At 41.9% G+C, this 72089-nt stretch overlaps 1 long non-coding RNA gene across 1 annotated transcript; it reads left to right on the top strand.

Annotated features, from left to right (window-relative positions):
* Positions 1 to 25216: 25216 nt before the first annotated feature.
* LOC135983968 (uncharacterized) lies at positions 25217 to 50386 on the top strand. Its single transcript, XR_010601853.1, has 2 exons — positions 25217 to 25406; positions 48567 to 50386. It is a non-coding gene; the product is annotated as an uncharacterized LOC135983968 (long non-coding RNA).
* The last annotated feature ends 21703 nt before the right edge of the window (positions 50387 to 72089 follow it).

Here is a 72089-nt window from a genome sequence, read left to right as displayed (position 1 = left end):
TGGCTCCTCCAGAGAAGTAAACAGTACAATTACAAGAATTCTATTTCAAGCTAGACAGCAAAAGCAATCACCTAGAACAATAAAACTCATACTCCAGATGACAGGAAACAAGAGACTCCATATTGAGAGTATTCACTCGTGTCTTTTATAGAGCCACTTGAGTTAAGGACATCAAGCTGAAGGTTGATATGAAAGTTGTCACAACAGATGCCAAGTTTGGCAGAGGAGTTTTGTTTTGATATGTTTTTCAAAGCAAAGTTAGTTTAAATTATTTAAACCACTGTTAAATACTACTAAGGCCCCAGTTCATGCTGAGCAAGGCACAAGGACTAAGGAGACAGTGACAATGCACCTCCCTTAGCTACAGGTTGTCATGGAGTTCAGTGTCACACTCCCATGCTATGGATGTTGACTACCCAAGATTAGACAGGGAGGAGGAGTGCCCTGGCCAGGCTTCCTTCTCTGGAATCTTTTTGTGCTTAGTCATCGTGGGAGGTGAAGGGGGGCAGACAGAGGTAGGTATGCTAACTCTGCACCTCTTGGGGAGACCTGATACCCTGGAAATATTCCCCAGAGGGAACCTTTTGTGCAACAAAGGGATGGGATAAATATTGCCCTTCTGTCTCACCACTGCAAAGGCCTAAGAGTTAAATCCTGCAGCCTTTACTCACTTAAAACTCCCAGTGAAACCAACAGAAGTTTTACTCTGAATGAGAACTGCCAGATTTAGGAGACTAGGATTAAGAAGGTGATTGAGTTGTATCTAAGACTGAAAAACTCAGCAATTTCCATCCTCAGGGTTTCATAAGGGTTACTTTGGTTTCAATTTTTGTGGGGTTCCACCTCATGACACTCACTTTGGGTTTCAGGTTCAACAAATCAAATTAACACAAAGCAAGTTACAGTTAAAAACAGCAGAATTTCAGCTGGTTACATGTCAGACACGTGCAACAATAAATCAGTCTGAGTTCACTCAAAATTAGTGATAGATTTGCTTGAAAATTCAAAGACTTGAGTTACCTTTCCATAAACCTGGCTGAGCTTTGAAATTGTGTGGGTGTTTTTAGTTTTCACAGTTGCAGTTGTCATGTGCACACTGCACCCTATACATCAATGTTACAAGACAGGGCCTGATTCTCTGCTCTTACACTAGTATCGGTCAGGAGTAGCTCCCTTGGAATCAGTGCAGATACATCAGTGTGAGAAAGACCCAAGTCAGGCTCCCAGTGCTTAAATAACGCTTACTGATAGGAAAATTTTTGTTTGAATTCACTGTTTACTCGATGGACTGTAATTTTCAAAAATAGAGTGCAAATTTGGCCTGGCCTATGTATATAAAAATGCCAAATCTGGGGAAAGGAAACAAAGTTTTAAAAAGTGAAACCAGTGACACAGATTTAATTTGACTGTAAATGCAGCACCATTAAAAAATAAAGTATGCTTTATAAAAGCATGACGACTTCAGTTAAGTCCTTACTTCAACTTTCGTATTCATTTTTCTAAAGAAAATGATTAAGTGTTCAGATTGAACTTGCTTTTTCAACTGCTTTTATGCCTGTGGCATTATATGATCTGGAGTTGCACTTATTGAAGATGGGTGCTCTCAGGAGAATATTCACTCTCAGCTCTATGCAACTCCCACTTGACATTTGTTGAAGAGAAGAAATAAGGCAAGGGACACAATGTGGTTAAGACTCAAAAGGAATAATATTCAACCTTTGAAAAATTCAGAGTTGAAATACAATTACACACAAGGTGCAAGTAAAAGTGTTGCTTTGTTTTTCATATTGTTTCTAGTTTGTGCTCCCTAAGTTACTGTAAGGCTCACAGTTCAGTTTGCAGTTCATATTGTTCTCTGTTCACAAATATACAACGCTGAGCAGTGGACTCAGGTGAATGCCTATCCTTTTTAAAAAACTCTTGGAAAGCTTAAAATACTTTCAAACATGATTCCAAAAATAATAGTGTGAAACTTTTTATCTGAAGTTTAGAATTTTATTGCACAGTAAGATCCTAAATGCAAGACTTAACAGAAATATTATGATCCTATTAGGGTTAATTTTGGGGGTAGGGTCCAGAAAATAAATACTATTAAGACAGACCACACAAAGTAACAATAATGTATTAATTTATATTATTAATGTGTTGCAGCAGCACCCATAATATCCAAACACAGAAACAATATGGATTAAGCATATAGCCACCAATTTCTGTTTACTAATTCCAGAACTACCACCAATTCACTGTGGGAAAATCTCTTATGGTCAAATTTTTAAAGGTATTTCGGCAGCTAAAAGATGCAGAGAGGTGTCTAATGGGATTTTTGAAAAGCAACTATAGCTCTGATCCTCAAACCTAACTCCCTTAGGTGCCTATCTGCATCTTTAGGCACCTAAATAGCTTAACAAATCTGGCCCTTAGTCTCTCTGTTCCCCATCTGTAAAACAGGGAAAATATTCCTTAGCTAGTTTATGTTGTGAGAAGTAATTCATGAATGCTTGTACAAGGCTCTGAAAAATGTAAAGCATTGTGTTGTTAGTATTAGGTGATATAAACCAAATTGTATAGCTAATGTTGGATTCATGCCAAAGCTGCACCCTAGTATTGTATGAAGGAGCCCTGTTAGTTCTTGTAATGATAAATCAGACTAAATGAAAGGAAGCATTCCTGTTTCTGGCAGCTATATTCCAAACCTAAGTGTAATAAAACAAAAACCAGCTATCTCTGTGCAACCTTGCCTGTGATAATATCTGCTAAAATACCTTTTCTATCAGCTATTGTACACATCTTTCTGTGTAACCGTCTCTCAAAGATTCCTGGAATGCCTGGTCATTAAATGACAGCCCAGACTACCCCATCTTTTTCCTATTTTAGATCATATGTGCAATTAAAAAAAAAAAACTATGCTAGACGTCCAATCGCTACTAACCTTTTTGGTGAAAACTGAAACAAAAAAAGTCATTTAGCACTTCTGTTATTTCCACATTTTCTACTATTTCTGTAATCTCCACTCCCTCACCCCCATTGAGTAACAGGCCCACCCTGATCTTGGTCTCTCTCTTGCTTCTAATGCATTTGTTCACTGTTTTCTTTCTACCCTTTATGTCTCTAGCTAGTTTAATCTTGTTTTGTGCCTTGGCCTTTCTAATTTTGTTCCTACATACTTGTGTTATTTGTTTATAGTCAACCTTTGTAATTTGACCTAGTTTCCACTTTTTGTAGGACTCTTTTTTGAGTTTCAGATAATTGAAGATCTCCTGGTTAAGCCAGAGTGGTCTCTTGCCATACTTCTTATCTTTCCTTTGCAGTGGGATAGTTTGCTTTTGTGCCCTTAATAATGTCTCTTTGAAACACTGCCAACTCTCTGGAACAGTTTTTCCCCTTAGACTTGCTTCTCATGGGATATTACCTACCAGCTCCCTGAGTTTACTAAAGTCTGCCTTCTTGAAAGCCATTGTCTTCATTGTGTTATTTTCCCTCCTACCATTCTTTAGAATCATGAACTCTACCATTTCATGATCACTTTCACCTAAGTCGCCTTCCACTATCAAATTCTCAACCAGTTCCTCCCTATTTGTCAAAAACAAATCTAGAACATCCTCTCCCCTAGTAGCTTTCTCCACCTTCTGAAATAAAAAATTGTCTCCAATACATTTCAAGAACTTGTGGGATAATCTGTGCCCTGCTGTGTTATTTTTCTAACAGATGTCTGGGTATCTGAAGTCCCCCATCATCACAAGTCCTGTGCTTTGGATGATTTTGTTAGTTGTTTAAAAAAAAAAAGCCACATCTTCCTGGTTAGGTGGTTTGTAGTAGACCCCTACCATAACATCACCCTTATTTTTTACTTCTTTTATCCTTACCAAGAGATTTTCAACAAGTCTGTCTCCTATTTCCATCTCAAGCTCAGTACATTTTTAATATATAAGACACCTCCTCCCTTTTTTCCCTGCCTGTCCTTCCTGAGCAAGCAGTATCCTTGTATACCAATATTACAGTCATGCATATTATCCCACCAAGTCTCTGTGATGCCAGCTGTGTCATAACTGTGTTTATTAACTAGCATTTCAAGTTCTTCCTCATTATTCCCCATACTTCTCACATTTGTATACAGACATCTAAGATACTTATTTGATTTCCCCCCTATATTTGCTCTTGTCTCTCATCCCTGCTATAATGGCCCATGCTCCTCCCAGATTCCAACCCTTCTACCAGGTCTCCCTGTTTTTGATTTACCTGTGGGCTTTTCTCACCTGCCCCGTCAAACCTAGTTTAAAGCCTTCCGCACTAGGTTAGCCAGTTTGTATCCAAATATGCTCTTCCCCTTCCTTGCTAGGTGGACCCCATCTCTACTTAGCAGTCCTTCTTCCTGGAACAGCATCCCATGATCAAGGATGCCGAAACCTTCTGGTGACACCATCCTCACCGCCAGGCATTCACCTGCAGGATGCATCTGTCTCTGCCTGGGCCCCTACCCTTGACTGGAAGGATCGAAGAGATCACCACCTGTGCTCCCAACTCCTTCATCCGTACTCCCAGAGCCCTGTAGTCACTTCTGATCTGCTCAGGGTCATACCTCACAGTATCATTAGTGCCCACATGGGGCAGTAGTCAGAGGGCAGGATGATCCTTGACAATCCCTCTAAATCTCAGATACGGGCCATGGCAAGCAGCATATCTCCTGGGATGCCATGTCATGGTGACAGATGGGTGCCTCCATCCCCCTCAGAAAAGAGCCCCCAAGCACCACTACCTTGTGTTTCCTCCTGGGAGTGGTGGCTGTGATCCTCCCAGCCTTGGGAGTACATGGCTTCTCCTCCTCCACCTTTGGGGGCGATTCCACATCGCTCATTGCCAGGGCACTATAATGGTTCTTCGTCACCATGGTGGGTGTGTTGGGAGTAGGGGTGGAGCACTGCCTGCTACCAGTGTCCTCCCTGTGACAGAGCCATATCCTCCTCTCTCCATGGTATGACAGCAGTCCTCTGTAGCTGGATAGCTTTCTCAGCCTTGGACATCTCTATATGAATATTCAATAAATTCCTTGAGGGCACAGATGCTCCTTAGCCTAGCCACCAACAGGCACCTTTCACACTGGATTGTCCCCCCCAGCCGGCTTTCTGTGAGTGGGAAATGCAGGCCACAGTCTCTGCAAATCCACACCAGGATCTGGGCAGAGGCATCCATGGTTAGGTTGTCTAGCTGGATACAGGCACAGGCAGAGGAGACAGGAGCAGTGTTAGCCCTGATGATGCAGCCCTTTCTAACCATAGTGATTATATTATGACTCCCTGTTACAAATTCCCCTGTTTGAAGTCCCCTGTTTGCTAGCTCCCTTTGGTCACTTAGCCTCTGGTTTTTAAGGTCTTCTCTCCTAGGTCAGCCTTATCCCCTTGTTAATCACACAGGGGGATTATACCGGGGCCAGCAGCCACCTCTCAAGTGCCCCCTCTCTGGTCAATATATGCCTGCTATCACTCAATTTTGAATGGGGCAGCACCCACCCCTCACAGGCACCCCCTTTCTGATTGGGTGTGCGCCTGCTTTTCTTTCAATTTTTACAATGGGGTGGCACTCGCCTCTCACAAGCGCCCTGTGACCCGTTGTGCCTGGGGCAACCCTCACTGGAAATGCCAAGCTCAGGGCAGGCTCCAAAAGGGAGATCAGATACACACCAGTCTTGGGAGTAACACTGAAGTTAAACCTCCCAAGTAGTCAAACTGTGCTTCTGATACCTCACACTGGTTATCAAGAAGCAAAAAGAAATCACACAGCCCCCTTTATTGCATTCCAGTTCTCTGACTCCCAATCACTTAGGTCCAGTACAGTGAGACGTTATTTAAAAAACTCTACTCACATATACAACATGTTCTTCTGACCCCAAAGGGTCAGCCACATTACCAGGTCAGTATAGGTTTGGATCTTATCCAAAATACCATGCTGCCAGCCTATCCTTTAGTGTCTAAAACTAAAGGTTTATTATAAAGAAAGAACAAGAAGAGAGTTGCTAAATGGTAAAGCAGTCACATACATACAAAGATTCAAAGTTCATGAGGTTCCTAGCAGTATTGGTGAGTTTGCTGGCTTGAAAGTCCCTTTGGAACACGCCCACAGCTTGAATGGGTCATTCAGTCCTTTGTTCAGAGCTTCATTTGTAGAAAGTTTACCCCAGAGGTAAGAAGCAGGATTAAAGACAAAATGGAGAAGATGCAGCTGCCTTTTATAGTCTTTTGCCATGCGGCCTGTGCTTCCTTTGTTTCTAGCACAAGCTGCCCAGCACATGGCTTGGAAACCTTTTCTGTCCATAGGCATGCCCATGCATGCCTGGTTGAGTCATAAGCTGTATCCTCTGCCTTCTCTCAATGGGTCAGTTGTGTAGCTGATGGTCCTTAATGGGCTTGGCAGTGCTGATGCCAAACTGTCTGGGGGTGTCACCCAGAAGCATAGCACAAGTTTTGTAATACAGACATATATATGTATAATCCAAAATACAAAGGTGATACAAACACAAATGAGATTATCATATTTGGCAAATTATAACATTTTTTGCAGATATCTTACATGGCATATCTGGCACAACTCATTGCAATTTTACAATATTGATATTCATAATACCCTCAAGTGTCCCCCAGATTCCATACAGCATCACATGCCCCCCCCCCCCCCAGCTGATAGTGTATCCTGAAGACCTGCCAAAAGAACTATCCTCCCTTCCAGGGTATACAGTCTCTAGTTCTTACTCACAGCCCTGGTATGGGGCTGTGGCACCAAGGCTTCCTCCCCGGAAGCACTACCTTCTTTAACCATCCAACAGGGACCCAGCTCAGTTGGTGTCCTTTCAGCAGCCCTCCCTGGGCTCAATCTTCAACCAGACCAGCAAGGGCCCATCACAATACCCTCACCTGGTCTGGCTAGGTTCTGGGCTCAGCCTGACCACAGTGACCTGTCCATAGTCCTGTCCAGTCCTCCCTCTTCAAGCTCCAGGCAACAACTAGCCACTCCATCGCTGCTGCTTCCTTTTATATGGCCCTTCTGGCCCCTGACTGGTCATTCCAGCAGCCCCTCTAATTGGCTTCTCCCCTGCAGCCACTCTAGGCTACCTGGAGGACTTCTCCTCTGCTCTTTTCTGGGGTGGGGTGAGGCAGGGTCACAAGGCATCCAGCAGGGGGCCTCCAGACCTAGTCCACCCCATCACAGGGGATAACATCTTATTTTTCAGTCACACAGTGGGCTTTGTGCTAAAAAAAATCTATGTGTATATCTATATAGTCCACCTGGCATGTCTGGTAGTAATATTGCACGTGTAAAAGAATAATTTGACTACAGTGGAGTGAATAACTGATTTTTTGGGTTCACTGGCAGTTTCAAAAAATTGCCAAAAACAATTTATTCAGGTGAAATAGAATCCAACAATTCTGAATTTTTTTGGCAAATTTAAATCAATAAAACATTTTTTGGGATCAACTAAAGCTGCATTTTTCTGTGAATAAACCATTTGTCCAAAAAATGTCATACAGCTCTAATTTTGGCACAAATGCACTGCTGTTGTAAAAAAAAAGTTCAGAAAAAATCCTACACAGCCTTAGGCATATGTACTAGCAGTAGATTCGGGTAGACTAAGGTGAGGGTGAATATTCAGGGCTTGAACCTGTAAGATGCTGAGCATTCTGGCTCCAATCTTGCAAAGCCCTTAAGCATGCACTTAACTAGAACCACGAGAGTGCTAGGATGACCAGATGTCCCCATTTTATAGGACAGTCCTGATTTTGGGGTCTTTTTCTTATATAGGCTCCTATTACCCCCTCACACCCATCCCCATTTTTCACACTTGCTGTCTGGTCACCCTAGAGAATGCATCTGCTGAAGTCAGCAGCAGACTTCATTTGCTTACAGTTAATTAAGTACATGCATAAGTATTTTACAGAATCAGAGCCAGAATGCTTAGCACTTTACAGGATTCAGCCTTTAGTACTAAAAAGGGATCAGGCTAACACTCCACGCAAGCACTCCAGGAGGGCATGGTTTTGTAACCTTTGGGGGAGGGCAGAGGCAGGGTTCAGAAAGGTGGGTTTCCGTTCCCTGCATGGCTGCTAGATGGCCATACTGTACCTTTTGGCAGAGACGAGCCATGCCTGCCAGAACCGGGGGGCACAGTGAGGGCAGCCAGCTTCTGCAGAGTTACTGAGCATGCTCAATCTGTGTGAGCGTGCTCAGTATAAGCCAAGCAGCAAATCTGGGGTGGGGGGCACGTGACCCAACATCATCTCTGCTTTTTGAAGTAGTATTAAGGTACACTACACAGCATACCATTCCATCCTGAGCCATCTTGACCTACTTGGACTTCTCAGCACCACTTTCCTCCCTTATATAGCATGGGTAGGATTTTCCTTTTGTATTCCAGTTATTGAAAATATAGATATCAAAGTATTTTGGATATAAATGTCCAATCATGTTGTGCATATAATAAGCTAAGTTTTTTTGTTTGTTTGTGTTTTGTTTTAATTTGGAAAGCAAATACTGATGAATATACCCCTTGAATTACATACCACTAGAAGGCTAAATTAGTGGCTATTCTCTTGAATGATACACTATTGCAGCAATAAAATAGCATCATTGATTGTTAATCAGAAGAATTCTCAGATTATAGCCTTATTTCTAAAATCTCCTGCTATTGCTAACATTGGTTCAGCTCCACCAGCTGTTGCAATGTTGAGTGTCCTAGTGCAGATGGACCGCCAGTGTTCTAAACACCATGTCATACAGCTGTGCTGTGAGCAATTCTAATCAGCCGGGTTTAAAAATACTAGCAGCACTTCTGCATTGGGACTTCCAGTGCTACTGATGCTGGTGGAGCTGAATTGTTAGCAAAAGTGGGACATTTTCTAAAAATGCCCCTACTAGAGAAAGGGTAAGTGACAAGCATCTTTGCTAGAAAGTTACCGGTACCATTGCAGAGCCAGTAGTAGGAATATAACACAAGGTTTTTGTGAACCCCCCAAAAGTGGCTATATGCTTTTATAAATGTATCTGTGAGGAAGCAATTTTTTTAAGACTAGAAATAACATTTCCCATATAATAATTTTAAAGTACTCCATTGTAGGCCCAATTGTGAACCTACAACTTTTAACGGTAACCCTTTTAATCCACTTGTATGTGTTTGTTTGTTTTTCATTTCAAAAAGCTTTTATAGATTTGGGCAGACTTGTGAAAGCAGCAAAGGTTTTGATAATTGTAATCTTTTTCAATCAAAATTGTGGCATTTATAAATATGGGTGCATGGATTAAAATTCTTAGACAATGGAATATTGTTATTGGCCAACATCCTAGGCTACATACCTGGTATGCTGAGTTATAATCAAGCATGGGCTAGGGTTTTATGTGTGAAAGCAATGCTTGACTGCATTTAAATGGTTTTGATTGGAGCACATATGATGCATAGTTGGACATAATGTTCATAATTGCCTATTTTTCTTGGCAAACATAAGTCGCTTGATGACTGCATTCTGAAATGTTCACAGCTATGTTTTTGTGAAGTGCACCATAATTTAAAGGTAATTCTAAACAAACTTGTATCAGAGTACACTGGCTATGTGAGACTGCATTCCTTATTGTCCAGAACTACTTCATTATGGCAAGACAGCCGACTCTCCTCTGTTAAAGTGGCGTGCTCTCTGTTTTAAGCGTGATTTACACACACACACAAGTCACCAAACCTGAGTCAATCTCCCTGAAAATGTTTCATGCATGCTCCTCTGGCAGAAGAGAATTTTCAGCAGTGTTTGATGCAAAGCAGAGAAGGCATTTTGGAGATACGCCTTACACAGCCCTAACGCCTCTAGGCACCTTACTTAGCCAAACACATCTTCTTCCTCTGCATACACAGTTCTGCCACTGAGAAGCATGATTTTGCTCACTGCTATGAAAAATGCATTTTGGTATAATTCTGGTTTTGGTCCCGGGAACTTTTGAAGGCAGGAATGGGGAGGAGGGAGAGGGGAATTCCTTTCACATACTTTCCTTGAAGTGGGCACTGCTCCTCCGAGATTTCAGGGGCTTTGAGAAATCACAAGTAGTACTTGTGACGGGTTGGATCACAGAAACCCCCTTGGGAGCTGCCACCCGATGTGCAAAGACTACCCCTGCTCCTGTTTTCCCTGCCAGCTCAGGACTCCAGCACCCTGTCTTGCTGAGCCAGACACTCCCGTCTGGCTCCAGACACAGACCCAGGGTCTGAATCACTTGTCCCAAAGCTGCAAGTTTACCTGAAAACAGCTCGCAGTAGCGTGCTTGTCTTTAGCACTCAGATGCCCAACTCCCAATGGGGTCTAAACCCAGATAAATCCGTTTTGCCCTGTATAAAGCTTATGCAGGGCAAACTCATAAATTGTTCGCCCTCTATGACACTGATAGAGAGATATGCACAGTTGTTTGCTCCCCCCAGGTATTAATACATACTCTGAGTAAATTACTAAATAAAAAGTGATTTTATTAAATACAGACAGTAGGATTTAAGTGGTTCAAAGTAGTAACAGACAGAACAAAGTAAGTCACCAAGCAAAATAAAATAAAATGCGCAGATCTATGCCTAATCAAACTAAATACAGATAATCTCACCCTCAGAGATGTTTCAGTAAGTTTTTCTCAGACTGGACACCTTCCAGGCCTGGGCACAATTCTTTCCCCTGGTACAGCTCTTGTTGCAGCTCAGGTGGTAGCTAGGGGATTCTTCATGATGGCTTCCCCCTCTCTCTGTTCTCTTCCCCCCTTATATATCTTTTGCATAAGGCGGGAACTCTTTGTCTCTCTGGGTTTCCACCCCCCCTCACTGGAAAAGCACCAGGTTAAAGATGGATTCCAGTTCAGGTGACATGATCACATGTCCCTGCAAGACTTCATTACTCACTTGCCAGCACACACATATACAGGGAGACTCACAGGTAACTACAGCCATCTGCAGACAATGGGAGTCATCAAGATTCCAAACCATCATTAATGGTCCACACTTTACACAATTACAATAGGCCCTCAGAGTTACATTTTATATTTCTAGTTTTAGATACAAGAGTGGTACATTTATACAAATCAGATGATCATACTCAGTAGATTATAAGCTTTGTAATGATACCTTACAAGAGACCTTTTGCATGAGGCATATCCCAGTTACTTACATTCACTTATTACCATATTTTCTCTAAAACTATCCCAGTTACATTATATTGACTTATTATCAAGTTTTTATAAAACCATATAGACTGCACGACGTCACAGTACTAACATGAGATGAGCCAGTTACTGGCATATACATAAACTCTCTTCAGCTGACATTTCTGATTGCATCAATGTCAGGTAACAGACTGAGAACTAATACAAATAATCAGTTTGTAGATTGTGAGTTGGGCTGCACATGTGCAAAGGGAGTAAGGGGAACCTCTATGCATGTCTGTGTGGCTTCCCTGAGACATTGAGTCTGGACATGAAGGATTAAGGACATACTCTGCACTCCTTAATTTCTCTGAGCAGGAGGGTGGGATGTGGGAGGAGTCTCACCTCCACTCCTCATCCTCCCATTCTGCTAGCTAGCCCATTTAAGCCATTGTGGTGGGGATAGAGTAGCAATTTGCTACTGATATGTCCCTGTCTATGGGGTAGGAAAAAGGAGAATATGGAGAGCTACTTCTTGTCTTGTGGCAGAGAATCTCCAGACAAACAAAATGATTTCCACATAGCTGCACAGAATGACATGCTTAGGGAGCCAGTAGAGTCCTAAGATGACCTCTTCCAGGGCTTAAATTCAGCTGAATCTGTCTGGAGTGGAGCTCCGGTAAATTTTTTCAAACCCATGGGACCTCGGCGCCTCCCGTAGGTCTAAAGTCCTGAGCCCCGGCACACACACACCCTGCAGGGCTAAAGCCCCAAGCCCTGGTGCCCCACCGCATGCAGCTTATCCTCAGGGCAAGTTAAGATTTAGAATATTATCTAATTTACCCCGCTCCACAGCTGAAGCTTGGAGCCCTGCCACTCTGCAGGGCAGAAGCCCTTAACCCCACCACCCTGCCACAGGGCAGAAGCCCCCCAACCAGCCCAACGGCTGAAGCCCGGAGTCCTGAGCCCTCCCTCCCGCGCTGGGCCTTGGAGTTTTTATTGGGTGGGGGAATTGCCGGGCTTCAGGAAATACTCAATGAAAATTTAAGCCCTGACTTCACCCCCAATATGCCCCTCCTTTTTCTGCTCTGTAAGCAGAGCATGCATAGGTCATTGATGGACAAGCCTTCAGGGCTAGACCTAGGTGAATAGTGTATTTTTAAGTTCATTGGCAATTTCAAAAAGTTTTGAAAAAGTCTTTTGGGGTCAGACCAAACCTGAAATTTTTCAAAAAATTTCAATGAATTGAAAAGTTTGATCCTAAAATGATTTCTTTCCAACAACATTTTTGGTTTTCACAAAATCTAAAAGTTTGGTTTCAATCTTGACCATTTTCAAATTATTTGAATTTTTGTAATAAAATTAGACAATTTTGAACCAAAAAGTCATTTCAAACCAAAAAATCAAGATGTTTCATTTCAAAAATGTCAAAACAAAATGTTTCGACTGTTTCCGATTTTTTCCCCCAAATGAACAGTTTAGCAAAATTCACACTAATTTGCAAACTGTTTTGATGTCGCTGAATCTGCATTTGTCACCGAAAACAAGGTTTGGGCTGAGAAATGTCACCCAGCTCTAGTAAGGATCCAGAGCAGTACGTGGTATAGCCATTGCTTCAGTGGGCAGCCAATTTGTGCCCGAGAAGCAATGTACAAGTAATCTAACATGTAGCTACATTAGGCTGCAATAGAGTGATTATGTCTGCATTTCATGTAAATTCCCCAGTGGGCTAGAATAAAATATTCATTGTTTAACGCAGTCTGGTAATCTAAATTTTTAATTCTGCAACGAAAGAAACACTTTGGAATGCACATGCTTATCCTCAGGGCAAGTTAAGATTTAGAATATTATCTAATTTACAGAAAGTTTACAATTTAAAAACAAGGCTATATTGTGTCTTTAAGGCACAGCCTGGGATCTGGGGCCATGAGGAAGTGTACTGCCCCTAGAGGAGCCCCCAGAGAAAAATGCCTTGGGGCACTCAACCGCATATTCACCCTTTGAAAGCATAAAGCATTTAGAACACAAAGGGGCATAACTTAGAGGCTTGGGAGAGCCTAGGTTCTAGCATCTCATGCCTTGTCTACTTGCAGAATGGCAACAGTTTAACTCGGCTGTGATTTTAAACCTATGTTGTTAAAATGGTGCAAAAGGGTTGGACACCCTCATTTCAGTTTATACGAGGCTTATTTCAATTTATCTGAAGTCAGTTAGGAACCAGTTTAAGCTAAAACAAAATAAGACACTCTTAAACCAAATGCGTTTAATTAAATTGATGCAAGTTTTCACACTCCTCTCAGTGCCAGCTGTGATTGTGCCTGATTTGGGGCAAAACAGGAAGGGAGAATGGGAGAGGCTCTTTGCACCTTCTCTTCCTCTTCCTTGTATAGCTGGCCTCAACCTGAAATTCGTCTTTAAGACAGTACTAACTTTGGAAAGGAGATATATGTCCTACCCAACCCCAGTTCCCCCCATACCCACAAGCAGTAGTTTGAAGTAATGTTATGGCATAATCAACAAACACATACTCTGAGCACTTGTTTTGAGCTGAGCTGAGACAGTGCTTCCTGTTGGCTTTGGATGTGTTGTTAAAGGTCCAGGTCTTTAAATTGAAGTCTGTACCTCGAGCAGGAGTCTTTTATTCAACATTTTTTTAAATTGATATATAAACTGTGGTCTCATCTTGAGTGTTTTGGTACATCTAAACACTGAGCCTTGCAATGTATTTCAAGAATTTTCTTTAACTACTTTCTTCCTGCAGTAATCTCTCTTTCCTGTTTGCATATTCTGTTCAAGAGATTAAAATTAATGCTGCAAAATGGGGAAAGGATGAAATGTGATCTCCTAGTGCTAGTGCACATCTCAGGAGGATCTTTTGGCAATTTGTCATGCTAGGGTTCTTTTTTTTCCGTACAGAGACAAATCTACCATCTTGTGCAGAGTTTGAGAAATTTATTTTGAGAGGATTTTACTTCCTCTCCTCTTCTCTGAGTCATCTTAAACTCAATCACTTGGATGAGATGCAAATTATTAATCTTGGGTCAGGTTTGTCAGAAATGCTACCATTGTACAGTGTGGTATTCATCACAAATTCCAATCCTACTGGGACTGTCTGACCAAGTAAACGATGATATTAGTAGACCACTTTTTCACAGATAATTCTGAATAAATATTGCCTTCCTACAATACAACACACACCCCAGAAAAAAATAGAGCATAAGCCTTAGAGCAACAAAAACCGAATAAATACCTCAGTGAAATTCTAGGAGCATTAGTCACTTGACAGCTTCTGCTCACTCACAACAAAGCAAGGGCAAGCTAAGTATTTTCTGCTGCACTAAATAAAAACTTGATGCTAAATCCCAGCACTTAGGAACAAATGACAACCCCTTGGAAAATGCTGTAGCTCTAAAATGTCAAAGAAAATATGAAAGTGATTTTCAAAGCACATAATTTGGTGTTTCTTCTAAAGGGAACATGATCCCTGGTGCCTTTGATAAAAGCTGGGTAACAGTTACTCTTTAATTCCCTCTGACTTTACCCCAGAAACAACTGTTCAGCTTCATTCATCTGCTGTTACCTCTCACCACAAGTACATCAAGACAAAACACTGACAAACCAGGCTGACAATTCATTTTAAAACATTTCTGGAGGGGAAAAGTTGCAGCTTTGAAATACTTACCCTATCTCTTTAAATCCTACTATGGGCCCTATTCTCCAGCTCTTACTCACAATGACTAGTACCTTACTCCATGAGTAGTCCCACTGAAATCAATGGTACAGGTGTAGTAAGGTACTACTCTAAGGGTGGTAGAACCAGGCTCCTGTATTTCTAGAATGGCTTTTAATTTAAATAATCAAGTATCAGAGGGGTAGCCGTGTTAGCCTGAATCTGTAAAAAGTAACAAAGGGTCCTGTGGCACCTTTGAGACTAACAGAAGTATTGGGAGCATAAGCTTTCGTGGGTAAGAACCTCACTTCTTTGCATCTGAAGAAGTGAGGTTCTTACCCACGAAAGCTTATGCTCCCAATTCTTCTGTTAGTCTTAAAGGTGCCACAGGACCCTCTGTTGTTTTTTAAATAAGCAAGTAATTTTAGATAACCAACACTTTGATATTTGTCTTGTGTGTTATTTGCTTTCTTAATTAAAGAAAAGGGAATACATTGGCATTCCACAGTCTAAGAAACACTCCTTAAATGAATCAACCTATTTAATAAAATGTTCCCCTGCAAACACTGTTTTCATTGATAAGTGCATGCACAAATAAAAGAATGGAAAAGGGGAATTGTTTGGTTGAGATGTAAGGGCACACAAAGTGGTTAGCACTAAATAACCTGGTCAGCAGCCCAACTAATCTAGGATCGTTTGTTTTCACAGCTTTGCACTAAACATCAGTGTTGATGGCCTGACACTCCCTGCAGAGCCTGAGAGTGTGTGGCAAGCCAAGATACGAACCTCATAATTATTCACCTGTGATGCCAGATATTCAGAGGGAGAGGGAGGGCACTTTGTAAAAACACTAATAAACTTCACTAGCCTTTTTTTTTCCAGCAAACTCCCAGTCCAAGCTGCCAGTTATGGTGCTGGGTCCTCTAATGACTAAAAACATTATTTTTTAATCAGGGCGGGTCTGGGATGATGATTTGACAAGTGAAGGGAATTCAACCACCCTCAAGAGGACCACAGTTCACAGTGCCTAAATTGGTCTGTGTTAGCCCTACCAAAACTTGTTCCTGCAACACTTCCACTTTAGTTGGCATCTGAGCTGTGAAACCATCTAGACACAATGAACTGCAGATCATTGTGTCTCCCTGAGTGAGGGAGACTGAGCTCATTTTCTGAGCCACGGTGATCCAGAAATGAACTCTGAACAACCCTAAAGCAGAGCTGATCCTGCCTTTGTCTGCCATTAGTTGCTCAGTGAGGTAAAAAGCAGTCAGACTGACTGAGGTAGATTTTCACAATCCATTCAAAGCAAAAGATTGTCTGATAAGAGCTTCCTCTTTATGCTTTGAGGGGCTGACCTTGTTTGGTACTCAGTGCAATAAGCTAAGTGCCTTCAGCTTAGCTTCCATCTAGCACCATTTAAGTCAATGGGTATTTTGCTGTTGACCTCAGTGGAAGCGAGATCAAGCTCTAAATCAAGGAAAGATAAAGGCAGTCTACATTTTTCAAGATTAGACCCTAAATCCCTGATCTTTAAAGGTATTTAGGCACCTAACTCCCATTGGTGGAGCTTAAATGCCTTTGAAGATCTGGGCCTACATCTCTAATACATAGAGAGTGAGAAAAGATTTTTTTTGGTTAAGGCACTGGATTGGAACTCAGGATCTGTATTTCCTAGCTTTACCACAGATTTCCCTTGAGATGTTGCAAAAGTCACTTACATATCTCTTTGTCTCAGCTCCCAATCTTCTGCCTGTATGTTGCTCATCCCTTTAGAAAGTAAGTTGTTCAGAGCAGGAACTGTGTCTTGCTACGTGTATGTACTGAACCTAGCACAATGAGGCCCAGCTCTTCGTAGAGGCTCCTTGGCACTACCGTAACACAAATAATAATTTATATCAGAGATGATGAATTATGAATGTCAATATTTTCCACTGTCCATTTGAGTGCTGCTTTCTCTGCTAGGTGTTCAGCTTGATTTCTCTCTCTCTGATTTGTGATTCATAATTGTAAGGGGTCGAGACAGCACTGAACTAGGAATCTGGAGATTCTTGACTCTGCCACAGATTTACTGGACCTGGTTCTCCATTCTGTCTGGGTGCTGTTTGGTACAGTAATGTGCGAGAAGAGGAAGAGCAAGCCGCTGTGTATCTCCCTGTGTACTGGGGCTAGTTGTGCTCCTGTACAGTCCCCTGGGTAACTTAGAGCCTCAAGCCTGCACTGACTTACACTTGCTGTCCATGGCCCCAAGGGGCTTGTCCAACAGCCAGAGCAAAACAGTGTCCCAGCCAAGCCCCACCCCCTGAAATCATCCTACCTTGGGGCCTATGAGCTATTATTACAGCTCTGTGGCAACTGGGAAATCCCTCTTCATCTAGGGCAGGGGTCAGCAACGTTTGGCACGTAAGCACCCTAGCGGGCCGGGCCAGTTTATTTACCTGTTGATGTGGCAGGTTCGGCCAATCGTGGCCCCCACTGGTCGCGGTTCGCCGTCCCGGGCCAATGGGGGCGGCGGGAAGCGGCGAGGGCGAGGGATGTGCTGGCCGCGGCTTCCCGCCGCCCCCATTGGCCCGGGACGGCAAATCGTGGCCAGTGGAGGCCGCGATCGGACGAACCTGCCACGTCAGCAGGTAAATAAACTGGCCTGGCCCACTAGGGTGCTTACCCTGGCGAGCCGCATGCCAAACGTTGCCGATCCCTGGTCTAGGGCAGTGGTTCTCAAACTAGGGCCGCCGCTTGTTCAGGAAAAGCCCCTGGTGGGCCAGGCTGGTTTGTTTACCTGCCACATCTGCAGGTTCAGCTGATCACGGCTTCCCCTGGCCGCGGTTTGCCGCTTCAAGCCAATGGGGGCTGCAGGAAGGGTGGCCAGCACGTCCCTCGGCCCGCGCCACTTCCTGCAGCCCCCATTGGCCTAGAGCAATGAACCGCGGCCAGTGGGAGCCACGATCGGCCGAACCTGCAGATGCGGCAGGTAAACAAACCATCCCATCCCGCCGGGGGCTTTCCCTGAACAAGTGGCAGCCCTAGTTTGAGAACCACTGGTCTAGGGTACACCCCAGAGGCTAAATCCATTGTTTTTACAATCCCTTTCTGCCAATGCAACATAAAGGGTCTCAAACACGGCAGAAAGTCAGGCCTGCTGTGTAGTAACCTGGCTGGTTTCTGAGACATGACTGCTGCTTCCCTGCTCCCTTTGCAGAATTGTGTACCTCAGGAGGCAAGAGAGCAGACCCTGTGTGGAGAGTGCAGGAGGAACTGCTGTTGTATCTTACTCACACACAAGGACACAAGTAGTGGGTTTCCCTCCTCCACTAGCTGACCTGCAGCAGATGTGGTCTGAGAGGGTTCTGGAAGGGAGATGAAAAGTAAAACTCGGGGGAGAGAGGAATGACTGCAGCTTTTGTTGGATAACTTATTCTTTCGAGTCATGGCTATGGCTACATTAAAAAGGATTGTTGGACTTTATGACAATGTGGTCTCCCCACATTCATCCAGATACCCCTGATGGCACAATCTCATACATACTAAAGTCTTCATTAGATTTGGATAGTCAAATATATTAAACACTGGTTAAATGCATAAGTACTATACTGAACTGAAGGAGGCACCTTAAACATGGGGAGGGGTGAAATAATCATATAAAGCTGAATACAATAATTTTTATACAAAATTGAAATTTGTAGGTGGGTAGAAGATGAACATTTAAATTTTGCCATTATGAGAGTTTTTACATGGCCTTCTAAATTTCATAATACTCTGCTGTGGATTACCTGGTTCTCAGATGTTCTGTGACAGTTTAATAAGAGAGAGGAAGAAGCCATTTATTTGTACAGTATGTCAGGAATAAGTTCACTCATGCAATGCCTAGAGCAGTGGCAAAAAATAATCTATGTATAAGGGGAGATCAGACATCCCAGTACTCATCCTGAACCTCTTACCTTTGTGTAAAATGCATGTAAGTGCTGATTTAATGAGCTCCGGGTAGAGCACTGTGGTTTGAACACAGTGCTACAGCACTGAGACAGTAACTAGTGTGCCATCAGCTGCACTTTCCTGGCAAAAGCTCTTTGAAGAGTAAATAAAAAGGTTATTCTAATGTGACAGATTTAGCATACAAACTTGAGGTGTGATCAAAGACATGAATTTGCCTCTACATATTAGAAATGAGGTTGCAGTAGTAAAAGTCTTCACCAGTGATTCCAGCGGGATCTGTCTGTCTCAGTCTTGTGTAGAAACAATTATGGCATTCAAATATTTATAAATGATGCATAACTGCAGCCTTTAAAGCAAGTAAAACATCTTAATATTAATGTGCATCTTCCTGCTGTTTAAAGAAAATGAGATAAAAAGTTCCTACCGGATCAGATGAATCCTGCTTTGTTTACCAATATTGGAATCAGCTTGATTTTGCTTTGATGTTTTGTTTTTTCTAATTCTGCCTAAAAGCACAAATGCTGACAATGCAAATGTTGAGATACAGGGTGGAGGGGCTGAATGTTAAATGTACTGAAATCTACAGATACTGGCTGTATTTAGAGCACTGATTTTTTTTCTGAATTTCTATTGGAAAACCAGGTTAAGAACTGGAAGATTTCCATGTCTCATGTGTGTAATTCAAACAATCAGTGGTTGAACATAAATGCTCAGTCACATAACCTATGTAAGTCAGCCTTGCTGCCATCATTCAGACATTTTGGTTACTGTCTGCATGTACTGTGCTGCTTTACTCTTGGGGCTTCATGGAGGAAACTAAGGGCTTCTGTACACAATGCCCGCAGTCCAGACTATGGGGTATGAGTTGTACATTGCACCAGAATGCTGCTCTCTAACTCCCCTGTGTAGACCCTGCTAATGTGCATTGATATAGTTCTGTTTCAAACAGGACTACATTGATGTGCATTAAGCAACATGTAGTGCACCCAACAGGGTCCACATGGACGAGTTGGAGTCATAGAATATCAGAGTTGGAAGGGACCTCAAGAGGTCATCTAGTCCAACCCCCTGCTCAAAGCAGGACCAATTCCCAGCTAAATCATCCCAGCCAGGGCTTTGTCAAGCCGGGCCTTAAAAACCTCCAAGGAAGGAGACTCCACCACCTCCCTAGGTAACGCATTCCAGTGTTTCACCACCCTCCTAGTGAAATAGTTTTTCCTGATATCCAACCTGGACCTCCCCCACTGCAACTTGAGACCATTGCTCCTTGTTCTGTCGTCTGCCACCACTGAGAACAGCCGAGCTCCATCCTCTTTGGAACCCCCCTTCAGGTAGTTGAAGGCTGCTATCAAATCCCCCCTCATTCTTCTCTTCTGGAGACTAAACAATCCCAGTTCCCTCAGCCTCTCCTCATAAGTCATGTGCTCCAGACCCCTAATCATTTTTGTTGCCCTCCGCTGGACTCTTTCCAATTTTTCCACATCCTTGTTGTAGTGTGGGGCTCAAAACTGGACACAGTATTCCAGATGAGGCCTCACCAATGTCGAATAAAGGGGAACGATCACGTCCCTCGATCTGCTGGCAATGCCCCTACTTATACAGCCCAAAATGCTGTTAGCCTTCTTGGCAACAAGAGCACACTGTTGACTCATATCCAGCTTCTCGTCCACTGTGACCCCTAGGTCCTTTTCTGCAGAACTGCTACCTAGCCATTCGGTCCCTAGTCTGTAGCAGTGCATGGGATTCTTCCGTCCTAAGTGCAGGACTCTGCACTTGTCCTTGTTGAACCTCATCAGGTTTTTTTCGGCCCAATCTTCTAATTTGTCTAGGTCCCTCTGTATCCGATCCCTACCCTCTAGTGTATCTACCACGCCTCCTAGTTTAGTGTCATCTGCAAACTTGCTGAGAGTGCAGTCCACACCATCCTCCAGATCATTAATAAAGATATTAAACAAAACCGGCCCCAGGACCGACCCTTGGGGCACTCCGCTTGAAACCGGCTGCCAACTAGACATGGAGCCATTGATCACTACCCGTTGAGCCCGACGATCTAGCCAGCTTTCTATCTACCTTACAGTCCATTCATCCAGCCCATACTTCTTTAACTTGGCAGCAAGAATACTGTGGGAGACCGTATCAAAAGCTTTGCTAAAGTCAAGGAATAACACATCCACTGCTTTTCCCTCAGTGTGACAAGCTGTTGCACTCTGCAAATCACACCCACTTGTTTGTCCTGTGGAGTCATGTAGACAAGAAGTAAGGATAAACAGAACCTCCCCATTCCAACCAGATGTATTTTAAAGTCCTTTTTAAGAAAAATAAAGAACAGGATGGGGGAAAGCACAGAGAAACAGAGAGAAGGCCTGATTATGTAAGGCCTCTTTCTGCTCCTAGTGATGTCAATGACAAAAAAACCTAGAGCTGGTGGGGAATTTTTCAGTGAATTTTTTTTTTCATCAGACAATGTTGTTTCATTGAAACCAAAACTTCTTCTAGGACAGGCTCAGTTTCAGTGAATTTCCCCTTGAGAAAAAAGTTTAAAAATGGTCAAAACGTTCCATATTTTAGTTCAAAATGATTTATTTTTGTTTTGCAATGTACATTAATTTATAGTTTAAAATGTTTTTTAAATAAAAAAATTCTAAATCTAAATAAAATGTTTTGACTGACCTGGTCTAAACAAAATTTGGAATTTTTTATCAAAAAAATTTCAAGATTTTGACTATTCCAATTTTGAACAAGATTTTTGTTTTTAATATTGAGAATTTTCATGGGACAGGAAAACCATTTCCTGCCCAGCTCTAAAAATCCTCCATTGATTTAAATTTGGTGCAGAATCAGGTTCTAAATATCAACTGAAAATCACTAATGTCATGCTCAAGATTTAAGGCTTTCAATTGTTCCTATTGAGGTCAACAACAAAAGATCTGACCCTAGAAGTCAGACATTAAATAGTGCATAATTGTAATGCAATTTTTTTCTATCTTTCCATTAAATACACTAGATAATTTTATGTTGTCAGTCTGGTTCCATAGCTTATGTACCATAACTATGTGAAACAAAGACTGGAGTAGATTAAAGCGAGGAAGAAAGTACAAGGAGGAACCAGCCAGAGACTGACTCTGGCAGAACAGATACACCAACAGCTTAAGCAGAGACCAACAGACACTGGTGATGTCACCAGAGTATTTTCTACGTTTTTACTAGGCATCCTCTCCCCTATGCTGTTTGGCTGTTTATGCCAACCCCTTCTTATCACCTTGCCACCTGTTTCACAGTCTCTTCATCTCACTTCACATTCCCCTGTCTTTCTCTCCTCCTTCTTTTTTCCCCTCTCCTGTCCTGTCTCCTGTTTGCTACTATCATATTGTTCCCTCTACTTATGTGTTATACTCCTTGCCCCACCCTATGTCTATCTTGTCTATTTAGAGCAGTGGTTGGCAATCTTCAGCCCGCGGGCCGCACACAGCCCGTCAGGGTAATCTGATTGCAGGCCGCAAGACATTTTGCTGACGTTGACCATCTGCAGGCACAGCCCCCTGCAGTTCCCAGTGGTCACGATTTGCCATTCCCGGCCAATGGGAGCTGTGGTAAGCGGTTCCCATTGGCTGGGAACAGCGAACCATGGCCACTGGAAGCTGCGGGGAGCCATCCCTGCGGACGGTCAACATCAGCAAAATGTCTCACGGTCCGCAATCAGATTCCCCTGATGGGCCGCATGCGGCCCACGGGCTGCAGGCTGCCCACCACTGATTTAGAGTGTAAGTTTTTCAGGGCAGGGCTCAGCTGCTACAGTGTTTGTACAGTACCTTGCCCAATGGACTCTTGATCTTGGTTGGTCCTTGGACCCTACCTTAATAAACATAATTAATAATAACAAAGACATCACTTTTTACCATTAATAATAATTAGTAACAATGAATAATACATATTAAGGTATCATTTTAGCAAACCTCCATAGTTGCATGTCTTTACCCATGATGAACAACAGAGCATCACCATGTTCTCATGTCACTTTTGTAAGTTCAGTGCTACCTCTAAAAAGCTAACTGACCGAAGTTATGAGGACATCTCCTAACACTGATCACTTCTGGGTATAATGGCATTCAAGATGCTTACAAGTTTCAAGGAACATCAGATAATCAGAAAAGCCTGTTCCATTTGTAGGTTCTGAGGATGAGATTTTCAAAAGCACTCCACATTGGACTAGCTCTGAAAATCCCACCCTAAATCTTTCCCTGTTGGTTCAAGCTGTCTCTAGTGTATACATGATATAAATTCAAAACGAGAAAGAAAATGGCAAACTATATCAAGTATTCTGGGCAGTCAGGGAACCTGAGGCCTGTGGCTACAATGGCAGATAATCCACAAGTATTAACAAAATGTGCCACACATAGTTTCTCAGCAACATTTTGAGTATTACGTGAGATAAATATATTGTCAAGTGTAATGACATCCTTCTCCCAACTCACATATAAAAAGAACTCACTCAGAACTCATAATTGCACTCAAAAGATGTCTCTTTAATGATGATCATTACCTAAATATTTCACACAAGAGATTTGTTCTATTAAGGATCTTTGAAATTACTTATAAAATTAATTATGTTTTACTTAAGATCTTTGGACCTGAGTCATAAAAAATTATGCCTGGTTTGCAAGAATTTAGTGCCCTTTAATGAAATAAATGCTGTGTTTAATTCTTTCACATCTTTATCAATTCTGTATATGTGGTTTCCTCTCTATTACATAGCCTGTGGTCGTATAAGTGTGGGGAAAGTCAGAGTAACTATGGGAGAGCCTAATGATAACCTTACACTGGGTTGTCAACTCTGACTGAAGCTATTCCGGGAGATTTTTTCCCCCCAACATGATGTAATGTCATTTTCTTAAAATAGCCTATTAAAATCTCCCGGATTGCTTTCAATAGTCACCAGGAGATCAATGCCAATTCGGGGAGACTCCAGGCCAATCCTGAAGGGTTGGCAACCCTAACCTTGCATCATATAGTGACTTTCATGCTGAAAGATCCCGAAGTGTTTCACAGAATGTAAAGCATGTTAGGATCTTTCTGGATGAAAGTCAGATGGCATGTGCAATGTAAGGATCAGATCTTGCCAACACTTATGCATGTGCTTACCTTGACATCTCATATGCTAAAAGCTAAGCACATACATAAGTGTTGGCATACTCAAGGACTAAAAGACTCTATGTCACCTTTCAAAAGAGTAGGTATTTTAACACCTTTATTTTACTCAGTCTTACTATTGTTTCAATTGAATAAATTGGTCCTGTCCTTAGAAACTGTTGTGTGATGTCACTGGGACATAATTATTCTTGCGTTCCATCCAAGAGGTGGCTGAATGTCAGTGCTTCAGATAATATTGTGTTGGATAAATAAAAATACTTCAATAGACTGATACAGGAGCTTTAATGGTCCACTTTCCACTCTATGCATTGTAATTCACTTAGCATCACATTTAGACCACAGAACGTCCAGGGTGGAATATGACATGTTAGGCCTGATTGTCCATTGCTAGGGTATTTGTGTAGGCCTTTACGTTTTGATCTGGCAGCATTTTACACCCACTTTGCATTTGCTTTAGTCAGCAACAAATGACTACACAAAAGTGCCAGGCAGTGGAGAATCAGGCCAGTGATATCTAACTTAGGTCATAAACTCTTTGAGCCATGGACCATATCTTTTATTTGTCATGCACAACTACGGTACTGTGTAAATAATAACATATAATACTAATAAAGTCAGAGGTAAATAGTTGGGGGAGGGGGAACAAGAACCCTGAAACCCATTTCACTGCATTAATTACAACATTGCCTCCCTAGGGTTATCTCCTCGGGGGGGGGGGGGGGGCTGAGGTGGGGTGGGAGGGCTGGGAATGAAAGGAACAGCTGGAGTGTATTTTATTTGTTTGAGTTTTATGTTCCATGGCTGCACTATTCTCACTATTACTTCAGCTAATGCAGGGAAAGGTGACTGTTATGTATATGAGTGAATCCTTGCTGTCAGCATGGGAATAGTGTTATAAAGGCAATGGTGTCTGGATTTTGATGGCTTGTTGACTAATACCTGCATTTGAATTCCCTGATTTTTTTTGTATTAAACTCCTACATGTCTGTGTAACTTCACATGTTTCCTTTCTCGAAACAGCTGACAGTAAGCAGACCAGCTGGAGGAGAAATGGTCTCTACCAACATTGTGCAACCAACTGACATATTTTTTTAAATATCTGGCCCTGTGTGAAGTACTGGAACATTGTTCATACTATTTATAAAAAGCAAATAATCAGATAAGATTTCTTTTCCAAAATCAAAACTCACTCCCTTGCAGAGTTCCTATGACTTGGTGGCAGAGCTATCTGCGTCACTCTGCTTTTTAAGAAAACTACCAGGAAAAGACCTGCACTTTCATGGGTCAAAGGGATCAGATTATTTTATTAGCATAGTCTGGCACTTTCTGAGTATTTAAAAGCAGAGGAGATGTATGTCTCTAAGGGAGATTTGTCTTTAAAAGTTCCAGTAACCTAACCCCGTCTTCTAGTTTAGAGTAATTGGCTAAGCCTGGGAAGAGTTAATTGAAAGATCAACAAAGATTCCCCTGAAAGCAGAGGAAGAAGTCTCACAGGAAGAAAAGCAACAGTTTATGAGTGAGTAGTTAATGCCTGAAAATATGGTTCTTTCTAAAGTTGTTAGTGTAGGATAATAGCAGGTAAAACTCTGGGTTTTTAAGGAAAATTTAACAGCAAGAACTAAAGGTTCTCATAGAGGAAATCCTGAAGGCTATAAAAAGATGCTTTGAATATCGGAGTTCTTGTACATTTATAGTGTTGTAAAATTATAATCATTTACAATTAAGAAAGGAAGTAATCCTCTGAGAATTGCCTTTAGCTGCAGAGCTCAGGGACATGGGAATTTGATGATCAAGGTCAGTACAGTAGCAAAAGGGAGAGAGAAGAAGGAGGAGAGTGCATCTGTATAATAGTCAGGATGACTTTGCTTATTGGAAAGATCAGAAGAGAAAGTGACTTAAGAAAGAAGAATCATTGTTCCTGATATTTTGAATTGTGACTGATTGCGACTTACAAGTAAAATGCTTGAAGAGTTTAACGGTGATGTTACTAGAAGGTGACTGGCTGTTTTGAATGCCATACAAACTGTACAAGTCAACTGTACTTCTACGGGAGCAGTTGGACTCCTGGAAATAATTGTGTGTATGTTAAAAGAACTATGCTCCAGTCAAAGAACTGTGACAAAGAAAGCAACTTAAAAGTGACCAAACCTGGCCCACCTGATTTAGTCACAACTGATGTTCATCTTTGAAAAATATGGAGAGTAAAGTGCCTCCAGTCAGCCAAGCCTTGTATCTAGTAAAACTGTTTTTCTCCCTCGGTACACTTGTGCATGTCATATATTATATCTGAGCCAAATTCCATCCTTAGATACAGGCACACAAGTCCCATCAACTTCAGTGGAAGTTACATCCAATGAGCTATACTGTGCCACTTAGGCACACCCCTGCATCAACTGGGAGCCCAGGAAGTGCCTGAGAGGTGGTCAAGAGTCCTGTTAGTCAGACCCTTTCAGGTCATCAGAGGAATACATGATGTTGTGTGGGGCGAGTCTGTACCTATCCATAACCTGCAGCTCAGTAAGCTCAAGGGAGGTCCTTCTTGGCTCATAGACACTGTCTGAAGGTCATAGATGTTTCCTCTGTCTCAGAGCCAAGGTTAGCCATGCCCTCCTCCATTCCCTCATGAGCTTCCCACTCTAGCATGGTTTGATATTGTGATGCAGTCAGTTGCAGATACAGCTTTCTCCTCTGAATTGCAAATGCCTATATGCAGCTGACCACTGATCCACCTGTTTCCCCTCCATATTGTCCTGTCCACTCCTATTCTCCTGCCACCTCTTGGCGATGCCCTAGAGCCCAAGCCTCTTAGTCCCTGCTTATTTTCTCACACTCTCCCTAGATGACTGAAACTCTCCATGCATTTGCCCTCTCTCATCCATAGGCTCCTTTGATTGGGGTTTGTTTATCAGTTTGGAGTAGCACTCCCACATCTATCGTGTGCAAAATGACATCCGAGTGCTCATGCCTGAATGGCTTAACTTGAGACTCTGGGTTCAGCTGGGTCTCTGACATGACTAAGTCAGGAGCATGTGGCTGAGCATGGAACAAATCTCTACGCATTTTGAAAATGTGGATTGACAGCCCAGCCCCTCCATTCCACCTGGGCCCACCTTGTTGGGCACAACCAAACACTTGTTTTGAAAATTCCCTTGAGTGCCTAAAACTGTACTGAACCCACATTGGAGTGTGTATCAGGCCAAGTGCATTAGTGCAGGTTTTTGAAAATTTGACCTACCTGTGTAAAGAATTGTAAATATATTTAATTAATTCTTACAGGTTTATAAACATATGTTCATTATGTCCCACTTATTACTGTCTGTCTGTTACAGAGATTCCAAGGTCTGCCCATCTAGTGTGCAGAGAGAGAGAAAGTACACATATATGTGTCTAGTGGGAGTCTAGAAAGCCCATATCTTATTTATTTTTATTGTAACTTGCATGTTTTCCTTTTATAGAAAAAAATCCTTCCATTTATTATTTTCCATTTACAAATATAATCACACTAGGAGGACAGATTGTACAGTACAAATACATTCAGAAAATTTTCTGTCATTAAACAAACCTAATATAAATGTTTTAGCCTTAAATTCAGAAAGGTTCATGAAGATAAAGTTTAATAAAGCAAGATAAGAATGTGAGGGAAGAAGTGAGTGCATATAACTAAATGACTAAGGTTTTGCATAGGCATCCAGATAACATTGTATTTTTTCCAGTTGCTTCTATTAGTTAACAGTTTTTTCCATCAGTGCCAGTGCCATTTTTAAGCATAGTCAAAAGAGATATCTATTTTCAATTATCGTACAATGGCTGTTTTGATGCCTCAAAAAGAGACTTCACTCCATTTCCTACTACTGATTCAGAGCCCTGACATATCTACTATCTCAGTACATACAAACAGGGTGACAATAGAAAGTTAACGAGGAGTCCGGTGCCACCTTAAAGACTAACAGATTTATTTGGACATAAGCTTTTGTGGGTAAAAACCCCCACTTCTAGATGCATCTGAAGAAGTGGGTTTTTTTACCCACAAAAGCTTATGCCCAAATAAATCTGTTAGTCATTAAGGTGCCACTGGACTCCTCATTGTTTTTGTGGATACAGACTAACATGGCTACCCTGATAATAGAAAGTTAAAGCCCCATGTGATGGGTTGGATCACAGAAACCTCCTTGGGGACTGCCACCTGATGTGCTGAGACTACCTCTGAGCCTGTTTTCCCTGGCAGCTTGGGACTTCAGTGTCCTGCCTGGTTTGAGCCAGACATGCTAGCCTGCTACAAACACAGACCCAGGTCTGAACAACGTCCCCCAAAAGATGCAGGCTTAACTGAAAACAGCTTAAGAAGTGTTTCTGTCTCCAACACTCAGATGCCCAGCTCCCAATGGGATCCAAACCCTAAATAAATCCGTTTTACCCTGTATAAGCTTTATACAGGGTAAACTCATAAATTGTTCGCTCTCTATAACACTGATAGATATGCACAGCTGTTTGCCCCTTCCCCCCCAGGTATTAATACATACTCTGGGTTAATTCATAAGTAAAAAGTGGTTTTATTAAATACAAAAAGTAGGATTTAAGTGGTTCCAAGACACAACAAACAGAACAAAGTGAATTACCAAGCAAAATAAAATAAAGCACGCAAGTCTAAACCTAATACAGTAAGAAAGTGATTACAGATGCAATCTCACCCTCAGAGGTGTTCCAGTAAGCTTCTTTTACAGACTAGCCTCCTTCTAGTCTGGGTCCAGCAATCACTCACACCCCTGTGGTTACTGTCCTTTGTTCCAGTTTCTTTCAGGTATCCTTCGGGGGTGGAGAGACTATCTCTTGAGCCAGCTGAGGGGTCTCCCAGGGGCTTAGATAGACTTTCTCTTGTGGTGGAGACCCCCTCCTCTCTCCTATGCAAAGTCCAGCTCCAAGATGGAGTTTTGGAGTCACATGGGCAAGTCACATGTCCATGCATGACTCAGAACTTTGCATTGTTCACATGCTACCTTGAACGTCCCCAGGTAGACTTCTTATGTGGATTGGAGTCTTCCAAGGTTCCATTGTCCATTAAGTGTCTCTTGATTGGGCACTTAACTTGCAAATTCCTTTCTTAAGAAGCTGACCAAATGCCTTACTAAGACTACTTAAAATCAAACAAGTACACAGCCAATATTCATAACTTCAAATACCAAAATGATACATGCATACAAATAGGGTGAATATATTCAGTAGATCATAAGCTTTGCAGAGATATGTTACATGGCATACGTAGCACAAAACATATTCCAGTTATGTCATATATACATTCATAAGTATATTTCCATAAAGCCTTATGGGGTGCAACGTTACACCCCATGTTAACATAGTGCTTTACATATGCTACCTTAGTGCTTTTGCAACTTTCTACATGCAAAGAATGAGAAAAAGCTTGGCATTCTCACATCTGCTCCTCTATTTGCTAGGTTTGCAAAGAGCAGCCCTAGAATAAGTGTTCTGGGGTCCATTAATATTGGTTTAGATTTTTCATTTGAGAAAGTCTTAAAAAGAATTTGAAGCATCCTTTTGTGTTCCGTCAGACGGTTTCCCCTGTTACTGTTGTAATGGAAAGGCTCAGCTCTTTTCGCCTTTTTTCTCCTGGACTGTAATTAATAAGATTCTGCAGAGAGTTGAGCCACTTAAAAGAATTTCCCATACGGTGGCTATTGTTGCTATATATGCTAATAAAGTCTACTAGTACCGTAAGTTAGACCAGCTCTCACTTACCTGTAAGTGGAAAGGTGAGGACAGTTGTTGAAAGGAAAATCAGTATGAACCTAGTGTGATGGGGTATGCTTCCCACACTGGCCCTGAAAGAGGTGAATTAAGCCAGGTTGGCCCAATCGACTGATTAAGCTGAAAATGTGGGAGATTTAGGCTGTGTGGCCACTAACTAGGAGGAAGCTCATCTGTGAGGGAACAGGTGGGGTTTTTATAAACCAGGAGGCTGCCAACAATATAGGGAGCAGCATAGAGGTCACTGTGATAAGGGAGAAGCAGCGTTGGTGTCATCGTTGTCAGCATTCACCAGGGGTGAGAGCAGCAAAGCTGGTATAGATACACACCTTAACTGCTTGCTATGGGGCCCTGGAGTGGAACCCAGAATAGAAGGTGGGCCTCGGTTCCCTTACCATCCACTATAGAGTGGTATTGTTAGGGGTAGTGGCTAGGAAGACTGCTGAAGTCACATAGCCAGTCTGTAGAGACTTAGCCCGTTAATAGAAAATTACTTCTCTAGGATAATTTTCCACCTTCTTGTGGCTAAATTTCCTCCTGCTTCCAGGGCACGTCAGACACTGTGCACAAAAACACTGGAAGTTCAAATCCTGAGGGGGGAAATCCTGACTGAAATAAGTGGAATCTTCAGGTGCTCACTCAGTGTCTCTCAGGATATAGTACTTAGGTGTTAATCACACCTCACCTGCATCTCAGGAAAATCTGCTGTCACTGAAGGAAAGAACCTTTCCAGAGCTCATCTCTGAAGGATATTATCATTTTGACATTCCCAGTCTTTGAAGGTTTCTTCCAGAACTTAACAGCATCTCTATACTGTTTTGCATTGAGCCACACTATACTAGTCACTTTCTTCAGGCATAGGAGAGAGATGAAGGATCAGTTATTTTTCTTTCCCATTTAATATAGTTTTGGTAGGAGGTGCATGCATGATTAACTTTTCAATAATGTAAGAACAACAATGTGATGTCAGTGCATCAATCAACTTAATGAAAGATTGTAAAGTCAGATTCATTGGGGAAACACATTTTATTGATTCAATTAAGTAACATTTTAAGCATTTTGCTTAGAATTAAAATGTCCCCACATACAGAAATATATCTGATCTTACAGTATATAAAATAAGCTTTATACATTTCCAGTGCTTAAAGAAAGAGTCCTGTAGGACTCACAGATTTGTGTTTGTTACTTATTTCTTGATCCAACCAAAAATATAGAGCCTAATGTATAAAATGGCCCAAAATGAAATATTCAATGCCCAATTGATCCCCTTCATGATGCATAAGGGAGGTGAGAATGTGTGTCTACATAGCTTTCATATTAAAGGATAGATTCTTACTTACAGTGAGAAACGCATGCTGCCAGTGACTTTCTCCCTCTATCAGCTCTGGTCTCCTATGCCATGCCCACTGAGGGATGAACGAGGGGGCAGGCGAAGAGAAAGGAATGGTCTCCAGAATGTTTGTGGAGAGTTAGTGGGTGGAGGTGTATTGATAAACAGGAGAAGTGGAAAACCAGCCAGGGATATGATAAAGCAGAAAACGGCCTGATTCCCTGGCAGGTGCAAGTTATCACCACAAGGCTCAGTTAGCATGAATCAACCAGTACACCACTCACAGCAAATATGGCACTAGAATTTCCTCATCCTCCAGGAAAGACTGGGCCACAATGACCTGGGAATTCCCTGTGGCTGCAGGTTTGGCAAATTTGTCTGAACAGGCCTTGCTGCATATCTTATGCTTGCTACCTGCATCTGAGAATAGTCTGACAATAGGTTTCTGCAATAACAAAGATGGAGAAAGACTTCTGGAAACTTTACTGGACAACTATGCATCCACAGAGTGGTCTGAGCATGCCCTGGATGCACAGGTTGCCTTCCTATCTATCCTTTCTATAGTGTGCAATTGTATGGCAGGAGATAAGGTTTTTCCATGTACATTTTATGACAATTAACAAATATTGAAGGACAGGTTGTGACTCATACTGCGTGGCTGGCTGCTCAGAGAGCGGAGAAAGGCCTCAAAGAACTTACTCTGCATTGGGCCCCTGCATGGGGCACAGGAACAGTCTCACTGACGAATGCCAATATCGCTCTGGGCTAGAGTCACTGGTGATGCAAGCCTCCACCAATGGAGTGAGAGGGCCGTGGTGAGGGCAGGGCCAATGCCAAGCTGGTCCAGCGCTGGAGAGTAGTGTATGCTGCAAAAGAAGGTGGAGATGACTCTTCAGTATGAACTTTCCCCAGGAGACCAAGTCTGAGTAAACCAGGATTCCTCCAGGGGCTTCTGCAGCAGCATGGCTCCTCTTTGATTATCACAACTCACTTCAGGCTGGTAACTAAAGCTAAGATCTAATCCTAAGGGCTTGTCTAAACAGAAAAGTTGTACTACTTTAACTGCATGGGTTTAGATAAAATGGTACAATCCCCCCAGCCTTGTCGCCACAAGAAAGGGTTTGCCAGAGTAGAAATACCAGCAGAGTTATACAGGCAAACCCTCCTGGAAGAGATACAGCTTATACCAGCAGAGGTGTTCTTTTGCCAGTATAACTTATACCAGTTCCCGGAACAAAATAAGCTATACCAGCAAAAGGAACATTTTGCTTGTATAACTGTATCTATATTGAGGGTCCTGTGGCACCTTTGAGACTAACAGAAGTACTGGGAGCATAAGCTTTCGTGGGTAAGAACCTCACTTCTTCAGATGCAAGAAGTGAGGTTCTTACCCACGAAAGCTTATGCTCCCAGTACTTCTGTTAGTCTCAAAGGTGCCACAGGACCCTCTGTTGCTTTTTACAGATTCAGACTAACACGGCTACCCCTCTGATACTTGTATCTATATTAGGGCTTTTGCCAGCATAGCTGTGTTGGTTAGGAGTGTGGGGGTTTTTTCACTCTCCTCACTCACATAGCTATGCTGGCAAAATGTTAAGTGTAGACCAGGCCTTAGTGTAGACTAGGTCCTTCCCATACAGGAAGGGAGTAAGTTATACAGGAACCAGTATACCAGCATCCATTGCAGCTTGTAGCTGTATAACTATTTTGGTAAAAAAAATAACACCTCTAACTGATTATATGGGTACAAACTTTTTGTGTGTACCAAGCCAAAGTCTTTATTTTATTTTATTTGTCTTATATAAGGCTATGCTATTGACTTATAAATAGGCATTACCACCCCTGCAAACAAGCTTACAGCTTAAAGACAACCAGAGAACCAAAAAGAAAACTATTTGAATGGGGAATCCATATAAAGACAGAAACTTCACTATATAGCAATATGCTATGAAATGTAGTAGGATCACATATTTTCTTATTATATATCTATTAATCGGAGACAAACCAAAATAGTACATAAATGTTTCCATAGGAGTTTCAAATAAATCTCCCATATCCTGTATTCTGTAAATAGTTCCCTTGAAAAGATGTAATCTAAGTAAGCAGTGTTGTAGCTGAAAGCTTGTCTCTCTCATCAACAGAAGCTGATCCAATAAAAGATATTATACACCCACCTTGTTTCACTAATCTAAGTAAGACTAGTCACCCACTCCAGCTCTATTGGAGGCACTGTGTCTGATTTTTTCCACTAGGATAAAACCAGTGAAACTCTGCTAAAGTCATGGAGTTGTTACACTGATGTAAAACTGGTGTGGCACAGTAGAGAATCAGGCCCATAATCCTGACAGGATTTTAAGATTATTTTCTTCATCACCCTTAGCTGAAGCTGCATCCAGGCTTCCCTTCATGGTGACACATTCTTCAAATCAGAGATATCAGAAGATCAAGGTTACGTGGGCCGAGAGCCCGGCTGCTACAAAAAGTTAGCTAGCTGTGGTAAAGGGAGCTTGCGGATTTGATAGCAGCCTTCAACTACCTGAAGAGGATTCCAAAGAGGATGGAGCTCGTCTGTTTTCAGTGGTGGCAGATGACAGAACAAGAAGCAATGGTCTCAAGTTGCAAATTTCCCAAGCAGGGTGGTGAAGCACTGGAATGGGTTACCTAGGGTGGTGGTGGAATCTCCATCCTTTGAGGTTTTTATGGCCCAGCTTGACAAAGCCTTGGCTGGGATGATGTAGTTGGTGTTGATCCTCCTTTGAGAAGGGGGTTGGACTAGATGACCTCCTGAGGTCTTCTCCAACCCTAATCTTCTATGATTCTATGGCCTGGTCCACACTAACCCCCCCACTTCAAACTAAGATAAGCAACTTCAGCTACATGAATAACGTAGCTGAAGTCGAAGTACCTTAGTTCGAACTTATCGCGGGTCCAGACGTGGCAGGCAGGCTCTTCCGGGATTGATCCGGGATCGATTTATCGCGTCTAGACAAGACGCGATAAATCGAACCCAGAAGATTGATTGCTTACCGCCGGACCCGGAGGTAAGTATAGACGTACCCTATGATGCAGCATGAATGCTAGTCCTATGCTTCCGAGAACTCCTGGAGGGATTATGCCTTCTGAGGCACAGCTCCATTAAATTACCTGACAACACTCCTTCCCAACTATCAAAAAATATGGTTAGAGTATTCCTGTTGCCAACCCTTTTTGTTGACTCAATAGCTTGGGGTTCTCTATTTCCAGACTACACTACACCCTACTTGTGGTTATAGATAAATGCCACAATCCAGCCCTCCAGATATATTCAGATAGACTAACTTTAAAGTTTGGGTCATAAAGAACGATGTACGTCTTCCCTTTTACCTATGTATGACTGCACTGTTTGGTAGCATGTGAGTAAGAATCCCCTACAAAGTTTTGGAATTTGCAACATAAAATTTTGTCTCATATCCATTTTAGCCATAAATGCCAATTTCTGCTTTAAATGGTCAATGTACAACTCCCAGACTATAACCTAGAAGTATATAATAATTGCATGGGCAACAAATGCATGCACGATTGTTAGAGAGACTGACTGGGGACAAGTTATTTGTAATCAGACTACTTGTTAAAGTAATCAGTTATAGTAATGGCTGACTTTTTAAAAAGGTAGCATAAAATTTTCAAGTGGGACTTAGGCTCCTAAGTGATTTAGATGCTTTTGAAAATGTTACCTGCAATATGATTCCTTTTAGCAGGATGGTGGGGGAAATAGCATTGGATTCTATTTTTAGAAGATTGTCTATAGGAAGAATATATTTTCCGACATCTTGGATTTAAATTATTTTATTCTGAAAACTGAAAAAATTCCTCAGGAAGAGGAAACTGAGTTGGCTTCATTCCAAACTGGAGGAGGTGTTTTTCCTCCCAGAAGAACAGGATTTAAAATACGTGCTGGTAAAATGGTTCTCAGCAATCTGGCTATGAATAAAAAAAAGTAGCTTTAGATTTCCTGATCAGGACTGGAAACAGAAACATGGATCTTTCAGCTCTAAACCTTAAAATTAATTCAGAGTTCCATTCAAAAACACTTCCTTGAGTCAACAAAGACAGAGGGCACTGCCAGGTCTTTATGAGAGCTTGGTGAATAAAGAGGAAATAAGGGAGGGGAAGACACCAAAGGACCATCAACAGCCCTTCAACCCCTTTGCACCCACCACATTCACCTACAATTATGAACAAGTCCAGTTTTCAAATGATTTAATTAACCCTGATTTGCTTGCTGAACACATGCATAAGAAGTTAGAACCACTTTCTGACTTTGATGTGAAAGTATCATTGGAGAGACAACAGTAATTGCAGGAACAGCTCCATTAAACTAGCCAATATCCCTTCCTGGCTTTCAGAAAATGTTTAGAGTATTCCTGTTACCATCCCTTTTTGTTGATGCTATAGGACTTGTAGCTATGGGATCCTGATTCAGGGCTTTGTTGTGCCTATCTCCATTCTGTGTAAAAGCATGTCCCTTTATTCTAAGTTATTTATTAATGTTTTCTTAATTAAGCAATTAAAAAAATCACATTCCCAAGCAAATAAATGACAAAGTCAAAGGTGAGTTATTTATACGGAAAAGGAGACCAGACTATAGCACCGAAAAATGGTGAGCACATCCTGTTATTGCTACTACAAGTAAAAACAGTGCATGAAAAAAACAAGACAGACTAGTTACCCAAATTTCTCAAAAGGGGCTATTTTTAGCAAAATGACAAAAATGTCTGTGTTTGCACAGGAAGTCAAAATGATTGATACAGGCAGTGGAAGATCAGCTCCAACCCCAAACATGGGCCCCTAGAAGGAGTTTGTGAAGACAAGAAGTGACACCTCTTGGGAATGTGGAGTCTGAAATAACTCTGTAGTCACCATTTTATTTTTTCAAAAATGGAAACAAAATTCTTTTAATTTTAAATGCTAAATTGAAGGCTAGATCCTCCATGCAGCAGAAAATCATTCAGTGTACCTTGGAGAAGAGCACAGACTACCTTTCCACGTATATCTTCTCCCTGATACCGGCAGCTTCCAGGTTTAAACCAGCCCTGGTTCAAGTTAGAGCAGCCTCAGAGCTGCTCTAAATGCTGCTGGCAGAGAGAAGCTCCCAAGGAACAGCTCACCTGGCCAGCACTGCCTCACCCCCTAAAAAAATTCCAAGACACCCTTTATGCCACAGGTGGCATAAATGTGGCTATTTCTGGCTATCCCCTTGGGGAATCCTCAGCTGCTGCCCTAAGATTGCTTCATGTCCCCTTTGCTGCAGTGGTACAAAGGGTACTTACACAGGGATGAGGATTTAGCCCAAAGTATTTCATCTTGTTACATTATGTGCCAAATACTGCAGTCCATCCATACTTGTAACTCCTATTGATTTCAGTAAGGATTCCACATGTGGGAGGAAGGGGCTCTTAAGTGTTAAAGACAGCTTAATGTCTGGATTATTTTTTCAAAATCTAAATCAGTATTACAAAAATGCTTTACTTACAAAATAAGGACAATGGGTAAAACCATGGTTCCACTGAAGTAAATGGGAATTTAGCTATTGGCTTCAGTGGGGCCAGGATTCTACCCAATATAGTTAATATAAAGTACAAAATTTCAATTATTGAAACTAATTCAGAACTTTTAAAAAAATATTTATTGTATATGTTTGGTGAACTTTTATTAGTATTTCAGTAGTGATCAGAGGTCCCAGACAGGATCAGGGCCTAATTCTGCTGGAGTCTGAAAAAATTACATGCAGAGAAACAGTTCCAAAAGAATTTACAATCTAAGTCCCCAATTCTACAATCATATCCACACATAAGGACCATAAATCACGTTTAAAATCTGAATGCAGGATCAAGACAAAAATTATTTGTTTCAATGTATGTTCCTAGTGAGGGATTTGTCCTGGTTTGTTCAGGTTTGTCTATAAATGTAGGAATTGCTTGGAGTTGCTGAATTCCTTTAGTAATATCTTGCACAAGTGGGGGTTACTTGATTTAAAGCTGTCCAGGAAACATTAATTATACTAGTGCTTGGGGATTGGCTTTTTTGTTATCTTTATCTTTTTTTAAATGATGGAATACCACAACTTGCTCATTAATTACACCTATCTCTCCTCAATGGGTCTCTGCTTTCTTTTGAAGATGAATCCAACCCCCCCCCCCCCAGCTAAAAGCCTGGCTTTTGTTTTAAAGGAGTCACTGTAGGGAGAGATACGTGTCTGATCCAAAACTCCAATTGATTTCAGTGATTCAGGGTGTGGAGGAAGGCAAACATCTAGACCTCTGCCCAAGATAGTATGGAAGGTGCAGGGGGAAAGGAATCCTTCCTTCCAGCTGTGAAGCAGCTCTTCCGCTGCTCTGCAGTGACTGCTTCATCCAAGCTGAGAGGGCTTACTCAGGCTCGGTCTACACTAGCAACTTACACTGGCATAACTGCATCACTCAAGGTTTTTCCACATCTCTGACATATAACTACTGACCTAACTCCTGGACAGCACTATGTCAACAGCAGGGCTTCTCCTATCAACATAGCTGTCACCTTTCAGGGAGGTAGATTAACTGTACTGGTGGTAGAAGCCCTCCCCATCGGCATAGTTAGTGTCTGAAGTGAAGCACTACAGCAGCACAGCTGCAGCCTTTTAAGAGTAGACAAGCCCTCTAAGGCACATACATGAGACCCTGTGAAGGGTAGGGGCAGGAGAATCCAGGGTGACAGAACCCGCAGTCCACCAGCTATAGACTGTCATTCAAGGGACTCACAAGGAGCAGAGTTCCAGAATGTGCAGGGGGAAGAGTGACCAGATAGCAAGTGTGAAAAATTGGAACTGGGGGTAGGGTAATAGGGTTCTATATAAGACAAAACCCCTAATATCGGGATGGTCCTGATAATATCGGGATGTCTGGTAACTCTAGCAGAGGGTAAAAGATTTTCTACTCCAGTGTCCAAAATACAAGACAGTGCAAGAAAGGTATCCCTCCGACCACCAGGAATCATTAAAAGAGCAAGGAGAAGGAATTCTGCTTCTGAGAAAAGAGATCATGGGTGGTAGGTATCAAAGGCAGGGGGAGGCTGAGCCTCCGCAAAAAGCCGTGTGTGCCCCTGCCCCCGCTCCACCCCCAGGCTCCCTCCTGCTTCCCAGCACTGTGCTGCGGGGGGCTCTTCCCCCAAGGCTGGGGCTAATGGGGGCTGGCCTGTGGGACTCCGCCCAGTGCTCCAGGGCTGGGGGCACTTGGGCAAACTGGGAGGGGGGGCTCTGGGCTCCAGCGGGAGGGGTGGGAGCTTGGGCAGAAGGGGCAGGCTGGGTTGGAGGCTAGCCTCCCCAAGTTCGGGGTTCACCCGCTGCCATGAAAGAGATTGATGGCATCATGCTAAATGGTAACCTGTCACTAGTTCAAGAATTGACAGCAATGACAGCGGGACCAAACCCCAAACACAGAACTCAACCCTAATGGGATGTATCTGCTCTTCCAGACACTCAAGGATTGTGACTTTAGTTTACACTTCGACAACACTTGAATAGCTTGGCACGCCCATAAAGTATCATGGAACAGAACTGAATTAAGTGACCTTGTTCCAGGCTGAAGGAGAAACATGAAAATGACCTAGAGAATAGAATGAGAGAAAGAGATAAAGGAAATAACATGGTGAGAAGAGTAGGAAGAGCATGAGGGGTGAGGAGGAGAGTGACAGAGATGAAAGATGAGAACTAGGCAAGAGCTGTGAAGAGCCCTAAAGAATTAGTCTGTGGAGTATATACTTCATGCAAAAAGATACAGGGAGCCATAAGGCAAGATAAAGTGGACTATGAAAGAACATAGAAATCGTACTGATCAAAGAGCATTGATATAAACACAGACTAATTTTTAAAAACTAATTTGACAAGCTGGGGGATAAACACCCAAGAGGTGAGGGGGAAGATGCAGGGGGAAGATAGCAGATGGGGGAGAGGGTTGGAAGTGAATGGGGAGGGAGGCCCAGCTTACATATTTTGTTCCAGGCTCTGTACATCTTTGCTGTGTCATGAACCTGAAGAGATGCAGAGGTTTGGCTATGAACTGAGAAGTTTAGGTACTTATCCAAATCTTACCTACACAATAATTAAATCTCTCTAAACATATTAAAACTGAACAAGAAATGCTTGCACAGCTTGCTCAGTTATTCATTATCAATAATATTCATTGCAAATGCAACCCTTTTTTCCTATTTGAGAATCATTTATGAACCAACTTTGAGACTGATCCTTCAAAATGCAGAGCACCCTTCAGCTTCAATAAGAATGGAGAGGGGCCCTGTACATTGCAGGTTTGAGCCCTCTGATGAATTTATTCACTATTTGTAATTTCTTGATGAATGACTTATGCAAACAAATTGCACCCTATGGAGGCATTGCTTAAAGAGTGGGGTGTGACTGGTTGAGGGGAGCATGAAGTTATATATCCAGAGATGGACTTTCAGTTGTTCTCCAGAGTCATGGCTTTCATTCATTTTTATCCATTTGTTTGTATGTTTTTAAAGAAAGTCTCTAGCTATTGTGATTATAAAGAAAACCTTGAAAAATGACCCAAGTGTAACAGACAATGATGTCTGCATGAGTTTGCAGAGAGCCTGAAACAGTAGGTCTGAAACGTGAACTGCCCTGTCCATTGCACTGCGTGCTAACTGAGATGCCACTGCTGATATTTTAATTGCCAAAATTATTCACTATTTCACTGCTCAAAGCATGTTTTGAAGAAGGAGAAGTTGTTTCATAGTGTGAGATCTAAACCATCTCCACTGAGTGCCCGCTCATCTTGGGCAGGCTTTTAACAACAGGTGGCAGGGATGAGGATGGGAGTGGGAGTTGCAACTAGTTTCACTCTCCTGAAGTGGGGGCTCAGCTTTCAAAGTTTTGGGAAATGCTGATCTATGGATAGTTTGCACACTATTCAATATGACTATTCACTATTTGTTGTTCAGTGGATGATTGGTAACCAGTCACATGATATTTTTCCAGTTTTTTGATTGGATGAATTAATCTTTTTGAATAGAAGAAGAATTAATACTCTTTTTTATGCTTGAATGCCCTTGTTCGCATGCAAATATTGTTATTCATATAAAAACAGCCATTCCCCAAACCTTCATCAGAACAAAAACCATTCAGTGTGAAAGCTCCAGATTAGCAGAAAACTTGGGACCTGAACATTGTTACATTGAACAGCCATTCAGAAAACATATGAATGTTCATGAACGCTTATGCAATATTCAACCAGTTCTAGTGTTTCTAGTGTATGCATTCTGCATACAATTAGGGTTTGAAGAAGGGAGAGAGTATGATAGTTCTTGTTTTCTCCAAACTGGTCCCTGTATTCCAACGGATTATGAGCAATCTTTCCAAATTGTGACAAAAATGTTGAAAGGTAAATGCTGTCTTGCAGGATTTAAAAAACAAAATCATATTAACACCTGTTGGTTTCTGTTTGTTGGTAGCCCAAACCAGAACATACTCAAACAACTTGCCTTCATCCTTAATTTCAGTGTCTGAACATCCAAGATACACAGGACATAAGAAGGCTAGAAATAAGATTCTTCATTTGAAGATTTATTAAGAATCCTTCACTTATTCACCCAGAGTCCTCAAAGAATGAGCTATGTTCTCATGTGGGTATAAAAATAGCTGCCTGGCCACAAAGTATTATACATAAGGGAGTGAAAAAGAAAGACCTGTGCAAAACGTGGAAGACTGAGAGTTCCAAGGGTGACTTGGCTCCTTTTCCTCACTCTGTTTTTATAGCTGTAGGAATTCCTTATTACTTTTTCTCAAGCTGTCATCAGAGCAACAGAACCCGCTGTTATTTGGGTTTCTCTTCTCAGTAATTGGAGACAGCGGGAATGCAGTAAAGGTTGGTCATGAACGATAGGTTGTAATCTATCCACAAAATGACCCCACCTCACCTGCATTTGTTCCCTTGTATTGTGCTCTCACAGACTTCCAGTAAACATATCTGCCTCTCATTGATCATCTCTGATAGGCACACCCCTAATTGTGGCTCCATCTTGACAGGAAAATGGCATATGCATCATTGTGCTGAGATATTTTTTGTCTCTCTTTATGGGCACCATGTAACAATGCTGCTAATTTATCTGATGAAAGACATGCTAGCAAATGCTACACACAACCCAGATGTTTCCCTGCTGATATTTTAAATAGGAGCAAATAACTGTGGTGTTTGGGATGCCATTAATTCAAACTACTTGTAAGCAAAAAGAAGGTCTAAGCATTCGCTTTTCACCCTTGCAGAGCTCTTCTATGAAATGTCTATCATTCTTACACTGTTCTATAGGCCTAAAAAGCTAATTCATTTCTTCAGCCTCACCTCCACTGTTTTCTCACAACAATGTTAATGCTCACTTAAATAAGCATAGCAGTTTTAACCTTTTGAACTCTTTCTCCTTCAACTCTGCCCAAATCAGATCTATGGTCTGGAAAAGTTGACTCTTGCTTCACCTTTGACAGATTTTCTTATTATCCCCTGCTGACCTGTAGAGAATTTGCACTGATGCCATTCCTGAGGCACCTACAAGTTGGAGATGGACGCTGGCTCCCTATCTGATTGTCTGGCATGAGAAGCATCAATGGCATCCTATTTTAGTTCAGTTTCTGCCAATGCTCATGATAGATATAATGAATTCACTTGCACATCTGCACTCTTCTTTTCCGCTGTCCTTGAATATTAAGGCTTCTGGAGCATAGTATACAGTGCAAAATTAGCCTCAGATAACCTGTCTACCCCAAAGATTTACTGATGAGCATGCTATCTAGGGAACAAAAGTGTGTGTGTGTGTGTGTGTGTGTGTGTGTGTGTGTGTGTGTGTGTGTGTGTGTGTGTGTGCTTTTTATGAGCCTGATTCTCCAGCTCTTACCCATGCTGAGTAGCACTTAGCTCACATGAGTCATTGTCATTGAGGTCAGAAGGTCTACCTACATACGTACTACTCAGAGTAAGGGTCGTAGAGTGAGGCCCTAAGTTATGAACCCAAAACTATAACAATTAGTTAACTGCAGGAAAGTTTGGGGTTTTTTTAAGATAGATAGATTTATTTATTTAGGACAAATTCTATCAATCAAATGACCAACCCATTGTAGTATTATCCTGGGGGTTGCATAGCTGCCCTTCATTCAGGATCAATGTAAGAAGCAGTAAGATAGCTGAAACAATAGGAGTCACTACCCAAAATGCAGGCCATGTGCAAAATAGTTCGGAAACTGAGCTACGTGGGTGGAGGAGTTTCACTGGGTAGTCATAGAAATAATAAAATTCATAGAAATGTAGGGGTAAAAGGGTTCTCAAGAGGTCATCTAATCCATCCCAACACACTGAGGCAGGATTAGGTATATCTTTTGGTATTGTTTTAGTGGAGCTGTGCGTGTGAGCAGGCACATCCAGAAAAACCATAGGAGCAGACAGAGAAGGCAGCAGAAAGCCCAGGACTGTCAGAAAAATACTTGTAATGTGATCCTGAGATAAAGCTTTTCGGGTTGAGTGCTGGGTGGAAAAAAAGAGGCTTGGAATATTGAGCAAAGAAGCAGTCCCCTTCTGTTTGATTCCTGCTATGTTCAGAGAAACATAACTTTGTGCATTCTTTATAAATAAACAGGAGTGCATCAAAGAAATACCAGACTCTATATATATGTCCGCCTAACAGAAACAAACCAAACACTGGCAAACATTTGGGACAAAAGGGGTAACAGTAAATTAGCAAGCAGGATCTCAGTAATTAGGTACAGATGATAAAAAATTAAGTGTCAGACTGTGAGATGCTCTAGTGCACAAGTAGCCTATCCTTTCCCTTGTGCAACTATGCAAGAGCCTGTCACAACAGCAGTTCCTGAATTCCTTATGCTCTGGGAAGTGCAGGGACTGCTTGGGTGCCTTCTAATCTCCACCCCTCCAAAAACAGGACAGCAAAGAGAAGGTGGGGAGAGGTAGGATGGAGGTGGGGCCATGACCCTGTCACTTATCCCCATCTGCACTGGCTCATGGAATGGAGTACGTACCAAGGGAGTAATTTGCTCCATCTTAGTAAATAAAGATCATACACCTCTATGTGCACAGAAAAGGCCCTGGCAAGATTGTAAAGGCGTGAACTCCCCAGTGCTTGTCTTGGGCAGCGTGCCTCTGCATAGGGCTGTGGCATAAATGCCACAACATATACCTAAAAGTTTAAAGCCCAACTCTGCCTCACTTATTCACATTGATTGGTTAATACCTTACTCCGAAAGCAGTTCCACTGAAATCAATGAGACAACTCAAAGCATATACTACAGCTCTATTCGAGTAAGAGTGACAGGGAGAATCAGGCCCTAGTGATTTAGGGCCTGGTCCAAAGCTCATTTAAACACCCAAACAACTTTTTTTTTAATATGGCACTCTGGCACTTTTGAAAATGTTACCCATCCTCTGTCACAGCATGCAAAACAACCTCATACATGTATCACTTTTAAGCTGGTAAACTCAAAAACCTCATCCACAGTAACTAGCAAATCAAACTTCTCTTTCTTTTCAAGTATTTGTCCTAAAATTCCTAAAGAGGAATCCAGTTGCCATTCACTAAATTTCACATTTTGGGCCTCATCATGCTCCTATTGATGTCAATTGGAGTTTTGCCATTGACTTAATAGGCTCAATCCTACTGCCATTTACCCTTTGTGTACCTTTGAAATCTTGGTTAGTGCTAGCTCTTTGATCTAGTCACCCTTTATGCCCCCAAGCACCAACTGAGGTCATCAGATGCTAGCCTGCTTGTTATCCCTACCAAATGTCACAGTAGGTGGCCATTGCTTTAACCATTTAGCACCATCTCTCCAGAAATTGTCAAAAATACCGATCTTGTCTTCAAAGCAGACAATTCACCCTCTTCTTAATTATCTGTTTGATACATCAAATTGTAACTATTAACTACTCTGTATCCTTTATAAAGATCTTTGAGATCTCTTGGCACAATAAGGTGCAATGTGCAATAAAGTTATTGCTGTGTGTTATAACATCCCCATTTAGAGAAAATAGCAATATCAGCTTTTCAGCCACATCATTTGGATCATAGGGCATTTCCTTATCCATCCTGAAAACTGATTATTCTAGTATAGATGGGTATAAGATCATTATTTGCCTCCTATCAACACAAGAATACACAGTGTGATATTTTAAACTGTTTGTTAGATCATTCAGTATTAGATGTGCTCAAGCCAAAGTCACCTTGATACTAAAAATCAACTTGTCACACATTAAACTCTCTGACTAGTGACTATTAAAGAAAAATAGTTACTTCTGAATAAGTGTACCCTTTCAGTGGCCAGATGTAATTTTCAAGTGCTTATTATCCAACTGAGCTTGCAATTTTTAAATACCTTGTTCTATTATATCCATTCTATTACATATATTCTTTCAGTAATTTCCTTGTAAAATTAGATTTGTGCTAGCTTTCTCTCCGTTAAAGCAGTGAACCAGAGAACCGTAGTAATCTCTATTGCCTTTCATGCCAGATTTAACCTTATAATACATGTATTAAATATAGATTAACATCTTGTCTTTGAGAAATTTATGTTTAGTAGAACATGCCAAAGTTTCATTAAAAAAATAAATCAATATACATTTCATGGTTAAAAAAAAACAGGGTTTTTTCAATGTTCTTCTTCAGTCACAATTATCAAGCTTTTCTGAAGAGTACAAAACATTTCACCTGTACTAGTGTGACTAGGCTAATGGCTGTTTCATGATCAATGTTTTTACAGTGTAATGAAACTTCATTGAACAAAATGACTTTTTTCAGTCCCATAAATCATAATTTGGTACCTGCTAAAATGTGACAGTATGAAACTTTTTCCAATCTAACAGATCTCTGTGGATTAGAAGTTTAATTCCCAATTTAAAAATACCGTCTATAAGAGATATTTGATTCCATGTTGAAAAACTTGTCTAAACAAAGATGCGCTTTGTTCTAGTTCTCAAAGATCTAGAAGAAAAATAAAGATGTCATTTCATCAGAAAGTCTGTTTGATTCCCCTTGGGATTCTGAGCAGTAATATTATCAAAATGGAGGGTCACTGTACTTAACGTCCAGATGGACAGGCCTATGACAACATCGATTAAACAAAGCCATTATTTTCAGGACTTGTAGAAATGCAATTTGAACAGTCAGATGTTCACTTCAAGAAATAATAGCAATATATAACAATTGTGGAGAGTTGCTGTTGGAACCCTCACCCTACAGACCTTGTGCAAATGTTACCACGCTGTTTTACTCAGATTCCTGGGGCCCGCAGGTTTCTATCCAATAGAAAAAAACTGCTACTCTTAAACATCGTATTTAACTCCTAATAACTGTCAAAGTTGCACATTTTGAAATTTTTGTATTGGCTCTATGCAGCAATGGAGACTCAGATCCAAAGTATATTTCCTACGTGGCAGGGCAATACGTTATTACTCTACAAGCAGGCATTTTTTCCCTAAAACTGAATAGGGTTTTTCTGGTCAGAGTGAGGAGTATTAATCAATGAGAAATTTAAAACAATTTGGAATTTTTAATTGTAACCTACTTGGGGTTTAGTAAACATGGCCGCTTTAAAACCTCAACCTGAGGCAGAGGAAGCACTGATTGTTCCATGTAGAGGGATCTGGAGAAAAAGAGAGTGACAGGTGTTTGAAGGGGAGTGGAGCTCTAGATGACAGCCTATAGAAACAGAGCAACTGACCAGGGATCTCCCAGGACAGGAACCAGAAGGAGTGCTGTGCCAGGAAGGAATCACCCAAGAAGGACAAACTAGAGCCAAACCCAATATCACTGTCGACCAGAGCTGTATGAGGCCATGAGCAGGGCCACCGAGAGCAGGTTCGGGCCCTGGTGAAAAAAAAATTTTGGGCCCCCCAGCAAGGGTGGACCGGCTAAAGGGCTGATGGGCGGGGGGGGAAGCCGGGCCCCGGACCCCCTTCCGGACCACCGGGCCCCGGTAATTTGTACCGGCTTCCCCGCCTCTCATAGGCCCTGGCCATGAGTACTGGGGCTTGTGACACTGCATTGGGAAGAAGGAAGCAGGCTATAGCCAGTCAAGTGGGGAGGTTGGTGCTCTGAGTAGGTTTGCAGAGGTCAGCAGAAGAGGGCACCAGAGGAGCTCACTGGGGAAAGTTACTGGTATTGAAGATGACCGGGAGCATCCGAGAGTTATGGCCAGACTAGAACTCTGCCCTAGGGTTCCTGAACCCTGAGCCTACACACAGTGCTCGGCCTCTATTCTTTTATAGTGTGGTACCACTGGGCCTATAAGACCTCATGTTGGATGTAACCCTGTTTTACCTCTTCCCCTCTTGTTTTTCTGCATTCATCCCTCTGTAAATGAATAGCTCCCTTCCTTACATTCATTGTAATCCCTTCCTATATTCTATTTCAGTGAGTTTGTGTTTACTACAGGTGGCTTGGAATGGGTACCCCTGGAGTATAAGGAGTTTCCCTGGTGCTTTCCTGAATGTGCCATTTCTTGGGCAGAGCTGCCTGTAGGGTGGACTCCATTTTGGCCACAGGGGCACTATAGTTACTTAATAATAGGAATACATAGGACCAGATTATTTATTAATTATTATTATTAAATGCCCAGGAAATGCTGTCCCCATTGGTCATTATCACTTGGAGTACATGTACACTTTAAGCTGGAGGTATCATTTTCAGCTCAAGCAGACGTAGCTGTGCTTGCTCTGATGGAGCTAGTGCAGTACAAGTATCAATGTAACTGGGGTGGCATAAACTGCAGGAGAGGCTAGCCACCAGAGTATATACCTGATGTCTCAGACAAGATTGTACTCAGGACAACTAGTCCCTGCCACTTGCCACTCACGCTGCAGTGGCTAGTAGCTATACTTCAATGTTTAGTGCACTAGCTTGATCAGAGCTAGCATGGCTTTATCTGCTCGAGCTGGAAATTACACCATCAGCTCCAAGTGTAGATTTACCCGTAGTTGAATAACACGTTACTACAGTGCTTGAATCAGAAAGTGGAAGGAAAGATTTGGTGTGACATTTTGGAAATCGAGGGAGAGTCAGCAGCTGTTTGCATTCAAGATAACCATCTTTACATGAAAGAAGTTACAATGTTTCCTTCATGCAAGGAAGAGTGAGGGGAAAGTGATGGCAGGAAAGTAGGGTGACCAGACGTCCTGATTTTATTGGGACTGTCCCGATATTTACTTGTTTGTCCCGCGTCCCGACTGACGTTCGGTCGGGACGCGAATTGTCCCGGTATTTTGCCCTCCGGCGGCCCCCCCGGCCCCAACTCCACCCCGGCCCCACCCCAACTCTGCCCCATCCCTCCCCCCATTGGATCCCTCCCCAAATTCCCGCCCTTGTCCCGCCCCTAGCCCTGCCCCCTCACTGCCCCATTGGATCCCTCCCCAAATCCCTGCCCTGGCCTCGCCTCTTCCCCATACACGCTGCATTCCTCCTCCTCCCCCCTCCCTCCCAGGCTTGCGCTAATCAGCTGTATGGCGGCACAAGTGCTGGAGGGAGTGGGGAGAAGCAGGACGCGGCAGGAGGCGGAGCGGAGGCGAGCTCGTTCGGGGGGCAGGGCCTGGAGCTGCCAGTGGGTGCTCATCCCCCACCAATTTTTCCTATGCTCCACCAGCTCTTGGTTTTTGGTTTTTTTTTGCTCCGCCGGCACCCCTCCTTCCCCCCGTCCCGATATTTCACATCTCTCATCTGGTCACCCTACAGGAAAGACAACATCAGCCCCTGATAAGAAGATCTGAACAGGGATGAAATCAGGTGAACTAATAATGAGACAGCAGCAGAGGGAACTGGAGAAAAGACATCCTTAATGGCTATACCTTGTGTGTCTTGAGCTGTTTCTATAGCCTCATAATAAGAAGGTCAAATTAGATCAAATAAAACAGGGTGGAATTGAACAGTACAATTAGGCCATAGTCAGAAAGTAATTACTTCTTGGTCCAGTACAGATTGCATGTTACTTCTTGAAACTCTATATTATTATCATCTAAATAATAGATGTTAGCCAGCACTGCAACTGGGAGTGAACTGGAAAAAACTGAGTTAAAAGTCACTTTGCTATATGTTATAACATCACAATGTATATTAAAGCTGCGGTAAACTTAGAAGTTAGACTTTAGGTGGGAGAGATGGTGGTGGTTATACCAAATTTATGTTTATATTCCAATTTTGTCAGAGAAAAAATGATAAAGAGGAGTGTGACACTGAAAAGCCTATATTATTACAATCATTTAATATGCAAAGTTGCAATAAGATCTAAAATTTGATTCCTACTGCTATGTATTCATCTAATTTCTGCCCTTTGATATTGTAATAAAAATGGTTACTGTATGTACAATATCTCACTGATAGGATTTACACATGCTGATAACTTTAGCCCACTCTAGAGAATTTATTTTAGTTTCCTGTTCTTACTTAAGCTTTCTTCATCCCAGTCATCTGTTCTTCCCTATGTTCACTGCAGCTGATGACAGCTGGGTTTCATAATGTTTGCACCCTGCAAGTTCCACCAATTGAAATAATCTATTCTCCCTATAATAGTTCAAGAAGACTACATTTGGAATCCTGATGCAGATCCTCAGATGGCATAAATCAACATTGCTTGATGGATATTTCAATGGCACCTTGCAGAAACTACTCTTCACCCAGAGAAGCAAGAATCAGAACCCAGAACTGTAAGCACCTGAAAACCATAAATTCTTCACATCTCCAAGCTACTGTAACAGGACACTTCTAAGCTTCTATAACCAAGCAAGAACCACACCTAACCTGAGGTAATCATATCAGACCTACTTACAGACACTTCTTGCTGAAAACTAGTTGACCCAGAAAATTCTGACTTAATTCCAATAGGTTAAAGGAGGTTGTGGTTTTTACTCTCTCTCTCACCCATTTCTTTATACATCCATCAGAAGAATTTCATTTCACTGGAAATTATGATCTCATCAGTGGCACTGAAAATCAAGAAACACACCATTTTAAATGTCCACGCCATCTTGATGAAAGCAGGTGCCTGCAGACACTGTTATAGTTAAAGTTTGTCAGAATTTCCATTATAAATCTCGTCTCTCTCTCTCTCTCTCTCTCAATAATCTTATACTGTGCCTTGGCCATGACAGCACGTTCCAGACTGAAATTGAGCCTGATGATTAGTAAAAGAGAAGAATTTTACTTTTTGACTATTTTTAAAACAAATTCAGGACAGTTTGAGGGGCGAGGAGGAGCAGGGGTTATATTCTTCTAGCCTTACCATACTGGGTCAGAATTGCAGTGGCATTCTGGCAGAGAAGATCAAAGGAGATGGGAAGCTGACAGATCTTCCCAATTGGCATGGGGAAGTTCCCAGACAGCATAGCCTCCCATATCAAGAAGCCTCACATGGAAAAAAAAGCTCTAGCAGTTACTTGGGCTTGTGAACAGCTCAGTGCATACATGTTTGGGTTGCGTTTTAACATAGAAACTGAAAATAAACCCTTAGTGGCATTATTGGGTGCAGAACCACTGGATGACCTTCCACCCTAGGATTCAAAGATTTTGACTACTGCTGATATGATTTTCTGTCAACACAGAACATACAGCAGGGAAAGCACTCATAACACCAGACACTCTGTCTAGAGCCCCAGTTGAGCAGCCACCAACAGGAAAAGAAAAGGCTTTATAGAAAGATGTAAGAGAGTCTACATTGACCTGATTCTGGCATCAATTCCAGCATCTCCAGCCAACTGCAGCAAAGTAGAGATGAACAACTAAAGGATTGGACTTTCCAGAAATTAATTTAACTCTACCAAAGAAGGTGAGGTCAAAGGAATCAACTTCCAACAGACCTAATATCATATTGGCAGGACTGAAATGAACTTCCCAGGTCTGATGGCCTGCTTCTGAAAGGACTATCCCTAGGGTACTTCAGAAACAGATGCTATCCAAATGGACCAGATGCTGTGAGTAGGCAAAATGCATCGACATGTGACTTGCCCATTAGACTCCAAACTCCATTGTGTTGCTGTAATTTTCCACACTAAGAACAATGGGATTGCCTCCAATAGCAGGAACTATAAAAGGCCCTGGAAACCCCTCCATTTTGCCTCTATCCTGCTCCAGCTTCTTTCTTGCACAAGCATCTGGACTATGAACTTATACTAATGGGAGCATTCTAACCAAGGAATTGAGGACCTTCCAGTGATTTGGAAGTAGCCAGAGACTTATCAAGCCAGCAGTTTATTCCATCACTGCTACAAGCCTAAACCAAGAACTTTGCAATTACTGTATGTATCTGATTCCTTTAACCAATTTTAACTCTCACCTTTCTTTTGTTCCTTCATTCTTTCTTTCTATAAATAAACCTTTAGATTTTAGATACTAAAGGATTCATCAGCGTGATTTTTGGGTAAGATCTAAGTTATATATTGACCTGGGTGTGTGGCTGGTCCTTTGGGATCAGAAGAACCTATTATTTCATGAGACTGGTTGTAAAGAACCACTCATCTCTAAATCCAGTGTTTTTGGTGGTGACATAAGAACAGGAATTCCTTTATGACTTCTTGTTAGCCAGTATGGAGAAACAGAAGTTTACTTTTGTTGCTGGTTTGGTATACCCTATGGGGGATTAGCCACCAGTCTTGGGGTGTATCTGCCCTATTTCTCAGCAGTTTGTCCTGAATTTGGCATCCTTAGTTGTAACCCACTGAGGCATGGTTACACTGGCCCCTAGAACAAAAGAATGTGCAAAGAAGTGTTGTCTAGTGATTAGAAATAGGTTGACAATCATGACTTCTCACAGAGGCAATGAGTGGTGGGGGAGTATGTGGGGCCATGTGCCCCCCAAGATTTGCTGCTTGCTTGTACTGAGCATGCTCACAAGGACTGAGTATGCTCAGTAACACACACACACACATTATCAGCAGGCATGGGTCATCTCTGACTTCTAATTTACATTCCTAGTTCTTTTGCTGATCTTGGCCAAGTTAATTTGTCTTTCTGTGATTCAGTTTACCTATCTGCAAAAAGGTTGCAATAATTTATCATGGGTTGTTGTTGTTTAATTAATGTTGGTATCGTTCTTTGAGATCCTGGGATAAAAACCACAAAGAAGTGCAATAGGATAGGTGTTCTTAGGATACACTGAAATGGTTCTGAAGAAGAGGAAGCTACTATGCTCCCCATTAGATGGTGAGTCCTTACTTCAGTGGGAATTAGCCTGAGTAAAAGACTGAATAAAAAAGGAACAAGGACCTCAGAGTCCGACCCTGTATTAATAGTAATTGATAATGGTGTATGATGCAATGCTGCATTAGTAGTAGTAGTAGTATGGTAGTGTCTAGAGGCCCCAACCAAGATCAGAGCCCCATTGTGTTAGACATTGTGTTACCTTGGATTTGAGGAGGGTGTGTACCCCAGAATGTGATCAAGCCAATTGCAACCATATTATGTGCATTTAACTACCATGAATTAATGAAATAGAACACCACATAGTTAAGGGTTAATTTGGAGACAGGCTTTTAGAAGCAAGGTGGGCAGTTTCTGCTAATCAGAATGGGAGGAGGGGACAAACAAGTAAACAAGTGAAACTGAAAATCTTGGTGGCTGGAAAACCTTGAGTCTAGATGCCTCTGATATTAGAAAGTTTATTGAATGTTAGGAAAAGTGATCATCCAGTAGAGGTTATTATGACCTATGTGTTTAGGGGGGAGGGATAGCTCAATGGTTTGAGCATTAGCCTCCTAAACCCAGGGTTGTGAGTTCAATCCTTGAAGGGGCCACTTAGGGATCTGGGGCAAAAGCAGTACTTGGTCCTGCTAGTGAAGGCAGGGGGCTGGACTCAATGACCTTTCAAGGTCCTTTCCAGTTCTAGGAGATACGATATCTTCATTTATGTGTAGAAGTTAGTTATAAAACATTAGCTAATAAAGTGTACTTTGGACCTCTGAAGCCATCTTGAGAGATGTTTTTCCTGACACTCTTTCTCTCCCATTGAACAACTGGCCACTGCGTACTCACTGTTAATTACTGAATACCTTTCCAGTTGTTAGGTAAACATCTAGGATATGCTAAACCTATTACTTATGATTGTGTGTGCTTAAATCTAATAAACCGCAGTTTTTAGATAGAACACGCGGACTTGCATGAATCTTATCAGATGGAATTCTGTGTTCCTATGAATTTATTCCTGACCACCTGGAGTGAAATAGTTAATTTTTCCCTGTTAGGGGTTCTGAAAACCCTGGGTAACAACTGTATACACACATAGTGAGAGATGATCCCTGCTTCCAAAGAGTTTATAGGCTAAATAGATGAGACAGACAATGTGTGGAAAAGGAAGCAGAGGCCCAAAGAGGTGAAGTGGTTTGCCCTAAGTCATACAGCAGGTCAATAGTAGAGTTTGGGAATAGCACTAAGGTCTCCTAAATCTTAATCCAGTGCCCTACACTGCCTGAAATCCAAGTTTGTATATGGAGCCTCCTGCTCAGAGTGGCACTCTGTCCCCCTCTAGTGGTGGCTAGACCAGGTTGATATTACTGAGCCTACTACAGCCTTGGCTACAAGATAGATGAATCTTTTAGCTGACAATGGAGGCTCATGCATTTAGCCCAAGAAGTCCCAGGTTTGATCCCTGCTGCTGACATCCGTGTGTGGGTTGGCGTTACATAAGTATGTTCACTGAATAGAAATAAAAATACTTGGCTTAATTTAAAGGATCAATTAATACAGCAATAGGTTTATAGGCACTTTAAATTCCATAACATAAACAGGTACTGTTTTTTCATATTTGCAGAAGGCTCAGAAGAAATCAGCTATTTATAATACTCCACAGCTGAAATGCTATTTTGAACGCACCATTTTGTGGGTATGTGTCACAATCAGGACATGGGTGGTCTGACCTTTTGGTCAGAGCAGGAGTCGAGAGTCAGGTGGGGTCCAATCACTGGGAGATCAGAATTTGAGACAGGCCAGAAGGGAAAATGAGAGTCAGGTGTCAGGCAGAGTCCGATCGCCAGGAGATCAGAGTTTGAGACAGGCCAGAGGATAAACCAGGAGTCAGATGGCAGACAGGGTCAGGTTACCAGGAGATTAGGAGCAGGTATTGCAAGGAAAGCAGTCCTGAGCAGGGAAAACCCAGTTACCTGGACAACTTCCTGTTCCTGTGCTTGGGTTAAATAGAGGCTGGGGACCAATTAGGACCCCCAGGGTTCCACCAACCAGGCCTGGAGTCCTCTGTTAGAGTTCAGTTGCTATTTTAGCAGCTAGTGGCAGGTTGGGACTGTCTAGGCCTGTGGACCAGCATTCAAGACCAACACCACTGATATCATGTGTCACAGGGATCACAAAATACTGTGGCCCAGATCATCCTTTAAGACACAGCCAGCAGGAAAGGGTAGTGTGGTACTGCTGCAGGGGAAGCATTGGCAGGCATTGTGCAGAGCTCCCAGTGTGTGGGGCATGTGTACACCCATCATAGACTCCCACATATTCTATTGCCAATATATATGGAGCAGAGTCATGGCCTGCTTTGGAGCACCATGTGCCCCTGGGGCATGAGGGATTGAGCAGGTACTGTATTCAACCTTGCAAAAACTTCTAGGATGGAAATCAACACTAGATTGAGACAGAAACAAATATTTGCATAAACCAAAGCCAGTTGAGTAATTTGTTTCAATAAAACTCATTGCTCAGTTTGTCATTTTTTAAATAAAAAAATATTCAAAAATAATGTTTCTTATTCATCCAGTACATGGACAAATAACATTCCGTGGCATTTTTTTTTTTTTCAGACCAGGCCCAATTATACCACCCTTACTTACCTAAGGTCACAGAAGGAGGTCTGTGACAGAGGTGGGAATTCACCCTGGGTCTCCTGAAGTCCCAAGCTCATACCGTGGCCCTTTCTCCCACTTATAAATGTATGGGCTCAACAACTGACCTATGCAGTATATGTAGGGCCAAATTCATAGCCATGAAAAACGCATCACGTACCATGAAATCTGGTCTTTTGTGTGCTTTTACACTACACTATACAGATTTCATGGGGGAGATCAGCGTTTCTCAAATTGGGGATCTTGACCCAAAAGGGAGTTGCAGAAGGGTCGCAAGGTTATTTTAGGGGAGTCACACTATTGCCACCCTTACTTCTGTGCTGCCTTCAGAGCTGGGTGGCCAGAGAGCAGCAGCTGTTGGCCAGGTGCCCAGCTCTGAAGGTAACGCCCCGCCAGCAGCAGTGTAGAAGTAAGAGTAGTAATACCATACCATGCTACCCTTACTTCTGCACTGTTGCCTTCAGAACTGGGTGGCCAGAGGGTGGCGACTGCTGACTGAGGGCCCAGCTCTGCAGACAGTAGCGCAGAAGTAAGGGTGGCCAGCACGTCCCTCGGCCCGCGCCACTTCCCGCAGCCCCCATTGGCCTGGAGCAGCAAACCGTGGCCAGTGGGAGCTGTGATTGGCCGAACCTGCAGATGCAGCAGGTAAACAAACCGGCCCGGCCCGCCAGGGGCTTTCCCTGAACAAGCGGCGGACCGGCTTTGAGAACCACTAGTATATGCCATAATATTTAGACACAAGTGGTTGCATCAAGGAGGGAATTTCTGCTGTAACTCTGGATTGTCTATAAATTTAGATCCTCTGCCCTTCATTTACATAATTTAACCATGTGGTTAAATATACATCATGCACCTAAACACATAGCTACATCAATAGGGAGGAGAGGCTTTTATCATTCTAGAGAGTTTGGCTGCATTGAGCATTGAGGGAGCTTTCAAAAGGAATGTGATAAAAGTGGTGTCAAATTCAAGACCATGATCTGTCCCAGAAAAGAGTATCCCTTTACTTCTCTAACAAGTAGTTGTAAACTATGTCTTAATGTTTAAAACACAGATTTGTTTTAAACTGTAGCTTTGAAAGCAGGGGGCTGTGGATTCTGTAATGTCACTGAATCTCTTTTATGAGTCCACTGTGGAAAGCAGCTAACTCTCAGTAGGATTATATCTTGGCAAGAAGCAAAGTTAAATGCCTAAAGTGATCCCACTGTGTGTTAATCACATGGTTAACTTGTTAAATTTAAATTTCATTTGTTTCCCTTTGTAGCTTTGTAGAAAGTTTATTGATAAGGCATTTTTATTGTTTTCTTCCGGGGGATTCAGCATTGATCAATCAGGTTTCTGTCCATGACTTTCATAATTAGTGACTGAGTATGCTGCTGAGCAAGAAGAGTTAATGATAGGTCAAAATCTTTTGTAGAGTCCCTTGTTGTGTAATTGTTACCTTGCTGGGTTTGTAGGTTGCTGCAATTTGCTTTGATTTTGATCTTATTTTCTTGCAAAACTGCTTTTATATAAATAAATTTGATTAATTTTTAAGGTCTTTCTTCTTTGATTTCAATTTGATCAGCTTGATTTGCTGACTTTCTTTTCCAGTGACTGGTTGAGGTGATCACTGAGCTGATGACCCACAGAACTGCAATATGGGGGAGTGCAGAGACTGTGGCTCTCTTGCTCCCTCAATACAGTGATGCCGTTTGTTTTGAAATGTGTACCAGTGTCCATCATTAAAGTGGCCGGACACCTCACATAATTAAAAACAATCACTTGTAAAATAGCAAAATATTTTCTAAAAGCTTTAGTGACTCAGGAACAGAACGTTGTGCACATTGATAACATCATAGAACCCCTGATCCCCTAATACATTGATCTATAGAGCGAGACCAAACAAACACATTTTACACAGTATCCTGCAACTCACAGACTTGGATGCCAGTAAATCCCTTGACGGAGCATGGCACACCTACTAAGGCCACCCTGCTATGAGCTTTGAAGAGTTGGACCCTAGGAACCAACAACTAGAAAGACCCAGCACACTGTGAATCCCATGGGACATAAGAGAAGAGGGGATCCACAAACCATTCAGCATATTAGAGATCATAACCAACACCTGGAAATGTGCTTGGAAATAACAGGCAGCCAGTCCTGAGCATGCAGCAGCGGTGTTGTATGTTGTCTTCTGATAACAAGTACTATGTAAGAGCTAAATATTATTATTAATTAATATACTTTATTATTACAGTATATTGACCTACTTAAAGGATTAACCTTGCATTTTCCACTAGCTGTACTTTCCAGATACTTTCATTGGCAGTCCCAAACAGAATACACTGCAGTAAGCTATCCTGAAGATATGGATCAAAAAGGCACAGCTTACTATTGTGTCAAGGTCTGCAACCAAAAAGGCACCTAGGCCAAACACAGAGCAGAGAGGAAATAAAGGGAAGATGAGTCCCGGTGAAAAAATATGTTATCTTCAGTGTTCATGTATTCCTCTGTTCTTTATCCACAGGAACAATCACATTCCCCCTCACCCTTTACAGACAGATCAAAATGTGTCATTTATACCACTGATTCATTGTGACTGCAGGAATCTTCACTGGATAAATACAGGGTTTCCTCTTTCAGCTGTTTCATCCTGTTCTTGCAATCATAGGTGCCAACTTTCCCCCCGCCACCCGCCCCTGGTCCCACCCCAACTCCACCCCGCCCCCATTCCAACCTCTTCCCCAAAGTCCCCTCCCTAACTCTGCCCCCTCCCTGTCCCTATTGGACCCCTTCCCCAAATCCCTGACCCGGCCCCACCTCTTCCCCGAGTGCGCCAGCTGTTTTGTGGTGCAAGCACTGGGAGCTAGGGGGGAAAAGCAGGCACATGGCATGCTCAGGGGAGGGGGCGGAGGCGGAGAGGACGTGGAGATGAGCTGGGGTAGGGGGGCGGGGTGGGGAGCTGCCGGTGGATGCAGAGCACCCACCAATTTTTCCCCGTGGGTGCTCCATCCCCGGAGCACCCATGGAGTCGGCACCTATGATCACTACCTCACTCACTGCCAAACCTGAAGAAGACCTCTGTGTCACTTTAAAGTTTGTCCCTTTCACCATCAGAAGTTAATCCATTAAAAGATATTACCTCACTTGTGTCACTCACTCTCACTGACATTCATGTTTATCTAATGTATCAGGGATCTCAGTCACCACAGATACAACTGTATTCCCAGCCAAAAACTTTAATATTGAGTAAAGCTAGAGAAGATCTCTCCACCATCTGCTGCATCTTGAGGAGGAGGCTGTCCAACTGAAGTTCTTACTGGGAGGAGAAGGCTCAAAGTCTGTGTGTCTCACACCAAGAGGTATGGAGGAGGGGAAAAGAGACTTCTTTATGTGGGAAGTATGGTGGAGAGGATTCATGTCTCTATGGAGTTCCTTTATTCGCTGCTCCCTGGAGTGCCTGCAGGAGACATTCTCCCCAGCATCACACGCAGAAATCCCATAGAGGAGTTAAGGGAAGTGGTAGTATCTCAATGAGTAGGAAGGACAGTGTCAGTTTCTCCTAGCGCTTCTTTTGGGAGAAATGTGTGACACCCTGACATCCTCTTATTCACCATTATCAAGTAATTAGGATATGTTTTGCACAAAGTATGCCTTGTGAGGTATCATTCTAAAAGTCTTGATCTGCTAGACATTAATATCTCATTGGACTTTATGTGCTATCATTGTACGTGAAATTATGAAATTTGGCTATGTATGTATTACTGAAACACATGAGGTTGAAAACACCCACAAGCAGCCTTTCAGGTACAACAGTAAAAGGCCAAACAATGTTAATGGCTTATTGAGGAAATGCACACAAGCACAAGGATTATCCCATGAACTGTGTAAGTAGAAACCTCTCAGAGATAGCACTATACAATGGGAATTGTTTGACCCAGGTCACAGTAAAAGAGCTTTCCAGCAAGTGGGAAGAAGATATAAAAGATGGAAATTACATCATGATGGTACCTCACTCTCCCTACAACAACACACCTGGAAATACCTGAGGAGCAAAGACTGAACTGGGGGAAGTGATGGTGTGTGTGTGAAAACCTGGGAAACCTAAGTGGCAAAGCAAAGGCAGCTTGTGCCTTAAGAACCTGCCGGCCTGTTTATCACTCAGGGTATTTCATATCCTAGTTATCTAGTATGTTAAGATCAGTTTGCATTTTTGTTTATTTACTAGGTAATCTGCTTTCATCTGCTTACTATAATTTATAATCACTTAAAATCTATCTTTTTGTAGTTAATAAACTAATTTTATGTTTTAATCCAAACCAGTGTGCGTTTGACTAAGGTATCTGGGGAAAATCTCAGCTCAGTTACCACAAGTGTGCATGGTCCTCTTCACATTGAGGGAGAGGCGGACTGGGTGTTAAACCCATATACTGGCCAGATTTGACCAGGGTAAGATAGTACTGCTCTGGGGTCCTAGGCTTGGAGGCTGGTGGTTAGAGAGCCTGCATGTAAGGGCAGCTGGGTGTGTCCATAACTGTGTGAATGCTGGTGAAAGTGCAAGCTTGGAGGGCTTTGCAACTTGTCACAGCAGCACAGTGCGAGATGCAGCCCAGGCTGGTGGGTCAGAGGGCTCAGATGTAGCCCAGTTCCAGGTAGCACCTGGGGGGGGAATCCATCATAAAATGTTTATAGCAAAAGTAGGAATCTAAGGGGGACAATAGAGAGCCAGGTCAGCATTTATGGTCTAGGAGAGGCGCTCTGAAGGATGACTTTGGGATGGGGTGAGTTGACAAAAGCACTGCCAAGGAAGAAACTGTAATTTACAAAGAGAGAGATTTTAAGTGAGTACAAGTAATGAGACATAAAAGTCAGAAATGGTTACAAGAAAAATAAAGACAGGTGTTAGTAAACATCTTAACTTAACAAACTATAGGAGATTCAAGCAAAATTTCTCACCATATGCTTTCAGCAGTCTTACTGACCAAACCCTTCTCCAGAGTCCAACACTTGCTTCCTTTGTCACTTGCAGCACAGTGAATGCAATGGACAAGGAGAGAGAAAGGTGACTGCATGTTTGTCCCTCCCTTTTTATAGTTTCAGTTCCCTTCTTGAAAAATATTTTCAATTGCACACCAGGAGACAAAAAGTCTATGTGGAAGGATGTTCCCTGCTGCTTTTTCCTCACCTATTTCAGCTTCCTTTCTTTCCCTTCCTGTTTGATGACTCTGTTTTCTGCTTAAATGTAAATGAAGCAGAGCACACATTCCTTTGAATAGGACAGATCTGTTTGCCAACTTTTGTTTGGGCAGAGCAGTGGGATTTGGAACATGTGTTAATAACACCATACAGGGGTACTTTATAACTTCACATACAATGTTGCCACATATATTTCAACCAGGACAATACTGACCAGCAAATTATGTGCCTCCAAATGATACCTCACAAGGCATACTTTGTACAAAAATTATTACAATAGTGTATAGTGTGTGAACACAGGCATACATTCTGTCACAATAGATTTTATATGTGAGGCTTCAAATTAAAAACCAACCCCCGTCCCAGCACGTTACCTGAAATTTGAGAATTTGTGGCAGATCAAAGTTTCCTGTCAGTACGCATCTATACTAATCACTAAAACCTTTTGCACTCAAATATAGTTAAAAACAAATCCTCTGCACTAGTTCTACCCAAGGATTAACGTATAAAAGGTTCAGAAGGCTTTACATCAACATTTCTGACTTGTGTGTGCAAAATAAATGTGTAACAGTTTTCAAAATTGTTACTTTGCAGAGTCTTATAACTCCAAAATGGCCTCCAAATTAACTTCATACTATCCAAAAAAATCCTGTCACCTGTGCAGAGATTGCACATAGGGAATCTGATTCAGAAAGAAGTGGGGTTTTTTTCAAAAATCGGTGAGAAGATGAACTATTGGAAATATTGGAAAGTGTCTTACAACAACCTTAACAATGAAGCCACTACTTTGACTCTATAGTGAACAACTTTCTAAATAGATCAGAAGCAAAAAAAAAAAAAAAAAAAGAAAGGAAGAAAGAAAAAGAAAAAAAAAGGGGGCAGGGGGCATTCTGTGTTCTCCATTCAAAGTGAACCATAATATCTGTTATACATAAAAGAAAATGCCCAGAAAAAAACCTCCTAAGAAGTGCTTAATTAACCCATAAACCACAAGTGTTAGTGTACCATAAATATTCATCTAGTGAAGGGTAGTGGGATAAAACCTGAGTACATGCCACAAGTTTTTTATCTCCACAGCTATCTGGAGTTGGATATTTACAGTAAATTACAGCTGCACAGGCTTTACTCCACAGCCGTATGGTTTATTATTCAACAGATGTAAGCCATAAAACAGCTTTATCTATTTTGTGGTTCAGTGTAGTACTAATAAAATAAACTACAAATACCTGACTTATAGCTCTGCTGGTATCTTTGCACTCCAGTGAGGTTCAATATTGATGCCAGATATAATGAAAGTGATCTAAAAAATGAAGTGCATTCTTCCTTTTTCTTATGATTTCATAAGGAGCTTTAAGATTTGAATGAAAAGTGCTGGGCAATAATTTGTTTTTCTATTGATTTTTAGGCTGGACTATAGCCTTCATTGACAGTTCATTTTTGTTTCCTCCAGACTGGAAAGGAAATTGCATTGAGTCTGCTCTGTGCCTTGAAGCCCACATAATTGATATTCCTTAATCATTATAGTGGAGCATGAAGTTACTGTTATATTGCAATTATTATATATCCCTGGTAGGATCTATTTAGCTAAATAAAAATGGGTGATACAACAAGAAACAGGATAGCCCTGTTGTTTTTCTCTGATATACCAAGTCCAGGAAACAGAAAACAGAGACTACTGGCTTGTCTTGCAGGTGTTTTGGCATTAGGCTGCTCAGCAGATGTGAAGTTTATCATAGGAGCAAATGCAAATATTTGCCCTTGTTTTCAAATGTGGTGGGAGAGGAATTCAGTTTTCAGCCCACGCATTTGGCCATAAACATTCTCAACAGCAACAACATTTATATTTTTGTTGGGAATCTCACCATCAGCAAAACTAGAAATTGTACCTCACAGGTGGAGGAGTTGAATATGGTGGAAAGCATTTTATGAAAAGTTCTCATAATCCAGCTGGTGCTGTGACCATTTTCAGACTCACTTTCAAGCTTGGATTAATATTCTTAACCTCAAAGTTGCCATGGATATCTGTTAATAAATATCTTCCTAGCTAACCAATAATCATTTGACTCTCAAAATGCAAAACTCCTAGCAGTCTAATGAGGGACTGAATTCTGAATATTGATCAAAAGGAATTTCTTTCCATTCCATCCACTTCTTATACACTTTCAATGAAATCTATTTTAACAAGGGAGACCATCCCTTATTTCCCCCTTAATTTAAACCCTAAAACTAAGGATTAAATTTGACATTCCTCTCATCTAAATTAAAGGATTTTTTAAAACACTCTGAGAGCTATTTGGAGTAAAATCTGAAGCTTCTGGATTACCTAAAGCTTCCAGTCTTGTTTCTCTTAACAGAGAAGATGAAAAGCTTTGTCAATAGCACCAAATCTTTAACTCTTCCTTAGGATACTAGATAATGTTTTCACCTCTCTTAGCCAGAAGGCTGAGGAACACAGGCAGTTGAAGAGGCTCTGGTTGCCCTGAGTACATTAACAAAATTGGAGAGAAAACTGAGTGCTATTTAATTTTCCCTCCTCAAAATCCTTCAGATTTCATTTATGATTGATTAAAACTAATTGAGCAGATATTACATGTAGTAATGCCTCTGAACCCTTTGTGCTTAGATTTCAATCTGAAAAAATACCGATAAAGACAGTGTAAAGGATTTCATACCATGTCCCACAAGTATTTGTAAAATGTAAGCGCTGTTTAGGTACTTTCCTATGCTTGCTACTTCATCACTTTTATGTTGCTGTTGAAAGGATAATGTCTCAAATGCTAGTTCCTGTGATAAACACATTTTCCTTTGGCTCATGAGTCATAGACAATGTAAAAAGACGTTTTCCTCTCAAAATGCCAATGTTGTGAACATCTGGTTCATACCCTTCTTAACAAAATTTGTTCCACTGCTCTATTACATGTAAACATCTGTCATTTATATCAAGCAGTTGACAAATGTTCTATCGTGACTTCCAAGAACCAACCTGCTAGCTCATTAAATATCATTTTTATACAAAATGAAAAACAGTTCCTGGGTTGTCTTGAAGATTGTTAGGCCTAATCACCAAAGGTGACCTTATTCTTTACCACTTGAGAAAATGTCTTTAATTTATACCAGCAGTTTTCTATTTTCTTTCCCAATGACTACTATATTTAATTATTGTAAATCACTCTCTACATAAAAGACAATGATGTACTTCTGACAGACAATACAAGGATTAGTGAATGTGTTTATTTAAAAGATGGGAAGTTTTCAGAGGCTTCAAACCTGCAGGATCTTTTAGCTATGCATGGTATAACATGTTATTTGTTAAAAAGTAACTTTCTGTTGGTATGCAGTAGTTGAGTCTTTTTTTGTTTCTTTTGCTTTATGCTGCCTCAACATAGATCTGATGAGATGGGCACACAGAATCATGGATGTACCTATATAAAATATAAAAAGATCCAATGACTGGAAGTTGAAGCTAGATAAATTCAGCCTGAAAAAAAAGGACAATTTTTTAACAATGGGGGTAATTAATCATTGGAACACTTTAATAAGGGTCATGGTGGATTCTCCATCATTGGCACTTTTTAAATCAAGATATTTTTTTCTATAAGATATGCGCTCATTCAAACAGGAATTTATTCAGGGAAGTTCTATGGCCTGTGTCATGCAGGAGGTCAGACTAGATGTTCACAGTGGTCTCTTCCGGTCTTAAACTCTTTGAATCTAGGGCCTGGTCTTCACTAAGCCCCCACTTCGGACTAAGGTACGCAAATTCAGCTACGTTAATAACGTAGCTGAATTCGAAGTACCTTAGTCCGAACTTACCGCGGGTCCAGATGCGGCAGGGAGGCTCCCCCGTCGATGCCGCGTACTCCTCTCGCTGAGCTGGAGTACCGGCGTCGACGGCGAGCACTTCCAGGATCGATTTATCGCGTCTTAACAAGACGCGATAAATCGATCCCAGAACATCGATTGCCTGCCACCAGACCCTCCGGTAAGTGAAGACGTACCCTAGGTGAAGAGTAAGTTCCAGTGTAAGCTTTGCTTCATTTTTAGTGGTGTAATACTTTTTGAACCCTTCGTTTTGTAAACACTGGGGTCAAATATGGGGGGGGTGGTCAGTGATTTCTAGTGACCCAGATAGAGAAGTTAAGGCACAAAGAGAAAAAGTGACCTGCCCAAATAAACGATGCATGGCCTCTTTAAGGTTAGAATCCAGAAGCCCTATTCTTTCACTGCAAGCTATGATTCACTCCCAGTGCCTTCAATGAGTGTCACCCCAGGATTTTCTAGTATTCATGTATTTGAGGGTCCAAAAACCGGGATGCATTGCTACATTTAATGACCCACCATGAAAATCTATTCTGCTATGTACTGGTACAGAGGCCAAATGCACACACAAATGGACCACCCAGGCCAGCCACAAGCTGGTCTGGATGCATACACCATGAATGCACTGGTATGGATGCACACAGGCCAACCTCAAGCTGGTCTTTTGTAATTATTCAGGACAGGAATAGCATGGGACATTTATAAATACATGAATACAAAGAAATTCTGAAATTCACTAAGACAAAGAACATACAGTTAGATGACAGACCCAGAGGCTGCAAATTCAATTAGTGTTGGCTACAGGACCAGGTGGTTTTCTTTTTCCCTCTTGAAAAAATATCCTTCTCTGGATTCTTTGATTGCTGTCCAAAGACGAGCAGCAGAAAACAGACTCAGTCTTAGGAGATCTGGAAGATCCCACTGAGAAAAAAGGAGTCTAAGAAGAAGGGCTATTTATCCACATCTATACTACAAAAGGAGGGGGTTTTGTCATCCTGGCTAGCACCCATTATTATAGTGGCTAAATGCCGGGAGGGGGGAGGGGGATTTGTTGCAGATTTTTTAAAATGTGGAACAATTTAAAGATCTATATATGTAAACAATGAGAAAAGCCCAATCTTATTTTATAGTAGAATCAATTAAAACTAGAAGAATAGTTTGTTTATTAATAAAACAGAACATTATTAAAAACTCTTATTGAGTTAGGGCATTACGAGGCCATGGGGGGCAGGGAGAGGGCAGAAGTGATAGTGCCTCTACAGTACAGGCTTTGTTAGTTAACACTGTTCACCTGTCACACTTGATTCCCACAGTGGAGTTTGTTTAATAGAAATTTGCTATTTTGACCTTTCCATACATTTTTTGCAAGTTTTATTTTGAGGCAGTTTAACTTGGGGTGGGCAGCATATGCTGAGTGAGGTGGCCAGGAGTGATGAAGGATTATATAACAGTAGGGAACAGGCTGTGTCTCTGGCACCATTCATTGCCAGCCTTCCTAATAGTTGGGGTTTTTATAAGGTGCAGATTTTTGTAAAGAAAGGGGTAATTTTGGTGGGAGGTGTGTTGGCCAATCTCCACTGAAATATACTTTCAACATTAACTCCCTACTAGCAGAGGTTCCTGTTCAAGAATTTCCCTCTTTTTTTTTTTTTTTTTTAATACAATCATCACTTTAAACTGGTTTAGACCTAAAGCCTGCAGGAGGGGAGCCATGCTCCAGCAGATTTTATGAAGCTAACCAAAGCAGTGCTCGCTCTGCTGCAGACATTAGCAAGTCCATAGGAGAGTGTGTGATGGGGGGAGTTATACCTGTATGGGATACAGGAGTACTGGATGGGAGAGGGGAATGGAGGAGAAGGGAAAACTTTCCCCTTCTCTGTCCCCTTCTATGTCACTGCAAGCCCCTGCCCCCCCCCCGAAACATCCTACATGCCTCCCCAATTCACTGCATTCAGCTTCCACCCCCTTTCTCCCCATCCCATGTTACCTCTAGCACTATAATCCCAGGCACCCCTACACCACTAGTGTCCTGCCCCACTGCATGTACCTTTTTTCCAATGTCTCTTGGTGCTTCACATTCTGTCTGATATTGAGAAGCACAGCTTCTCCCCACTCTCTGTGTGCCCCAGCCCCACATGTACAGCTCATGTCCCTTTGGTCCCCTAGCTCTTTCTCCTTCTTTCTACCCTATAGCCCATCTCAGACTCTGCCTTCCTCACATTTCCTCTACATTTCCTTAACCCTTTTCCCCAACACCTCTGACTGAGTCTGTCAGCTGGAGTCAGGTCAGTTTATATTTAAAAACCTTTATACTGTAAAAGCTGTTCTTGATGCATTTAAAAACTACTCGTTAGATCTTTTTATCTTTCCCTGACTAATCTATCCTGAAAATACTAAAGGGCACTTCTCCTGATCAAAGCCAATAAAACAAAACAAATGTGAAATTCCTGGTAATTTTAGAGATGTAATGAGCAAGGAAAAATAAGAACTTTTTAAATCTAACTAAACCACGGTCAAATTTTCAGGATATCAAAGTGTTAATAAACTTAATTGGATTTTCACTAGACTTCCCAGTAAAAAATGTACTGTAGGATGAGCTGTGTCCTGAAAAATTCTAGGACAATCAGTTTCTTTTTGGGAGAAGTTTGGGGAGGAGTTAGCAATCAAGCTTTTAAATGAAGCTAGCTTCAACATTGACTATGGAGTGACTACATAATTCTGCAGCTGGGTTGGGTTAGTTTTGCATTTCTAATTCGTGCCTCCCACTCATTCCTTCAGTACTGTTCAGTGAGTTGCAGAGACAAAATGTTATTTCTTTTGGGACATTTGTCACTGCTGGCAACATACTGGATATATCAGGTTAATAAGCAAACATGGATCAGCTCTGTGTTCTGTTTGGGAACAATTCCCACTCATTAACCAATCCACCCAGTGTGAACTCAAGACTAAATCAAATAGACAGTCCATTAAACATAAGTGACCAGATCCTCAACCAGTGTAAATCGGCATAGTTCCATTGAAGTCATTAGAGTTATGTGGATTCACACCAGCTGAGGAGCTGGCCCAAGATTCATATGCTGAAACGTAGTAACATGAACTACTGGCAGAGAGTATTCTATGCCTGCCCTAGTCAGAATCCATTTAGCTCACAATGGGAAGTTATTTCTTTGCAATTTTATATTAAATTATACTCTGATCTTCTAAATGCTTCTCTGTGAATTACCTTCACCTCCCCTTGAGCTTTTACCCCTTGAGATACACAGGACTAAGAAAATTCTCAGTGTTTCATTATGCAAGAAACAATAACCTTATGCAATTTACATGTATAACTAAACACTTGGATTTCAAGCCTCAAGGGTACAGTATTGGAACAGTAAAAGTTCCTTCCTGAATACATAACCTATTTCAGAAAACTGAAAGTAACTCCTTTTAGTTAAGAAAATAAAACACTTATTTTATTTGCTAGTGTGCTATTTATTCTTCTTTCTTCTTCTTTCTATTACAAATATCTTCATGTGTGCTGCTCTGTTTACTAACACTAACAGATAAGCTCATAGAGGATGGAGATCCTGCCTTCAGGATAGTGAAAAAAGGCTACAAAGGACTCAAAAGGAGCTGTAAATATATAGACCAGAGGTGAGAATTCTAATGCATCAGCCATGTAATTGCATTAATTCAATACAATGATTAAAGAGCTTTCAAGCAATGCTGTTACTGCCTCATCCAGACAGATTCTGATTAAGCAACAGAGGTGTGAGAAAACTATTATGGATCAAAGATGGATAAGATATAGGCTGGGGAAAAAAATAGGTTGGGAAGATTTAGAAAAGATATTAAGTGGTGCTGAGAAAAAAAAGAAAATGTGTTAAATATAAAATACACAATGGACTGCGCTATGTTTTATTACAAATTTCCCATTAAATGAATACTTGGAAGAGTACAGCGATCCAGTAGTAATGGAAAATTTTAAAGCTTTTATTTAAAATTTACTTTTAAGGGCAAATAAAAAGATTGTTGAATTTCAAACATCAATCACTTGAATGTTGAATTTAAATATTGCCTGACACAATAACTCAGTTACTGGAATGACTAAAATATTTTCCTCTTTATATGTTCATATAATGCTTTATTTAGGTGTTTACACACAGAGACACATCCTATATGCCCCCGAGTGTATATATATGTACATATATATATAGATCACATACATACTCATACACTGCATATACATATATGTGCTTGTACCTAAGTTTAACATTATAACAAATAAAAATATAGCATCAAGAAAATATTTGTGTCATTCAAATAATCCCAAATGGGACTGCTGGTGGAGGTGACCCTCTGCGTACAGCTCCCCTCCTGACTTCATGGAAAAAGGAACATTCTGCTTCACAACAAGGTGCTACCTCTATATCTATAGCATACCTGACTCAAAACCACAGAAGAAAGGAGATGAGAAGTTGATCTACCTAACATTACATACTCTCTTCTCCTTCACACCTTACCACAATCACATCTATTGACACTGCAGGCCAGACACAGCAACCTTAACTCCCTGCCCCCCCCTTCCCTTCTCCCTTAACACTATTATTTGTGGATGTTTGGTGCAGCTGGGTTTTGTGCTGAGAGGGGATAATTTGGTTATGGATTATGCGGAGAAGGGAAGGTTGTGAGAAGCTGAATTAAGGCTGAGGTGCATGGTCTGTGGTGTATGGTAGTTGTGGCAATGGTAAGATGAGTGAAGGAAAAGACGATAGACACTGTTAGGTGGTTTAACTTTCCATTTGCTTGCTTTTGCAGGTTTGAGTCAGTTATAACATGTGTGGAGGAACCCTAACTGCTTCACAACTAAGTTTTTTTGTACAATAATTTCCTAGGGCTTTTTTTAATTGCTTAAGTAGGGGTTTAGCACTGCATGATACTGTGAGGGATAGAAGGGGTGTGGGCTAATCTGTGGAATAGGTATCAACCTAGCTGCTGACATAGAAGACTTTATGCACCAGCAGCTGCTGTACATTAACACTTGGTTCTACATCTTCTCAAAACCGCAGAGCTTACAGCAACACATCCCCCCCTAGCAGGAGCGGCTCCAGGGTTTTTGCCGCCCCAAGTGGCGGAAAAAAAAAAAAGCCGCTTGGGGCAGCAAAAACCCTGGAGCCCTCCACCGCGCCGCTTTCTTCTTCGGCGGCAATTTGGCGGCAGGTCCTTCCCTCCGAGAGGGACAGCGACCCTCCGCCAAATTGCCGCTGAAGAGCCCGACGTGCCGCCCCTTCCCCTTGGCCGCCCCAAGCACCTGCTTGCTCAGCTGGTGCCTGGAGCCAGACCTGCTCCCTAGCATCACTCCTGACCCAAAGGGCAGAGTACCCCTGCAGAATCAACAGTGCTACTTGCTGCACTATTTATACTGAATATTCATTCCTTTACAATCTCCCATCCATGTATTAACCCAGCCAGGCCCTGCTTAGTTTGTGAGAACAAAGAGGAGCATAGTACAACATGACATGGCTGCAAGCCATAGTCATCATGTGGTTTGGGTTTAGTATTTTTGAACATTATGTTTCTCTTCTGAAATTGCTTATATTTGGAGCTTTCTTGTGCTTCGTCCTATTAATCCCACTGCTTAAAAGGCTGTACGGAGGATACACGCTCTGCATATAAATTTTTAGCTCTGCATATTTTCCTATTAAAGTTGTTCCATTAAGTCTTTGGTATTCTAAATAGCAGTTTTATTAATATACAGATGAGTGTCACCATAAAAACACTATGATACCACTTCTTAGTGTTGCATTAGCTGTCTCCCAGATGAGCCAAAGGATGATTTAAATGAGCAGAGATCTTAGATTTTCCTCATTGCAGTCTGCACATATTCTAGTATTCTGAGATGCATTTTCTTCTGTCTTTTGGGGCCTGATTAGAGGTGTTAGTATTGAATGCTTTGGCAGCACATGATGGAGGCCTTGATGTGAGTAGGATGAAAACTAGAGTTATGTAGTTAGCTGTATTGGTCTGTAGGTTTCCATTAAATGGATGTCTTTGGCTTGCCATCTTTCACTGTAATTGCAGTGTCCAGGAAGCTGACTCTCCCTGGAGATTAATCTGTTTTAAGTTTAATGGATCAGGGGAAGCTATTGAAAGACTTGTAAAACTCTTTATGCTTGACTTCTTAAGTCCAAGCAAAGACAACATTGTCTACAGTGTATACCTCTAAGTAGTGCAAAAATTTATTAGACTATTGATTAAGACATTTTCTTGGAATTGTCCCATGCAAATATAGCCCTACTGCAGTGTTATATATATATAACAATCCCAAGAGAATACATATAATTGTTACAAATGACATCACTGGCTATAGTAATATACTGTAGATAATGGAGCAGATTCTCAGGCTGCTGAGGTACCACTGTTCTACCAGCACAACACAAAGAGTCTTTAAAACAGCTCAGAAAGTCAGATGGGGATTTGTGCTGCATCGGGGGAATCCTCCACACATGAAAACTTCATTCTATTCCTTCTTAGCTCCTGTCATAATCTCTGAATATGTCTGTACACTTTATGAATTCTGTGGGAGGGCAGTTGAATCTATTCATTGTAGACAAAAGATTGGTTCCTTCCCAGAATCCCCTCCCCCAATACAGGGAAGAAGTCTCCTTGGCAACAAAGTCACCTTGCAGGGCTATGTGCGTGTGACCTTATCTGATTAAAGTAAGATCATGTAGATCATTGTTGCTACCACTGTTATATAATCACAACAAATCTTGTACAAAGTGTGTCAACTAAGGTTAAGTCAATGGAAAAGTTATGATTTGCTTAATATGATTATCCTATTTGTATGCACATATCATTTTGGTATCTGAAGTTAAGAATATTAACTATGTACCTGTATTTCAAATGTGTTTGCTTATGTGGTAACACCCACAAAGTATTTAACCTGCACATCATGAAGGATTATTCAAGCTGAATGGCCAGCAAGGTACACTTAACTCACAATGGACGATGGAAGACGCCCATCCACACCTGATGGACTTTCATGTGAATGTTCTAACTAGCGTATGGGTAATGGCCTCTGCTATAACTAAGCGAAGCAGCATAGACATGTGACTCCAAATTTCATCTTGTTACCTATATTTTTCCACAAGCTGTGTGGAGGGCTTTTTTTGAAACAATGGATTCCTTCCATGTGGAAGAAGCTATAAAAGGCCCTGGAAGCATCTCCATTTTGCCTCTCTCCTGCTCAAACCTCTGGACCATGAACTTTTACTAATGGGAGCATTCTAACCAAGGGACTGAGGACCTTCATATGATTTGGAAGCAACCAGAGACTTAACAAGCCAACATTAGTCCATCACTGCTACAAGCCTGACCCAAGAACTTTGCAATTACTGTAGGTATTTGATTCTTTTAACCAATTTTAACTCTCATTTTTCTTTCTTTCTTTTATAAATAAACCTTTAGATATTAGATTCTAAAGGATTGGCAACAGCATGATTATTGGGCAAGATCTGAGTTATATATTGATCTGGTCATATGGCTGGTCCTTTGGGATCAGAAGAACCCTTTGGTTGATGAAGTTGGTTTTAAACAGCCATTCATAATTAAGTCTAGTGTCTGGTTGTTGAATCTAGGACTGGAATACCTAAAGAGGCTGCATTTCTGACTTCTTGTTAGCCAGAAGTTTACTTTTGTTGTTGGTCTGGTATATCATATGGGAGAATAACCACCAGTTTTGGAGTGTGTCTGCCCTATTTCTCAGCAGTTTGTTCTGAATTTGATATTCACAGTTGTGACCCACAGAGGCAGTGCTCTTGACGGTGCTCATGTGAGTAAGCTGTCAAGGGTATTTTTAAAAGGGCAGAAGCTGTTCTGTTCAGGAGGAGGGGGTGCAACGTTTTCTCTACTCCATGAGGGAGAGACCACTCACCATGTGACACTGCATGAGGCAGGGGATACCCTGCTTGCCTTCCTGGACACTGATGCTCCGTAAGGACTCCCAAGGGAAGGGTGAGCTGGTGAGGGATGTAATTGCGGTAGAGATGTTTAGTGATTTGTATGATCTGTACTCTCCTGTGCTTTGTGTGATTAAGTAAAAGAGCAAAATGTGTGAGATTCTGTGCACAGTGTATGAGTGGATGTTAACTCCTACACAGCTGCTGCATGTCCCTGGGAGGGTTAAACTGTAAACCAGAAGGTTCACATCTTCAGGGTGGAGTTTAGGGAAAAGGGGATGTTTAAGTAACTGACATACCTCAGAGGTCAGGACTGGTCCTCGACCTCAGGGGCCTTGAGCGGCTGGACTGAGGAGCCCAGTTTCCAAGAAGAGGTAGAAAACTGAGAGTCAGTGCCCAGGAAATACACCAGAAAGGCCAAGGGAGGAACCAATGCTGCAGCCTGAAGCCTAACACCCCCAGGGGATCCAGAGCACAGAGGAGCTTGGTTTCCCCTCACAGCAGTCCTACCGGGTGGCCGGGAGGAGGCTGTTGCTAGCATCTCTGATCCTCCCCTCCCCCACCACACACACACTGTAGGAGGTGTGGGAGAACCAAGGTGGGGTCAAGCCAGAGGCCAGAGTGCACATCACTTTGGCTGCTTTAAGTTATATTAAGGGCTTTTCTGCTGCCGAGCAGCCCCAGGATTCAGGAAGCAAAAAGATGGCGTACTGGCGACACCTTATTCCTTTCCCCAAGCATGAGCGTGGCACAGCTGCCAATCAGTGCTGATGATATGTGCAGGTGTAAGGGGAGGAAGCCAGTGATGGTAAAGAGCCTACCATTGCCTCCCCTTCATTCATTAACCTCCAGGAGCTCCCACCTGGGTGGCCTTCACTAACATAAACCCATAGCACAGAGTTCATATCATTTCTACATAAAACAATACACTCCACTGCACACATCATTTTTCCCCCTGGCACCCAAAGGAGAGAAAGAACGAACCACGTGTGACAGACATTAGTCATGTTGTTTAATGCACCACTGGAAGATGCACTGATACCTGGGTGATGAGGATGCAGTAAGAACCCTAATAGACCAAATACAAAGATGTGGAGCTTCAGTAATAACTCTGCAGCCGTCCTCATCATTTTAAACACCATCATGGCAGATATGCTAGATTTCCAGGCTTTTTGAGCATCTTTATTTGATTTCATTGCAGCTGATGTTACACATCACATTTGTTTTGGAAAGAAGAAAAACATTCATAAACTGGACTCCTGTATGTCAAAAGACTGTCTCTCTCTCTCTAATAAAACAAAAGTTGTAATGTTCAG

The sequence above is a fragment of the Chrysemys picta genome, chromosome 1 (assembly GCF_011386835.1).
Source record: "Chrysemys picta bellii isolate R12L10 chromosome 1, ASM1138683v2, whole genome shotgun sequence".
Lineage (NCBI taxonomy): Eukaryota > Metazoa > Chordata > Testudines > Emydidae > Chrysemys > Chrysemys picta.
The sequence above is the reverse complement of the archived record's forward strand: the minus strand, read 5'-3'. Positions and strand labels throughout refer to the sequence as shown.